The 60,948-nt window shown below is 45.0% G+C and overlaps 4 protein-coding genes across 4 annotated transcripts in view; 2 read left to right on the top strand and 2 right to left on the bottom strand.

Moving 5' to 3' along the window:
* Positions 1-367: 367 nt before the first annotated feature.
* Positions 368-15,753, bottom strand: LOC137905036 (casein kinase I-like). Its single transcript, XM_068749256.1, has 10 exons — positions 15,511-15,753; positions 15,270-15,339; positions 14,961-15,109; positions 14,645-14,879; positions 14,398-14,483; positions 14,197-14,281; positions 13,926-14,074; positions 6,890-6,970; positions 2,040-2,146; positions 368-1,252 (listed from the first exon to the last, which is right to left on the bottom strand). The coding sequence occupies exons 1-10, from the start codon at positions 15,751-15,753 to the stop codon at positions 1,198-1,200; spliced, it is 1,260 nt and encodes a 419-aa protein (XP_068605357.1). The 3' UTR covers positions 368-1,197.
* Positions 15,754-24,424: 8,671 nt separating this feature from the next.
* Positions 24,425-34,015, top strand: mrpl37 (mitochondrial ribosomal protein L37). The gene is made up of 8 exons (XM_068749017.1): positions 24,425-24,900; positions 25,553-25,736; positions 26,748-26,863; positions 30,663-30,851; positions 30,949-31,103; positions 31,633-31,764; positions 32,897-32,971; positions 33,836-34,015. Exons 1-8 carry the CDS (start codon positions 24,516-24,518, stop codon positions 33,911-33,913), a joined length of 1,314 nt encoding a protein of 437 aa, XP_068605118.1. The 5' UTR covers positions 24,425-24,515; the 3' UTR covers positions 33,914-34,015.
* Positions 34,016-38,184: 4,169 nt separating this feature from the next.
* On the bottom strand, positions 38,185-42,570 carry crsp7 (cofactor required for Sp1 transcriptional activation, subunit 7). The gene is made up of 3 exons (XM_068748747.1): positions 42,488-42,570; positions 41,502-41,576; positions 38,185-41,411 (listed from the first exon to the last, which is right to left on the bottom strand). The coding sequence occupies exons 1-3, from the start codon at positions 42,557-42,559 to the stop codon at positions 39,714-39,716; spliced, it is 1,845 nt and encodes a 614-aa protein (XP_068604848.1). The 5' UTR covers positions 42,560-42,570; the 3' UTR covers positions 38,185-39,713.
* A 5,223-nt stretch (positions 42,571-47,793) lies between these two features.
* LOC137904590 (microtubule-associated serine/threonine-protein kinase 3-like) overlaps positions 47,794-60,948 on the top strand; it is a 25,550-nt gene continuing 12,395 nt past the window's right edge. Inside the window, exons 1-6 of the mRNA XM_068748788.1 lie at positions 47,794-47,879; positions 50,288-50,376; positions 51,642-51,714; positions 52,697-52,717; positions 52,906-52,984; positions 60,238-60,392. Coding sequence (XP_068604889.1) covers positions 47,794-47,879; positions 50,288-50,376; positions 51,642-51,714; positions 52,697-52,717; positions 52,906-52,984; positions 60,238-60,392 — 503 coding nt within the window. The remainder of the gene's footprint in view (positions 47,880-50,287; positions 50,377-51,641; positions 51,715-52,696; positions 52,718-52,905; positions 52,985-60,237; positions 60,393-60,948) is intronic.

Genomic DNA, 60,948 nt, shown 5'->3' with positions numbered 1-60,948 from the left:
ACGGTCATCTCTTATTCAAGAAGATCAATTAAAATGGGCACAAACCTGCCAATCAGTGGGAAATTGCCATCTATAATTAGATATGACATGTAGCTGCTGATGCCATCCCTAGATAGGAATAGAGGACTCATGGGAGGAGCTGAGCTCTGGGTCATGACCGAAAGGACAAGATCCCGGATACAAGCGGTCGAAATTAGTTTCCTCCACAAGGTGGCTGGGCGCCCTGAGAGACAGGGGGAGGAGCTAAGTCATCAGGGAGGAGTTTGGAGTGCTCCCCCCTGATTGAAATATTTTCAACACGGCAGTTTGCCCAATAAATAAGGATCCCTTTTGATTTTGCTTTATTTTTTTAATGGAGTTACCCGCCTTTCGATCCTCCAACCCAGAGAGAGAGAGGGGAAAAAGAAACTTAAAAACACAAGGTATTAAAATTGTTTTTGAAGAACACTCAAAGCTACAAAATGCAAATGCTTTCAACTCAAAAGGCAGGACAGACATTTGAAATTGCAGACTGTCTTTTTAGTAACAAAGTAAAGAGGGGGGACATCAACATCATTTTTACCTTTTCATTCTCGTGGTTCTGACGTTTTCCGCATAGTGAATGATTCTGTGAGGTAAACCCAACCCAATCCTTTGCGGGGAATAGACCAGGCCACTACCAGCGTTTTTCTATAGAAAGCAGGTAATAAAACTATAGACTATGTGCAAGAGCTGCTTCATTGTGTTCCATTTGATGCGTTTTCTTCTTTATCGCCTCAGACACATGCTTCTCTCCCCACTGAACCAGTCAGTAAGGGAATCCCCCCCCCCCCCCAAAAAAAAATATAGAAGTAGCAATCTGCCAGTAAACCAGCTGCCTATCCGTCAGCCAACCAGATTGCTCTTTACAGTCCATCAAATGCTCACATATTTTTCACCGTCGGGTCGTCCAGATTTAAAGGTCTGGCGTGGAACAGCAAATATATATGAACTTGTTCTGCCTGCTCAGTCCAGGGCAGAAGAAAGCAGTAGATCAGTTGAACATACATTTCTTGCTGCCTGGTGGTCCAGCCAGTCCAGCAAACACAAGGTCACTTACAGGACCCCCGAAAGCAGAGATGTTTGATTGGGGATTTAAAAACCCCAAAAACAACTATATAAAGATGTCAGGAGACAGGAAGGAAGAGAGGGGACAAAAAAAATTATGAAAAGATAGTTTCATTTGTGTCTCTGGAGAGCTTTCCTCTTCCTCCTCTTGAAGAAACAGCAGCACCTGCAAAAAAAAACCACACACACACAATCAGGTAAGGACTAGCATGAAATGCTCATGAACCCTACCACAGGTCCATTTTATCAAAAAACAAACAAACATTCAAGTTGTCCTTTTTAATTACATAATTTAAAAAATGTAACATTTTATAAAATAAATATAAATGATCAAAAGGCAGCTAGTATTCACCCCAGTTTAGAAGGAATAGCAGTTATGCTTTGAAATCTGACCAAGTTTATTAGTGAAGTACTTCCTAACGGGTGACGAAATGTTTAGCCGGATGCCGTCATTTAACCGCTGGCTGTCTAGGTGGTGTCCAGAAAATGTCGTGGGCTTCATAGATAACTGAAAGACATTCTGGGGAAAACCTGGTCTTATTAGGAGAGACGGTGTCCATCCTACATTTGATGGTGCAGCTCTCATTTCTAGCAATCTGACCAAGTTTGTTAGACAACCAAAACCCTGACAATCCAGAGTCGGGACCAGGAGTCAGAGATGTAGTCCAGTCAGGACCAGGAGACGGACTCAATTTTACCTAACTTTTCCAGTCATTTTTTTATGTACTGCTGGCATCAGACTCAAGGAACAATACAATTTTCCTTTAAGATTTGAATTGTCTTTGTGCTATATTTTATTAAATATGATGTCAATGTTTCCATTTTCATTTCACGCAGACTTTCAGGAAACAGCATTGTGGAGTGACTCCTTTGCATATTTTTAAAGGAAGGCATGACTGAATATAAAGGTTGAGAGATGCTGCTCTAATGCATGGTATGATGCAAGTCCTTACTTAGTATCATCAGCCACTTCCACTTCTGCATTGGCTGTAATTGGCGCGTTGGAGTGTCCTGCAGTGGGGTCATCTGTATTTAGTTCTCCATTGGTAGAACTCATCACCTTGAGGTGAAAAATTTAAAATAAGATTAATGAGTACAGATGAATTGACTTATCGATAAGTGGATAGTTAATTCTTTAAGCTAATTTCTTTTTTACTGTAATGAAAGGAATCGGTGGGTATCTCTATATTCTTCACTAATACATTTAGAATAAACATACAAACAGAGCTCCATGGAGAAGCAAGAGCTGGGAAGTGTTGATGTAAATCAGGGGGCAACCGAAGGCACATGCGTCATGGCTGGCACACAAGGGCATTTATTTTGGCACACAGAGAATATTAAGAGGCAAGTTATTTTATTTGATCATATTTAACACCTGACAATGGAGCACACTAAATGGTCTTAATGCTAATTGTATTAACCCTCATGGGACAAGCCAAAAGTCCATTAGTAGTAGAAATAGTAGTACTGTAATAATAACCATTTAATACATAGTGTAAATCATTACATTGTGAGTACATGTACGTGATCACGCGCGTCCATGATTCAGCATGTCACCGCGAGGCTCTTGAGTTCAGTCAGCTAGCTGAGCAGCAGTGCTCTCAACATTTTGGTGTTGACAAATGGAAAAGTATCCGGTTATTGCTAAGAAAGCCCTGGAACATTTTATATCATGTGTTACAACATATCTTTGTGAGCAATCCCTTGAGGATGCTAGACAAAACTAAGAAAACGAACAGATACAAATACAGCTAGCTAAGCATGAGAGGAGAGACCTGCATGTTGAATTCTTGGATCCATCTAATGCTTTTGGGTCATTACCATATAGTCTTTTGTGCAGGGCCTTTGATTACTTCAGAATCCCAGGTGGAATTAAAAAGTTAATTTAAACATACTTCCTAAATATTCAACCCTGTTTAACCATGGCAATATACACCACGGCAATGGTAACAACTTGAGTGCATCATGGCGGGGTGTACAATGTACCCACTCGCTTTCAGTTGGCAATGGAGGTCATTATTAGGGCCTCAAAACAGGTAGAGAGTGGTGAAAGGATGCAGGGAGGGCTACATCTCACCCCATTATTGCCTTTATGGATGACATGACAGCCACGATGTCAACTTATCTATGTACTAGCAGATTTCTAGATAAGTAGCAATCAGCTACGGGCTAGAATGAAAGTTAAGCCCAGTAAATCTAGGAGCCTTTCAATTGTTAAAGAGAAGGTAAATGGCAAGACATTTTTTATAAATAATTAGCTGATGCCCATAGTGTTGAAGAATCGAAGAGAGTCTGGGAAGATGGTATCAGAATCAGAATCAGGTGTTTATTGCCAGTGAGGGTTCACAGACTAGGAATGTTTCTCGGTGAAGTTGTGCTACATGTAACAGTAATGACAAAATACAAAAAACATACAAGTACAGACACATCACAAAACAGCAGCAGCAGGAGTGGATACACATATGTATACTAGCAGCAGTAAACTAGCGTCATCACGCAGTGCAAATGGAACAGTGCAAGTTGTATTCAGGAGTCCGGGACAGAAAATTAAGTGTTCATGAGTCTTACAGCCGAGGGGAAGAAGCTGTTCTTGTGGCGGGAGGTTCTGGTCCGGATGGACCGTAGCCTCCTGCCTGAGGGGAGAGGGTCAAAGAAACGTGTCCAGGGTGAGAAGGGTCGGCTGTGATCTGACCTGCACGCCTCCGAGTCCTGGAGACATGCAGGTCCTGGAGCGATGGCAGCTTGCAGCCGATCACCTTCTCCGCAGCACGTACAATGCACTGCAGTCTGTGTCTGTCCCTGGTGGTGGCGCCAGCGTACCACACGGTGATGGAGGAGGTGATGACAGACTCCACGATGGAGGTGTAGAACTGCACCAACATCTGGGTCGGCAGCTTGAGTTTCCTCAGCTGCCGCAGGAAGTACATCCTCTGCTGAGCCTTCTTGATGAGGGAGCTGATGGTCGGCTCCCACTTGAGGTCCCGGGTGATGGTGGTGCCCAGGAAGCAGAAAGAGTCCATGATGGAGATGGGGGTAGGGGAGTCTGTGAGGGCGAGGGGGGACGGTGGGGCTGTGACTTTCCTGAAGTCGACGATCATCTCCACTGTTTTCTCGCTGTTCGGCTCCAGGTTGTTGCTGCTACACCAGGATACCAGCCGGTCCACCTCCCTCCTATAGGCCGACTCATCACCGCCCGAGATGAGCCCGATGAGGGTGGTGTCGTCCGCAAACTTAATCAGTTTGACGGACTGATGGCTGGAGGTGCAGCAGTTGGTGTACAGGGAGAAGAGCCAGGGGGAAAGTACACAGCCCTGGGGAGATCCGGTGCTGATAGTCAGAGTGTCCGAGACCATAGACCCCAGCCGCACATGCTGCCTCCGCTCCATCAGGAAGTCAGTGATCCACCTGCAGAGGGCGTCGGGCACGTCGAGCTGGAGCAGCTTTTCCTGTAGCAGTCCCGGGAGGATGGTGTTGAACGCAGAGCTGAAGTCCACAAACAGGATCCTGGCGGGAACACCAGGGCGACCGTAGGAGGCGCCATCCAGAATACATGTATTCCGGATGATGCATATGATGCAAGTCTTGGTGATAAGGCACCGCTTGAAGCATTGAGGCAGGATACCATTCCAGGTATTTTAAGTATAGAAAAGCCAGAGCTTTACAGTTACAATTAGTTCAGATAGCGCTGAGATTCGACCATGTTCCTCGTGACTGTCTCATGATTGAATAAAGACACTTCCTGCTTCGTCATCATTTCAGTCCATCCCCTGAAGCTGGGGATTCTCCCCGGCCAATCTAAGGCCATGTTTATCTGTGTTACGTGACGTCACTAATGAGACGTTCAATGGAAATCAGTCATAGCAATACAAAAATAAATGCTGCGTCTTCTTAGTGTTATGTCGGCATGTAATCACGTTGTGGAATTCCATCTAGTATGGAAATTCCCTACAATATCCATCCATCTTCTTGGAGAAGAGACATCCTCAATCATCTTGTCTATAGCCTATGCCAGCTGACTATGGGTGAGAGGCAGGGTACACACCCGACACGTCACCAGCGCATTGTAGGCCACACGAAAGGAACAACCACTCACACTTATGGACAAATTAGTTACCAATTCACCTAAACTGCATATTCTGGAGGTGTGAGGATGCTGGAGAACATAGAGAAAACCCATGCAGACACGAGGAGAACATACAAACTCCATACAGATAGAAATCAAACCCAGTACCTTCTTGTTGAGGCAACGTCGCTACCCACTATGCGACCATGCCACCCATCTGTCTGTATATCAACTGTTAGTAGTTACATAACAAAATGGAAGCAATTGCGAACAACAGCAACTCAACCAGTGGTAGGCCACGTAAAATCACAGTGTACATTGTTTTCCAACATTCTACTGAGTCAATAGCTACCTCCAAACTTCATGTCATCTTCAGTTTAGCTCAAGGAAAGTGCATAGAGAGCTTCAGAGAATGGTTACCATGATGGAGCAGTTGCATCAAAGTCTTACATCACCAAGTGCAATGCAAAGTATCGGATGCACTGGCACGTCGCCACTCAACTCTAGGACAGTGGAGAGGTGTTCTCTGGGGTGACAAATTGCGCTTCTACATCTGGCCCCTACATTGTGCTGCAGTGGGTGGTGGGAATCAAAACTAAGATACTGGTCGGTGTGGGTGGGTTTTCTGTACACTTCAATATTGAGATTCCCATCCGTTTCATGGTGTACTGCACAGCTCAAGAAAGGCAGGATGTTGTCCTTAACATCCTCCCAGTTGAACTTAATGTTACGATTCACCGTAATGGTGTCGTCTGTAAAGGCGTCTTGGGTCCTGATTTTTACCCAGGTGTCATCCACATACCTGAAGCAATGGCTGGGTGTCGTCCTTGTAAAAGGATGTCAGAGCCTTGCTTTCCAACTATTCCATATACAAATTTGTTACTAGCAGAGATTCCGGTGAACCCATGGCACAAACATGTTTCTGCCTCTAGTAGTTTTCTCTGTACTGGAAGTAGGTGGTGGTCAGACAGAAAGTGTGCAAATGTGCTCTGAGGTGAGATGCGTTCTGTTTGGCAGAATATTTTATTGCCTTAGTGGTTTCGTTCCTTTGGGGGTCTTTTCCGCTCCAACAGGAGTATAAATATTTGGACTCTACCAGTCATGTAGAACTAAAGAAGCCTCTTGGATAAGAGGTGAAAGGTCTTCAATCAAACTTGAACAAGTCCAGTTGATTCTTTGTTTTTGCTCTTCGAGATTTACCTAGACCTGGATGACTGAGAACCTACGCAGACATTTTGGTGTAGTCATCCTCAGTTTGGGTCACTGAGGACATACTGGCTGGTGTCTTATGCGACAACTGACAAAGAAAGCAGTAATTTAAAATAGCAAAAGCAAAGAGGTCAACCAGCCAGCAAGTGATTGAAGTGAGAAGGCAGGAAATAGATCTATTTACATCTTTTCACTTTCAAGACTCAAGTTCCTTTTGGGGAAAACACTAGACCCCTTCATTTAAAAAATGAACTTTTAGAGTGAACACGTAATTGTTTAAGGTTTGGGTCAGGCACGTACTGTAGTTGTTACTGTATTATGGGTTCGCAGTAGGTCTCCTGGAAAGTGATGTAAGATGATAAACAGGTGTCTGCATGTGCGTGTGACAGTGTGAAAAAACACAGGCTTAACATTTCACGCAAATGGAAGACCTGTAGTTGTTGAAGTTGGTTTTGAAAGGTTGACAGACTCTGTTCAAAATGTTTGTACTGACACTCAATACTAAACAGACAATGTGTTACAGCAGAGTACCTGATTTTTGGTCTGTGGTGCTTTCTCTTGTTTGCTCGTCTGAAGCGGCGTCTCACTGGCAACAGGACCAATAGGAGTGGGCTAAGTAAAGTGATGTCAGCATGGGAACAGAGACATGAAACCCACAAATGGACTTGTCATTATATTAATCTCATGTATAACATATTTAGGGTAATGGGGGAGGTGCTGTTAAACTAATTTCATCAAATGAATTAGCTTGAAATTGTTCAAAAAGAGCAAATAAGAAGAGTCAACTGGACTTGCTTAACTTTGGTTGAAGTGTTTTCACCGCTCATCCAAGAGGCTTCTTCAATGACTGATAGAGAGTCCTGTAATCCTTGTGCAGGGTCTCAAGCCCGGATAAATGCAGAGAGCTGCGTCAGGAATGGCATCCGGCATAAAAATTGGCCAAAATAAACATGCAAATCAATAAGAAAAGCATACCGGATAAATGGAGGCCTGGGTTACCAATGACCGCCAGCAGCGTTGTTAACCCATGGGTCGCTGCTGGAAATTGGATTACTGTGGGTCAAAGACAGAGACGAAGAAGAGGAGGATAACGGGTGCGCCAACAGTGAGAGAAGAAGGAATGGAAGAGTTTAGGACACATTAGGGACTCTGAATGTTGGGATGATGACTAGAGAGCTGGTGGACATGATGAGGAGGAGGAAGGTTGATGTGTTGTGTGTCCAGGAGACTAGGTGGAAAGGAAGCAAGGCTAGAAGCTGAGGAGCATGATTCAAGTTGTTTATAACAGAGGAGAGGAAAGAGGAATGGAGGAGGAGTTATCCTGAAGGAAGAGTTGGTGCAGAGTGTTCTAGAGGAGAATCGAGTGTCGAATAGACTGATGAGTTTGAAGCTGGAGATTGAGTGTGTCATGTTGAATATTGTTAGTGGAAATGGAAAGCTTTTATTGTCAGTGTCGTCACAGTACAAGTACAGTGCAACAATGAAACAAGAGTCGATGAGTGAGCATCGGCTACAGCAATAAATCACACTGCCAACAACTCTTCTTCGAGAAGGTGCAGAAAGCATCAGGTACACACGCAGGAGAAAGGAATGACACAATGCACTGGGAACGCTGCACTGGGAACGCTGCACTGGGAACGCGCAGGAACGTTTTCAATGAAAACCAGGAACCAGGCAAGTCCGGAGAATTAGCCTTCGGGGGGAGCAGTAGGAATAATTCCGAGAGCAGATGAGCAGTTGAGGGGTGTGTGCGTGTGTGTGAGTTCATGTGTGTGGAAAGTCAGAGAGACATGTCCTTGGATTGTTTTGGTAGACCAATAGGATCTGAAGAGCGGAAGAGGAGTTAGAAGAGAAGGAGAAGTTCTGGGGTGACTTAGATGAAGTGGTTCAGAGCATCCTAGCAGTGAGAGAGTCCTGATTGGAGCAGACCTCAATGGGCATGTTGGTGAAGGAAATAGAGGACATGAAGAAGTGATGGACACTGGTATTCAGGATAGGATCCAAGATGGAACTATTGCATGGCATGGTAATAGTTAACACTTATTTTCAGAAGAGACTAGAACATAGAGTGTGAGTGGAGGGAGGAACACACAGGTAGACTACATCTTGTGAGGACAGATCACCAACAGGATGCTGGTGACTAAGGCAGGAGAGAGTGTAGCTAGCCGACATGGGCTGGTAGTGTGTAAGATGACTCTTTTGGTGAAGAAGAGGAAGAGGACGAAGGCAGAGCAGAGGACATAGTGATGGAGGCTAAAGAATGAAGAGTGTTGTGTGGCTTTCAGGTTAGAGGTGAGACAGGAGTGCAGGGAGATGACACAAGGCAAAGGTAGATGATGATGATGAATATATTTATTAGATAGAATGTTAGGGTACAGGTACAGTCTCACAGTAGCATGTATTACAGTACAGATACAGTCTAACATCCTGTCTAAGAGGAGCATTTCAAAAAAGCCCTTGCGGTCTTGTTTCCGTTGTTTCCGTTGAACGTCCTTAGTACATAAATCATAAGGTAGAGGTGTCAAAGGTCAAACAGAGGGCATATGATTACCTGTATGCCAGGTTAGATGGTAAAGAAGGAGAGAAGGATCTGTACAGGTTGTAAGGACAGAGAGACAGAGACGGGAAGGATGTCCAGCATGTTACAGTGATGAAGGGTAGAAATGGCAACGTGTTGACAGAGGCCAGTAGTCTGTAGGAAGAACTATTTTGAGGAATTAATGAATAAGGAAAATGAGAGAGAACAAAGGGTAGTAGAGGCACCTGTTGTGGACCAGGAAGTGACAAAGATTAGCATTAGTGAAGTTAGAAAGGCAACGAAGAGGTTGAAGAATGGGAAGGTAGTTGGACCGGACGAGATACCTGTGGAAGTGTCTAGAAGAGGTAGCTGTATTCGTTTTTAACGGGGTTATTTAATACGATCCTAGAGGGGAAGAAGATGCCAGAGGAATGGAGGAGAAGTGTTCTGGTGTCCATTTTCAAGAAGAAGGGAGACTAAGGGTGCTTTCACACTGCCGCTGTTTGCTCCCTTTTAAACTGACCAGAGTTCCTTTCCTCGGATAATCCGCTCCGTTTGGGCCAGTGTGAACGTGCATCCGGACTCTGGAGAGGGTCAAAAAAGTCCGCCTGAAAAGGAGGGTCTCTGTTCCTTTCGGCAGAGCAAAGGCAGGATCAGCTGTACGTAGTGACGCTACGCGGTGCATCTCAAAAGTGGCGAAATACGTACAGCTGTGTGAAGATTTCATTAACTAAATATGCGTTATAATACTTTAATCTTTTGTTCAGAACCAGCTACTTATCACTGGTAACTGACACGACTTCTCCCCGCAGCTCCACGCTGCTTTAACACAGTCAAGCGCGGAGCGGAGAATCAGCTGTTCAGCAGCGCGATGGTTTTTCATTCCGTTGTTCTGAACTCAACCGGAGACTTTACGGATCCCCAGCGACTTTGTCTGTTAAAAACGACTAGCGTTGTGTAACATTTATGATTTAGGCCAGAACTAAATGAGATTCCCTCCTTGAATGAGCAGCGGCTGCAGCAGCAGACAAAAATATTACTTGACGTTACTGAACCGAGGACTGTAATTAAAAGTTGATCCGGATCTGGATCCAGATACTAGAATTTTTTAAAGGATTCTTTAACATTGCGAGATAGGGCACTTGGAGGAGAGGGTCTGCAATCTGATTGATCAGTTTGTTTTGACATTTTAAAGAAAGTTCTCTTCAAAATACTAGGGGTGAACCGATTGCATTTTTTTGGCCGATCACCAATTTTTAATTCTTATTTTATTGAAAACAAACAAAACTTTGGAGTGAGAAAAGGAAAGAGACGCGACAATCACAAGGACGGCAGATGGAGTGGCCGTTGGAGAACCGGAGCGACGGGGATTGAACCTCTGAGCTACAGAGCCCCGATGGACAGAAGTATGGGACTGACAGAACCAACCTTCCAGGAGTGAGAAAAGATTCTGTGGAATCGGTGTGGGAGACCGCGGCAAGTGGCCGCCCCACGGACGTTGTGGTTTGGACTGGGCGGATTAACCGTGAACCGTGTGGCATTTCAGTTTGTTTAAGTTTTGGTGTTGATACCGCCGAGATGAACTATGTGGGTGGCCCTTAAGAAACTATAAAGAAAGTTTTGTCTCCTGCCCCGTTCATATTGTGTGACTTTATCCGTAACAAAGGTTTGAGGTCGTCAAAAGGACTACAAACTAAAACTACAGGACAAACTAACAAAACAACCGATCCCCCAATAAGGCGTCCTCAGTTTTAGCTTTTCTTTCTTGTAGTGCAAAAAGACAAAATTCCCAAATGCAGCAGCTTTGTGATGATTTCAATGTAAAAATGTCAGTGTAAAAATAACTTAAAAATAAAATAAATAGCTCCTAAAAGTCAAACATTCTAATAGTGCAGCATGTGTAACATTTACGCAAGTATTAACATGGCACAAGTCATTTCTGCTTTTCCACCAGACAGGTGACATCTTTTATCATCTGCTCGTCCAGCCAAGCTAAACAGACTCTTCCATTGCAACATGGGGCAGAGCCATAGGCTCGGGCAAGAAGGCGGGCCTGTCAGTGAGTCTAAAAGTTGACAGAGGGGTCGGGTAAGGAACAGCTGGATGGAGTGTTTGTGTAAACGCATATAAATGACATGTAAAAGCCATTACATGAAAGGATTTGCCCTTTTCCAGGAAGCATTACAAGGTAAAAAAAAGGTCAAATGAATGAGGTTTACAATAAAATTTTATTTAATTATATTATTTGGACAAGTTTGGCGGGCCATATTATAAAGCCTAACGGGCCGTATATGGCCCCCGGGCCTTAGTTTGCCCATGTCTGGTCTAGATGTAGAAATCGGCCGATTGCTGATCGCGCAAAAATTAAGGAAATCGGCGCTGATCTTTCAGTGCATCCCAACAAAATCCACGACAAATTTGATAGATAATTGGATAAAAGTTGGTTGCCCCATCGGGCAGCCTGCATAAAGTTAGTGACTGCCCGAAAGAGAAGGTCCCAGGCGGAACAGTGAAGGTACAAGGAATAGACATAAACAAGGTAGAGGACTTCAGGTACCTCGGATCGAACGGTACATAGTAATGGAGAGAATGTGGAAAGGAAGTGAAGAATCGTGTGCAGACGGGCTGGAATAGTGGATGAAAGTATCAGGTGTGCTCTTTGATAGGAGAGTGTCAGCGAGGATGAAGGGAAAGGTCTACAAGACAGTGGCGAGGACAGCGGCTGTGGCTCAGTTGGTAGAGTGGGTCGTCCAGTGATCAGAGAATCAAATCCCAGCTCCAACTGTCCGCATGTCAAAGTGTCCTTGTGTCCTTGGGCAAGACTTGGGCAGCACCTTGCTTGGCAGCAGTCACCCACTGGAGTGTGAATGGGTGAATGTGAGGCCTCATGCAAAGCGCTTTGAGTACCGTGAAGGTGGAAAAAGCACTATATAAGTGCAGTCCATTTAGTCCATTTGCCATGATGGACGGCTTAGAGACAGCGTCTCTGAGGAAAAGACAGGAGGCGGAGCTAGAAGTGGAGGAGATGAAGATGCTGAGGTTCTCCTTGGGAGTGTCCAGGTTGGACAGGATTAGAAATGAGACAATAAGAGGGACAGTGAAGGTTAGATGTTTTGGAGATAAGGTCAGAGAGACCAGACTTTGATGGTTTGGACATGTCCAGAGGAGAGATAGGGACTATATCGGTAGAAGGATGTGGAGGATGGAACTGCCAGGGAACAGGGCTAGAGGACCACCCAGGAGAAGAGACATGGACGTAGCGAGGGAGGACATGAGAGTGGCTGGTGTTGGGGAGGACAATGCAAAGGACAGCGTGAACTGGAGAACATTAATTTGCTGTGGCGACCCCTAACGAGACAAGTCGAAAATTGAGTAGTAGAGAGTCCAGATACTTACAATACTCCTTTTGGAGCAGAACATAAACAAAAGGCCATAACCACCAAGACAATAGGACTCGTCAGGAGTCGTTAACATTCATAAGAGGGTCATTATGTTGAGGTGCACCAATCTGTGAATGGTTGTTGTGGTTTCTGGTGATGGAGGTTAATACTGCGTTGTAGGTGGCTGATAGATAGTGTCTCAATCCTTCTCCTCGATTCAGAGGGTTTCTCCAGTTTGACAAAAATGGGTCATTTAACCCCTCTCTCAAAGTATCTGTCTTCCCTGGATAAAACTTGGACATTACTGTCCCCAAAGGAGTTGCATGTTTCTTTCAGGTGCTTGTGGATGGAATGTTGAGTCTTGTTCCAAGGAGTTGGCGCTTCAGAGTTGAGGCATACGCTTGTGGAGTGATTGTTTGTAGTCTCTCAAATGTACAAGTCACTGCATTCTGCGTTATGTCTTTCAAGACAAAACACCTCGACACATGATGTGTGTGTACTGTGTAATGTGCAGGGGTTACCAAACACCGGACACACTGATCTTCTCCAAAGTAACATTCGCCTGTGAATCTTCACGTTAAGTCGCTCGTCTTGGTCACGTGATACGTTACTCAACAAAAAATAAGCCCGTAAACTAGCAAAGATTAGTGAAAAACATACCCAGAAGAGCAGCCACCAACCTCCAAGAAAAGAAAGATTCTTAACAGACAAACCAGGAGACAGAATTAAAATACGTGGTTATCTACAGAAGACTCATGGACCAAGCAAGTCCGCTCTGCATAATACAAGGAAAAACCGGGCAATGAAGCCTAACCCTGATTTAAAAGACAAAGAATTTTCTTTAACAAAAAAAACAAAACATGAAGATGAAGGACAGAAGCAATTATTGAGGGCCACAACTTCAAAAAATGTGCGTGAGTAGATATTAGTGCTATAATTGTTTAATAGTTATTACAAGTGCATAATATAAGGTTTAATTGTTACATTTACATTCCTCCTATTTTAATTTCATTGCCACACAGTCTGTGGAAAAATTGGGTGGGGACCCCTGATGTAGTGTATGCTGTCCAGCGCAGTGAAAAATGAAGTGACTTGTGCACCGGAGAGAACAAACAACTTCTCCAGAAGCGTACGGCTCTAAACAGGAGAGTCAACTCCTCAGGACAAGACTCAGGTGTCCACCTGCACCTGAAAGAGACAGGCCACTCCTTTAAGGACAGGTTGTAGCCACGGAAGAGCGATGGTTTGACCGAGGAGTTAAAAGACACTTTTGTCCGACGAGAGAAACGTCTCTGAACAGAAGAGGAGGTTTAAGACACCATCTATCCCCTCTCTATGAGGGGGGGTATGAATGTTAATGACTCCGATTGTCTTGGTGGTTTTGCTCCTTTTGTGTTCTGCGCCAACAGGAGTAGAAGTATCTGTACTGTCGACCAGTCATTTAGAACGGAAGAAACCTCTTGGATGAGTAGTGAAATGTCTTCAACCAAACTTAAACAAGTTCGGTTGATTCTCCTTTTTTTGCTCTTGATTTACCTTGACTGATGCAGCATGATAACAGATGAGTCCCTGCTCTCTCACCATTGCCCCATCAGAATTCCAGCTGTTAGTTTTAGCTCAGACATCAGAATGTGAGAATGTGAGAATTAAAAAAACATTCCAAACTAACCAGTGGCTTTCCAGTCCAGTCATACTGGTAGTCAAAGATGTACCCATTCCTGTCAAAGAGGTCCGTAAAGAGTTTTCTCAAATAGTCGTAGTCTGGCTTCTCAAAAAAGTCAAGCCGGCGCACGTACCGCAGATAAGTAGCCATCTCTTCTGTTAAATACACACACGTACACAGATCCATACGAAGAGACACAATATGATCAGCAATCATTACCTTGAGCACATAGACAACAGCTATAAGGTTTCAATGTTCTGTGTGTGTGTAGACAAACCTGGGACGCTTTCACAGAGAACCTCAATTGGTGTGTCTCTCTTTGTGTCTCCTATCTTCTGATAACGTTCTTTCAGAGTGTCAGCCTGATGACACAAGTGACAGCGATGAATTTATTCAGCGCCATACTTGAATAGTTGGAGAAAAATTCAAATGATGCGACTGATGAACACACAGGACAGCTGGTTGGCTGTATGCTCACCTTGAGTCCCTGCCAAGGTAAACTCCCTCGCAGAAAGTACATGAACATATGGCCAAGAGCTTCCAGGTCATCTCGCCTGCTTTGCTCTAGTATAACAGAGCAACAATACAATCACATAAAACTAAAGTTAAACACCCAGTCTGGATATTCATATCATATTACTGATGCTATACTTTCTGTGTGCTCAAATCACATAGGTCTTAAAAAGTCGAATATGACCGACAGGTGCACCGACGGAACAGCTCACCCTTCCCCAGGTGTGTGTTGATGCTCATATATCGTGCAGTTCCAGTAAGACTCTTGTGTTCCCTGTATGGGATGTGTTTCTTTGTCTCTGGGTCTATGTATTCTTTCGCCAGGCCAAAGTCTATGATGTGGATGGTGTGTTGTCGTTTGGAACCAGGTCTGCCCACCAGGAAGTTCTCTGGCTTTACATCTCTGTAGATCAGGCTTTTTGTGTGGACAAACTCCATGCGGGTTATCTGAGGAGCACACATTAAAGAGAGAGTAAGAAATCCAAAAATAAACCGCAAGGCTTTTGAAGATACGTGTATTTGTCTTACCAGTTGAATAGCCATCATGAGAACAGTTTTTAGAGAGAATGTCCGGTCACACAGGTCAAACAGATCTTCTAAACTGGGTCCGAGCAGCTCCAGAACCATAGCGTTGTATTTACCACATGGTCCAAAGTAAAACACCTGGGGCACACCCTCTGAATAAAACAAATGAACAGGAGACCTATTTATGATATACAGTACACCAAAAAACAAATAATTACCTGACATTAAGTTACTTGTTAAAATAAAACAAAATCTTGTATATATTATACCAGCTCAGTAGGAAGACATGTGATTTGAGACGATGGGTCTTACCTGAACTCCCCAGCTGTTTATAGAAACGATATTCTAGGTGGAGCTGTGGCGCCCGTGATTTGATAGGCTCCTAAACATGAGGTTATTGTTCGAGTTACAATTGTTTGACATAATATACAGAACACAATAGATTTGTTGGACAAAACTCTTATTCAGAACTGTCAAACTTGAATTTGAATGTGATGTAATGTTCTAGGAGTATGATGTGAAACTGTTGCTTACACAGAGATATTGTTTTTACCAGTTTGATAGCCACATATTCATTGGTGTACAGATTCTTTCCAAGACGTAGCTCTCCAAAGTTCCCACAGCCAATCTTCTTTCCGACCCGGAAGTTAGGTCCGACCATGAGAACTCCAGAGTTGGAACTTGCACCTCGTCCACCGTGCGCTGATCGAATCCCCGTTTTCCCTGACATCCGCTTCCCCTCCTCGGTCTCCCCCTTCCCTCCACCCCCTCCTATGCCTCGCTTGTCAAAGTCCATCAGTTTGTGGTAGCCTGGTCTCTCCACGGTTAAGCCGATTCCATACAACAAGAGAAACTACCAAAAAAACTGCCTGCCGGCTTGCCTGTCAGTCGTCGTTAGGGTTTTGCCAAAGTATGGATTACACTGGGGTTGGAGTTTGACTTTACAGACTGATCTGTGGCAATCTATTACAGCTGAGGTAGATTCGAGATTAAGTGGATATCATGCAAGAGTACTTAATAGAGTACTTTCCAAAAGGAAGAAGGTAGAGCAGAAGCAAAAACCGATGCTTGTTGGGTGGAAGAATAGACAAGGAATGAAAAGATGGTAAGGTTTGGGGGCACCACTACCAATTAGCATGTACCCCCTTGTAGGGGCCAGAGATGGTGATGGAGTGGAGAATAATATCCTGATCTGTCAACAGATGAAGCTAGCCAAATGCTAGCCTGCTAAATGAAACGTGGAAGCTATGCTGGCTTCAGGCTCAAACATACCAGTCCACCAATACCACAGTCTGCCGTCAGATCAAAGCCCATAAACCCAACCCCAGAGTAGGCTGTGACAGCAAGGATGTGTCAAGTTTTTCCAAACGTAAAGGAATTAAGAGGTTTTCCTTTTACATCTGATAACCAGGTATGAATGCACACTGTTGCTGATTTATTTATTATGCCTTGGTTAGCTGGTTTTAGGAGTTCTTATACAGGCTGGACCGCTATATTAGTACACCGTCACCAAGACAAGTGGTCCAGTATGACACCAGGTGAAGGTTTTGCCCTTGGGTGTGAGGACTGCTGTGTGCCGAACTCTCATTGTAAAACCTGAAAGAATTACAAAGAGAAAACCCATTAGATGGTTATTTGAGGGAAATGACATTTTCAATTTTAAATAACAGAGACAGCACAATTTGATGTCCAAATAAGCACAGAGAGACGTGTTCAGTTGTAACCAAAATAATCACAAAGTCACAAACATGCGAGACTGCAACGAGAAAAAACTTAACCTTTATTACAATAACTGTGCAGCTATCAGATTATAAGTACCGGTAAATCATTTTATAAATCTAACGGAATTGATTTTAGCTGTACTTCTGGATGTTTAAGTGTTCAACTAAAACTCTAGATCAGCGAGGCTCCAATCCACTACATCCAGTCTGTCCCACCTAAAACCAGGCTGATGTTCCTCAGGGAAGGACATGTTCTCTGGAGTTTCTGATTTCCCCAGCTCAGAAAAAAGCTCCAGCTTACTATTCAAATCCCTTCCTTTGCTGCTCTTTTCCACCCAGTCCATTTCCATCTCTCCTATTCTGTCTTCTCTCCTTTTCATCAGGCTACTCTTGCTAGAACATGCAAATAGCAACGCATGTGCTTTAGTTTTATGTAAATATGTTGATAGAAGATATAGCTGTCAAACACAACTTCATTAAATCACAGTTTGTTGGTTGCCTAGAGGCACTCTCCCACTGAGCCATGGTTGAGTTTTTAAAAGCAGAGAAAAATGCATCTCACTTAAAAACAATGAAGAATCCAATTTGTTGTGACCTGTTTAAAGTAAGAAGAAACCATGGTAACAGGTTATACCACATCAAAATGGAAAGTTTTGTTATTTTTCTGTTCAATCCGAGGATACAGCGATGCAAGACAAATTTTAGGCACTTTCTGACAGATTTTAAAGGGACGATGTGATTTTGGTGACGTCTTGTGAGTGTTCCAGTGACTCGGATTGCTTTAATTGAACTGAAAGCACCAATTACGTAATATACGGCTCCGACCGGCAGCGTTAGAGTCCAACCTCTAGTGTTGGATTCGATCCACCGTTTACCAGAACCTGACCTATAAACAGGTCACACATCTACACAAGCCTGAATTACCTGATGTGCAGAGGTTGATTGAGCTCTTTCCTTCAATAAGGATTTGCACAAATACAATATTACAGCTTGAACAAATCCCCACTCATTTATACCAACTTATTTACTACCAACTACTACTAGCGTGATTAAAACTAGCGACTCAACTCTTACCTCATCCTCCACCTGCGCCACAAACTTTCAACAACAATAGTAAATTGTACAATTATTAAGTTGTATTTTAGTATTAATGTTTAACTGTACTGTGCTTTTCTATAATTAACGTTATCTTTAATTCCTTTCTGTATTTTCCACCCCACATAAGTGTTTCTGGAGCTGGAGAAAAAATGTACTGGATTTACATTACTGTATTTTCACGACCATATGGTGCACCTGACTATAATACTATGTTGAAGGACAGCACCGGTACGCATCACTCCGCGAGGCTCCTGACTAAAATACTATGTTGAAGGACAGCACCGGTACGCATCACTCCGCGAGGCTCCTGACTAAAATACTATGTTGAAGGACAGCACCGGTACGCATCACTCCGCGAGGCTCCTGACTATAATACTATGTTGAAGGACAGCACCGGTACGCATCACTCCGTGAGGCTCCTGACTATAATACTATGGTGAAGGACAGCACTCCGTGAGGCTCCTGACTATAATACTATGTTGAAGGACAGCACCGGTACGCATCACTCCGCAAGGCTCCTGACGATAATACTATGTTGAAGGACAGCACCGGTACGTATCACTCCGCGAGGCTCCTGACTATAATACCATGTTGAAGGACAGCACCGGTACGTATCACTCCGCGAGGCTCCTGACTATAATACTATGTTGAAGGACAGCACCGGTACGCATCACTCCGCGAGGCTCCTGACTATAATACCATGTTGAAGGACAGCACCGGTACGTATCACTCCGTGAGGCTCCTGACTATAATACTATGTTGAAGGACAGCACCGGTACGCATCACTCCGCGAGGCTCCTGACTATAATACTATGTTGAAGGACAGCACCGGTACGCATCACTCCGCGAGGCTCCTGACTATAATACTATGGTGAAGGACAGCACTCCGCGAGGCTCCTGACTATAACACTATGGTGAAGGACAGCACTCCGCGAGGCTCCTGACTATAATACTATGGTGAAGGACAGCACTCCGTGAGGCTCCTGACTATAATACTATGGTGAAGGACAGCACTCCGCGAGGCTCCTGACTATAATACTATGGTGAAGGACAGCACTCCGCGAGGCTCCTGACTGGCAGCCGTAACGCTCCGATAATCCGCTTCCCCTTTGACGTTCTCAGTGTCCTCTCTCTCTTACAACACACACAGGGCGCGCGGCACGTTTTGAAGAAAATTCAAGACTTTTAGGTGCACCTTATGCTCGTGAAAATACAGTAACTTAAAAAGGAGAGACATTTCGGTTGATGAACGTTTTGGGTTGCAATCAGAGTCAAAGAATGGATTAAATTCGTGAAGCGAGGTTCCACTCTATATGTTAAAAACAATATACAGAACTTCCCTTGGGATTAAGAAAGTATGCATCTATCCCAGTTTGACACCAGTATTTCATTTCTAATCCCTTTTCAGTCAGTACCAGTGACGTATCCTCAAGCACATCTCTCCAGACATCACTGGACTCACCGATAGTGTCTGATCGTAACATGTCAGTCAACCTCAAATTTCAGGATATCTGCAAAAATCTGAAAACAATTTAAGTACAGTGCAAAGTTTTCAGGGTAAGGCATTAGAGTACTTTAGACATTGAAAATAGCATTTGTGTTAAAATCAACACAAACTGCCTTCACTGCTTTTGTTTCAAAGTAACCCTAATCCTTGTTTAAATACTGCTGATTACTACAGCAATATGAACCAACGTGCATTCCAACATCCAATAGTGTTCATTACTAAAAGCATAATTATTAAGCAACTATAACACACTTCTGTATATGCCAATACATACATTAATTAAAAAACCCAAGAGACACGCAACTAAAATATCAAGTTGTGCTTTTCAAGACAACAAAAAGTGGTTTAACGCAAAATAAATTAACAGGCAATGAAATTCAACATTTAAATAATAATTGTTACGAGTGAAAATGATTTAGCAGCTGGTGCTACTTATACTGCAAGTTATAATTAGAATTACCATGAATTTAACAATTCATAAAATCAACTCATAAAATGCAGAAATAGTCTCCATCTGGGACATTAAATGAAATTAAAATGAATTATTACTTTTACTCACTAAAGCAAAGATCTCTATAGTTTTAAGTCAGAATCAGAAGTAGTTTATTGCCAGTGAGGGTTCACCGACGAGGAATGTTTCTCTGAAGTCGTGCTACATCTAACAGTAATGACTAAATACAAAAAGCATACAAGTACACACACATGACAAAACATGTAGTAATAGCATCTCATGCCCTATTTTATGTATACTCAGCTGGTCGGTGATGCAGTTGTTGTCTAGATTGTCGTGTTGTGATATTTTGAGGATTTACTTGCCAGCCTCACAGAGTATGTTGGGAATGCAGTTTTATCTTAGTAATCAATCTGTTAATTTCAAGATCCTCTAGTTTCTGATCAGATTTTTGGAGGAAAAGCAGTGTTTAGCTACACAGACATGGCCTTGCCCCCCCCCCCCGAATGGGGGTATGTTGAGCTAATTAAGCTCGAGTTTGCGGATGGAGCTAACGGTAAACTACCGCCGTCGAGCTCAACCTTCGGGGCGCAGAACACAACACCAAGCCTCGGTGCAACTTATTGACCCGTTTAGAGTATCGAACAATGCAATTTGAACGTCAGACTCAGGAAGTGCGCGTCTGCGCGAGGTCGCGCAGGAAGTTGTGAACAGGCCACAGGAGTTCGTGCGCGAGAGGACGGTCTCGGTGTGGCTTCATTGAGACCAACTCTAAATAGCCGAGTGGAGAAAATGCATATAACTACAGTAAAATACATTTAGAGAATACAACAATAATCAAGTACGGCAGTGTGCGGATAGCCGGGAAGCCCAATAAAGAACTGCATGCAGCATAAAGCTACCAGCCGCTGGTCTGAGAAGCTAATGCTGGCTAACACGCTAGCCAGTTACTAGCCAATGCTGGCTAGCATGTTAGCCAGCTTCTAGCCAATGCTGGCTAACATGCTAGCGCTGCGCTCCTCCCCATATAGCCGGTCGATCACAAACACAACTCGGTAACGTAACGACTGGAAGCCGGGTTACCTCCCAAAACGGATTTCTACTGTTTCTGGCGTGGAATAAATGATCTTCGTTCTCCCGCTCAGCCCTTCCTCTCTGTGGATGTTTGGCTAAACCAGCTGAAATCACCGTTACACGATTTGCGTAAAAGAAGAGGAGCGCGTAAATGCCTTGAAGAATATCCCCGTAAAACCTATGTGCGCGGTTACATGCGTCCGTGGTAGTGCGCGGAATACCGGTACTCACTGACTCCGAGCAATTCGTTGTTACCTCCGCAGGTAACCAGGCTGTCTGTCTGTCTGTCTGCCTGTCTGTCTGTCTGTCTGCCTGTCTGCCTGTCTGCCTGTCTGTCTGTCTAGCTGACTGTCTGGCTGTCTGTCTGTCTGTCTAGCTGTCTGTCTGCCTGGCTGTCTGTCTGCCTGTCTGTCTAGCTGTCTGTCTGCCTGTCTGCCTGTCTGTCTGTCTGTCTGTCTGTCTAGCTGTCTGTCTGCCTGGCTGTCTGTCTGCCTGTCTATCTAGCTGTCTGTCTGCCTGTCTGTCTGTCTGGTTGTCTGTCTGTCTGTCTGCCTGGCTGGCTGGCTGGCTGTCTGTCTGTCAGAAATGTTTACAAAATGTTTGCAAAATGTTTACGGACGGATCTTGATGAAAGTTTCAGGAAATGTTATCTGGAACAGATGATCCAGAATAGATCCTGAATTATGGATCTCTTTGACATTTTTGTTAACATAACAGTCAATGGAGCTTCAAAATGTGTTCCTCAATATGTCGTTTGATTATTGACTGATGTTTATGGACAGCCATGGGGGGGGGGGGGGGGGGGGTCGGATCGGATCGGATCCGGATCCGGATCCTGTCCTGATTTTACAAGACACGTTGCGTGTAGCAGGATTACAGACAGCCTGGAGGGAGTGTGGCAGTAACAAGGGGGCGAGCTGTGGCAGAGCTCTGCGTGCTTTTCTACTTTTTGTTTTCTGCGCCATATATTTTGAGTGTTTATTTGTCAAATTTGTTTGATTTATATATAAGTATATTCAAATTGGACCGAGGTACATTGTAGAGGTCAACATTACAGCACTTTTAAACTTACTTAAAACTAAAATGCACAATTTGGAGAGTCCATAGTCTGTTCAAAGATGACATTGTACAACATGGTACAAAAACATCAATTAACATGCATCTATAATTAAGTACCAAAGTCACAATATAGTACTTAAGTTTGTAGCGCACATATTCTGCAAATATAATACTGTTAAAACAATGTGCTGTTTGTCACACAGCATTCAACCATTTAGCATTCCAGCAGGTGTTCTTCCCAGTTCTGTTTACTCACGCTCAAATCAATTATTGAATGAAGGATTTTGTTAAAGTACTATATTTTAATTCCTAATAAATGTCCATCTTTTTTTATTTAAATTTATTTAATTATATTTTGTTTCATTAAGGTCAGTCAAAAGAACATTATATTTTCTTTTCAATCATATTGGTTTATATTTAGGTGGCACGGCGGCGTAGTGGTTAGCGCTGCCACCTCACAGCGAGGTACTGGGTTCGAATCCTATCTGTGCAGAGTTTTTTTCTCCCTGTGTCTGCGTGCGTTTTCTCCAGGTTCTCCGGTTTCCCGCCTCCAAAAACATGCTATTTAGGTGAATTGATTACTCCAAACTGTACGTAGTGCGTGCGTGAGCGGTTGTCTGTCCCTGTCTGGCCCCGTGATGCACTGACGACACATCTGAGATGAACCCCGCCTCTCTCCCGTAGTCAGCTGGGAAAGGATCCAGTAGACCTGTGACCTGTGATCTTTGACCCACACAGCGGAAAAACGGATGTAAATTACAATCACAATCATCTAAGAATAGAAAAGCACTCAGAGCGCAGACCTCCGCCAAGCAGCTCGTCCCCCTTATAATTGGATTTACACCATTCACATGCTAATCCGGATCATCATCAAAAGGTTTTGAATTGTTCTCGGTATCTTTATAACCATGAAAAGTAAAAGTGAATCTGAGTTGATGTGTATGTTTGACTTATTTTGGAATCCACAAATGGGGTTTTCAATTTTAACATGTAATATTTTTTCCTGACCTCATTCTGAATCAGATCCAGAAGACATATTGATAGTGCGTATCACATATGATTGTGATTTTTGGTGAGTGAATAGAATGCATATTTTACAAGATAATATTTTTTGAAAACGCCTCCATTATAGGTAAATGTGAAAATCTACGGTATTGTTTTTGTATCCAAACAGGTATCTGGATCACTCAGCAGTTTTGCATAATAGAGATCCCCACCCTACACGAACTTGTCAAATTCCATAAACTTCAACTTTATCATCAACTGAGAAATAGAGGAAAACATTTTGAAGCTCCACTGACTGCGATGATAACGACAATTTTAAAGTGATCCAGGATCTCATCTGGAAAATTAAATCTGTTCCTGACATTCTCAACAGTTTGATGATGATGATGCATATATTTATTAGATAGAATGTTAGAGTACAAGTACAGTCAAACAGTAGTATGTATTACAGTACAAGTACAGCCAAACAGTAGCATGTATTACAGTACAAGTACAGTCACACAGTATGTAACGGAGATAAAGGGATAAATTCCACTTGTCATTCATGTCGTTGCACAGGTAAATGGATCCCGTGTCTTGGTTGTACGTCAAGAAACACACAACGCAGAGTCAACCACGTTACAAGTAGCATGTATTACAGTACAAGTACAGTCAAACAGTAGCATGTATTACAGTACAAGTACAGTCAAACAGTAGCATGTATTACAGTACAAGTACAGTCACACAGTAGCATGTATTACAGTACAAGTACAGTCACACAGTAGCATGTATTACAGTACAAGTACAGTCAAACATCCTGTCTAAGAGGAGCATTTCTAAAAAGCCCTTGCGGTCTTGTTTCCGTTGAAAGTCCTTCGTACATAAATCATCCACAATTAACAATACAAATAAAACTAATATTAAATTACTCAATTGATGCAAAATAACAATAAAGAGTAATAATAATTTTACACAACAGATGCAAAATAACAATAAAGAGTAATAATAATTTTACACAACAGATGCAAAATGACAATAAATTACAATAAATTACAAAGACACTTAATATGTACAACGTAGGTGGACAAAAAGGGGGGGGGGGGGGGTTGATCCGGAGAGAGTCGTGATGACTATCTCCGTTTCTGTCCCCCTAAAAGGTGTATTTTTAGGGCCGTTTTGAAGGAGGCCAAAGAGGTGCATGTTTTGAGGGCAGGAGTCAAACAGTTCCACCCTTAGGGGGCAGTATTGTAAAAAGATGATTTACCCATGTTAGTCCTGTAGGAGGGTGTAACCAGGTTGTTGTTTGAGTAAATGTCTTCTGTGAATATCATCAAGATCCGTCCGAAATCTTTTGAGTTGTGTTGCTAACAGACAGACAGGCGGACCAATGCCGGCAAAAACATAACCTCCTCGGCGGAGGTAAAAATGGATGGTTGGAGAAATGACTGAAAACCGACGCACTCAGCGCATACTTGCAGTTCTTCTCATAACCTGTCGGGGGCAATCTTCTAATTTTTCCTTCCTCTACGGTCAAAAATCACAGAAGAAGTTAGCGGACCCAACATGGCGGCGCCCTGTGAACGTGTCCGCTGACGGGCGATTACTGCCGTCAGAGGAGCAGCTTTAACAGCGAGAACTCCTTGAGGAGGACGCCGGGAGAAAACATGCGTCCAGCGACGGTTCCGTGCGTAAAAGCGGCGGCCCGTTTGTGTTTTCAAACCGGTTTCTCGAAGGAATGGAGATGGTTGGCCTCGCCTGGGAGAGCTAGCTTCCGACAGGCGCAGAGACACTTCAACGTTAGCCGGTGTGTGACAGCCAAGCGGCCCCCTCCGCGAAGTCCCAAGGAGACGGTGGAGATCCCCGGACTGGGTGTGATCACCTACGGGGAGAGGATGCACTACGTGCCGGGCTTGGCGAAGCCCGTTTATCCGCTCTGGGAAAGGGCTTACAAAGACCCGAGATTCTATCAGGCGCTCCCGGCGCACGAGATGCGACTGTACAAGGAGAAGCCGTGCTACGTGTTCCACCAGAGGACGAGCCCGCTGGAAGGTGAGCCGCGCTGCGTGCAAACCAAGCGCGTAATAACGGCTCGCCATTATGACGCCCACGTACTCTCGTCTACGTACATTTAAAGCACATTGGTTATTGGTTTTCTGTCATCTAACTGGATACAGGCTTTTTTATTTTCGGATAACTTTGAGCAATGTTAACATTTCATCCTTGATACATGTCTTGTGTTGGGTTCTTTTATAAATAACGACAGCTCGTAAAGTTTACACGGAGCCTCTTTGACTCTGGCTGCAACGCCATTGCCTTGTGATGATGATGATGATGATGATGATGATTTTTATTTGGGTTGTCAGATTAAGACAAAAAAATAATAAATTCAACTTAAACAAAACTAAATATACATTACAACCAAAAAAGGAATAGGCAGAAGCAATGCTTATTGAAGCCTATCCTACAATAGTACTTGTGCAACAACAGGCCTCCCCTGCCCTCTAGTGGTAACACATATATATACCATTAATTATGCATTTCTTAGAATGAACACAATTTGTTCATGTTCACTTTTATTATCAGGTTTTGCACTAAATGCTCTAGGTCACATGACCTGATGGTTACAGTGTGGATTGAACATTCTGCACAGTTGAGTCAAATTCAAAGCCTTGTGGTTACTTCACCTTTCACTCTGTCCCAGGTCTGCGTCAGGCTTTGTGGCTGACAAAAACCAAGATGATCTCCAGTTTGCCTCCTCAACTGCTCTCGTTGGCAGAGAGTGCTGCCAATCAGATACCAGATCTGGATGAGCGCGTGCAGAAGGCCATTAAACATGCCCGCTTCTGGGACACAACAGAGGAGCGGCCAGGCAAAGCGAAATACTGGTACTGTGTTGTTATGATGAGCGCTAAACCGTTTTCGTCTGGTCTAAGAAATAATAATAGTAGTCAACAGTACATTTTGTTGTATTGACAATGAATTAACCTACTTTTGTTCTTTAATTTCTACATTGTACAGTAGTCCCTCATTTTCCGCGGGGGTTACGTTCTAAAAATAACCCGCAATAAGTGAAATCCGCAATGTAGTAATCTTTATTTATTTACAATTATTATACATGTACATAAACGTTTTAAGGCTGTAAAACCCCTCACCACACACTTTATACACGTTTAACAGTCAGGCATTAATCTAAATAGATTGTTTCAGTATTATAGAATGAAACCAAAGATAAAAACCTTTTCAGAACGAAACATTTGTTTGAGAAATACAAATATATAGTACGTACAGTAAACGTTTTCCTGTTAATAATGTTAAGGCGTGCAGGCCGAGGAAAGAGCCGCTTGGAGTGCAGAAGAACAAATATTCTACTCGTGCTGTCTTTAGCCTCTCATGCTGCTTTATTGGATAGCTTAGCACAGCGGAACGGCAGCGGCTACATGTATCAACAGGAAGAAACAAAACCCAAAAGGGACGTGACGTTTATGCTCCTACAAAATAAAAGCCTCTTTTTACACAGAGAATAAGAGCGCTATTAAACAAACGCTTAACAAATAAACATGATAGCTTTTAGAAATAACGAATTTAATTTTAATGATCAACCTACGAGGTTGAATACATGAGAAGTTATTAATAGCAACTCGCGCGTATTTCACAGTTCCTCCGCTTCAAGGCGCGTTCAAGTGCAAAAAATAAAATCTGAAAAATTGCATTAAAACTCAGCGAAGTCGCGGAAGATGAACCGCATTATATCGAGGGACGACTGTATTGCAAAAAATCCTGTAAATATTCCAGCGATAAATGATCATGAAGCAGTGTTTGCTGGTTTTAGAATGGGAATGCAACATCATCTGCAAAGAGGGTCTTCTCACTCATGATTGTATGATTTCTCTCTCCAGCAACGCATTGCTCCTCAACTTGCTTCATCTGTGTGCAACTCTTCAGACCACTCACTCGGCTATTGGTAGGAGGATGCTTGCTGAGAGATACTCACTTTCAGCGTCATGGAAGAGAGGTAATTTGCCATCTTGTAGTACCTGTAGTGCATTTGAGCGATTCATTATAATCTGTAATTAATTGACCTAATTAATCTCTTTTTTAATCTCACTAAAAATTGCTGCAATTTGAGGTATTTTCATTGAAATTCATTACATTATTGAGGAAGATCAAAATATTGATTAATAACAACAAGTAGGTTTATAAAGTCATTTATTGTTTTAAACAGAATTGAACAGATGCAGTCCAGCCATTTATGTCCTGCTGGATTTGCGACTCATCCTAAATGCTGCCTGCAACATTTTGTTTCGACCACCAGGGGGAGTGTTGCTGTGTTCTGTTGTCAATCTCCAAATAATTAGAAAATAAAACATCAGGTCCATATAAAGTGCTGTAAGTTTACACATCAAAAAACAGTAAGAACACTTTTCTGAGAAATACAAGTACCGTATTTTCACCATTAGGCGCACCTAAAAGCCTTTAATTTTCTCAAAACGTGAACGTAACCCTAACCCTAACCGCACCGCTAGAAGGATGGTCCTTCAACATAGTATTATAGTCAGGAGCGTCACGGAGTGATACGTACCGGTGCTGTCCTTCAACATAGTATTATAGTCAGGAGCCTCGCGGAGTGATACGTACCGGTGCTGTCCTTCAACATAGTATTATAGTCAGGAGCGTCACGGAGTGATACGTACCGGTGCTGTCCTTCAACATAGTATTATAGTCAGGAGCGTCACGGAGTGATACGTACCGGTGCTGTCCTTCAACATAGTATTATAGTCAGGAGCGTCGCGGAGTGATACGTACCGGTGCTGTCCTTCAACATAGTATTATAGACAGGAGCCTCGCGGAGTGATGCGTACCGGTGCTGTCCTTCAACATAGTATTATAGACAGGAGCCTCGCGGAGTGATACGTACCGGTGCTGTCCTTCAACATAGTATTATAGACAGGAGCCTCGCGGAGTGATACATACCGGTGCTGTCCTTCAACATAGTATTATAGTCAGGAGCGTCACGGAGTGATACGTACCGGTGCTGTCCTTCAACATAGTATTATAGACAGGAGCCTCGCGGAGTGATGCGTACCGGTGCTGTCCTTCATCATAGTATTATAGTCAGGAGCCTCGCGGAGTGATACGTACCGGTGCTGTCCTTCATCATAGTATTATAGTCAGGAGCCTCGCGGAGTGATACGTACCGGTGCTGTCCTTCAACATAGTATTATAGACAGGAGCCTCGCGGAGTGATACGTACCGGTGCTGTCCTTCAACATAGTATTATAGTCAGGAGCGTCACGGAGTGATACGTACCGGTGCTGTCCTTCAACATAGTATTATAGACAGGAGCCTCGCGGAGTGATATGTACCGGTGCTGTCCTTCAACATAGTATTATAGACAGGAGCCTCGCGGAGTGATACGTACCGGTGCTGTCCTTCAACATAGTATTATAGTCAGGAGCGTCACGGAGTGATACGTACCGGTGCTGTCCTTCAACATAGTATTATAGACAGGAGCCTCGCGGAGTGATGCGTACCGGTGCTGTCCTTCATCATAGTATTATAGTCAGGAGCCTCGCGGAGTGATACGTACCGGTGTTGTCCTTCAACATAGTATTATAGTCAGGAGCCTCGCGGAGTGATAGCCCAACGTCCAAAAATGGATTTTATAAAGATAAAAAAAATAGATTAACGCAATTAAAAAATATAATGCGCTGAATGTGACTAATTAATCACAATTATCATGATAATTTGACACCCCTAATTACCTGCTCCTGATATTTCAAGGTGCCCTTTGGTGCGGTTTATCAAGCGTAGTTTTCACCCTTCTGGTTTTTTGTGTACTGGTATATGATGTGGAAGTGTGGGACTGACTGAAAGACAGGCAATCGTCCCCTGCATTATATACATTATATCAAGATTCAAGATACTTTATTGTCATTATGCGAACATAATAAAATCGTGAGAAGGCCCACGGCTTAAGGCACACATCATAACAAACTGAATTCTCTCTCTTAAGAAACAATGTATATATATACACACAGAGAGAGTGTGAATCACAGGCAATGGTGCAAAATAGCAGCAGCAGCAACAGGGCCGGCATAAAGCGTCCCAGATCACTACAAGGGAACGACTGCTTTCAGAGCCCGGGGGAAGAAGCTGTTCCTGAGCCTCGCTGTGCTGCTTCTTATTGTCCTGAACCGCCTCCCTGATGGGGGCGGGACAAACAGTCTGTGGCCCGGGTGGGTGGGGTCTGTGGAGATGCGTCTGGCCCTCCTCTGGACTCTGGAGGTGTAAACAGAGTCCAAATCAGGCAGACGGTGACCCACAATGCCCTGAGCTGTCCTCACCACCCGGGATAGGTCCTTCCTGTCCTGCGCCGTGCAGCTGCCGTCCCACACGGTCGCACTGAGACACAGGATGCTCTCTATCGTGGCCCGGTAGAAGTCTTCAAGCAGTCCAGAGTCCAGCCCGCTTCAGCTTCCTGAGGAAGAAGAGCCGTTGCTGGGCCTTCTTCACCAGGTGTCTGGTGTTGAGTGTCCAGGAGAGGTCAGAGGAGATGTGGATGCCCAGGAATTTAATGTTCTCCACACGGTCCACTGCTTCCCCTCGTATGCACAGGGGGGCGTGTTCAGTCCTCCTGGACCTCCTGTAGTCCACTATGACCTCCTTGGTCTTGCTGGTGGTCAGAACAAGGCTGTTACTCGAGCACCACAGCATCAGGTTCTGGACCTCCTCTCTGTAGTGGGTCTCATCGTTGTTGGAGATGTGACCCACCACGGTGGTGTCGTCAGCAAACTTCACAACCATGTTTGTGGAGTGGATGCAGAGCAGGGCTGAGAACGCAACCCTGGGGGGTCCCAGTGTTCAGGATCAGAGGGGAGGATGTGGTGTCTCCTATCCTCACCACCTGGGGCCGGTTGCTGAGGAAGTCCCTGACCCAGGAGCAGAGCGGTGGAGACAGTCCCAGGCTGTGGAGCTTCAGAGCCAGCATGTCCGGTGGGACGGTGTTAAAAGCTGAACTGAAGTCCACAAACAGCATCCTGACGTAGGTGTTAGGCTGCTCCAGGTGAGTCAGGGCCGAGTGCAGTGTCAGCGAGACGGCGTCCTCCGTGGAGCGGTTCCCCCTGTAGGCGAACTGCAGGCTGTCCAAGCCAGCAGGGACGGCGTCCTCGATGTGTTTAAGGAGGATCCTCTCGAAGCACTTCATCTCCACCGGAGTCAGAGCAACAGGGCGGTAATCGTTGAGGCAGGAGATGGATGATTTCTTGGGTACCGGCACAATGATGGAGGACTTAAGACAGGCAGGGACGGTGGACAGCTGCAGGGACAGGTTGAAGATGTCCAGGAAAACCCCGGCCAGTTGGTCAGCACACGTCTTCAGTGTCCGGCCTGACACGCCATCCGGTCCCGCAGCCTTGTTGGTGTTGATCCTCCTCAGGCTGAGGAGACCTGGTGCAGCTGCAGGACGAGCGGCTGATGCTGCACCTCAGGCTGGGGCAGATCCACAGACCTTCTGCTGCTCGGAGAGTCGAAGCGTGAGAAGAATCTGTTCAGGGTGTCAGGCAGGGTGGAGTCGTGGCTGGCGTGCTGGTCCCTGCGTTTGTAGTCCGTCACAGCCCTGATGCCTTTCCACATGTCACGTGGGTTATTGTTCTCAAAGTGCTCCTCAATGCGCTGCTTGTATCTGTGCTTTGCCTGCTCGATGCCTCTTTTTAGCTCACTTCCTGCCCTGCTATAGGCCAGCATCGAACTGGATGCTGTCTGAAATAATAAATCTGAAAATACTGATTACTTTGAATGTTTTTCTATATCAGGGGATGACCTGTTCCAGATTCGGGGTCAGAATGGTTTCCTGCAAAACTGCATGGATCCTCTCCCAGAGATTTCTGGGAAACAGGAAGTGAAGGACACGGCAGATCATGTCCTGGAAAATCTCTACCCGGTGTGCCCCACCATCAGTCTCCAGAAAGTCCACTTGTACAAAGAAGAGGTGAACTGCTCTGGTGAGGATAATCAGCCGTCTCACGTTACTGGAATCCTCCTCGGCGAGTAGCCGGCGGTGAAGCTGCGGCTCACGCCTCATCAAAGGACTCTGTTCAGGTTTCACAGGCGACTGCCCTTACCCTCATGCCCACACTCTTTACTTCCTGGAGGGAGCCGATCCTCACTGGACACTCCGGCCAGAACAGTTCAGGACCAAGATGGTCATGTTTGCGTTTGGAAACGCTCTCGCTCGTGCTCACACACTGTATGGGGTAAGGATGCGCACGTCACAGGTGAAACTGGTCTGTGATCTGCTCCTCTGAACGTATGAGCCTACGGCACACAACCTGTAAAAAGGAGGACTGTTGCATCTTTTGTGTGAGATTCTGATGGTGAAATGTTGCGTTGGGCCACAGATAATGTGGGCTGTGGGCCTGACACAAAGTCTTGCCCCCAACCCCTCTGGATAGGGGCAAAAAGCTGGCCAGCCGAAAATGCTGCCATAAAAAGGCAAGGAGGCGTGTTGCTTTCAGTGACCTTTAACCCTATTGTTGTCTGTCTTTCTCTACCTCTTCTGTTCTGTTCTGTTCTGTTCTGTTCTGTTCTGTTCTGTTCTGTTCTGTTCTTGTGCTTGTGTTCTGTTCTGTTCTGTTCTTGTGTTCTGTTCTTGTGCTTGTGTGTTCTGTTCTCTTCTGTTCTGTTCTGTTCTGTTCTGTTCTGTTCTGTTCTGTTCTTGTGCTTGTGTTCTGTTCTGTTCTGTTCTGTTCTGTTCTGTTCTGTTCTTGTGCATGCTCGTGCCAGAACCAGCCCCAGTGTGTATTGGACCGACCCATTACTGTACAGGCAGTGGGCACCAATGGTAGACTCTTTCAGTTTATGGTGTTCCAGCTCAACACTACAGATCTCTCAGGAGATGATGGCATCAAGAACCAGGTAATTCATGTTTTTTTTAAAAATAAGATGTTATGCTAATTTGAATGACATTTAAATGAATCCCTGTCAGAGGAGTTTTTGCCTTTCGCCCTTTGGACAAAAATGTCAATTTGTTTCCACAAGGTGTCCAATAAAATGTCACAGGGGTGCTTTTAAATGTGAAAATCCCAACTTTCAGCATGAAAATCCATCATTTAACCCTTAACCTTCTTTACCTTACCATTCGGCACCCAGATGTGTTCAACATGGCCTGGAAGGGGTTCAAATCCTGTTTGTGTGTGTGTGTGTGCGTGTGTGTGTGGGTGTGTGAGGGCCTGGGCGACACACAATAATAAAAGTTTAATATCAGTGCTGTGCTTGCTGTTGCTATGAGCACTTATCTGCCCTCCCTTTGTTGCCATCCCCGTTACTTAAAAATACAATAAAATAAAAATAGATATATAAATACAGAAATTTATAATAAATAAACGCATGCACAGGACCAGGTTGAGCAACAGGTGGGTGATTCTCTAAGGTTATTCCCTAAATAAATAAGCCTACCCCCAAACCCTACTCTACAGTGATGGTTTGTTTTATTCTGTTTCTCTTTTTCTATTTTATATCTGAAAGTGCTCAAATAAAGAATGATGATGATGATGATGAAAACAAGTTTTTAGCATTGATTTGACGGATTTTTTTTTAGAGGACTGGAAAGGATTAATTTCTTTCTGTTATTTTATACGAGAAAATTTTTATTGAGATACGAGCAAATTGAGTTACGAGCTCGGTCCAGGAAGGAATTACTTGTACTCGTATTTCAAGGTATTAATGTCCTTCAATGTGCCAAAGATGATTAAAGGGACAACCCTAACCTCATTAAGGGCACCCCCGGAAATGTTGCAGACTCTTACTCTGTGTCTTCAGTCCTGAAGATTGTCTTTAAAGCTTGGAGTCCGTGAGCGAGCAAGAAGCGTTTACACACCGATTAAACTGCAACTGCAGTAACTGCAAGATGGCTTCTGTTTTCTGATGAGAGCAAGCAGCTCCGAACTGTTCCGTCACAACATCACGAGGATAATGGCTTATTAGAATTAAAGTGCTTTAAATCCGAATGAAACGGTAGCTTTCTGAAATGTGGTCTGTCGCTCCGCAGGTCTGGCTGGAAAGCGACGTTGAGCTTTATGACTTTGCTAAAGTCCGACCGTTCATCAAGAAGAAGCAAGTGAAGGTGGGATGATGATGAACCTTCTTTAATTGAAAATAACCGTGATGCTTTTATACCGCTATTTCCATATGACCACACCCACAATAGCAAAAGAAATATTAGGACGAAAATGACATCTTTTAATATCCCACGGCTGGGCAACAAGACCATCAGCGTGACATCACAATCGTGCAACAGTGATGAGCCCTGTTTAAATATGCAGTATGACATCATCGAAAGGTTGTACCAGTCCATGAGCAGGAGGATTACTGCTGGAGCCAGTGCTGACTATTAGTGTTTCAGTCGTTTAACCTGAAATGTCTTTGTTTTTCTTTGTCTGTTTTTAGGTTTTAGGTTTAAGATAAATGAACGATAGGGAAATAAAAGCATTCACTCTGGTGGTATAAACAGTGGCCTGGAACACACGCAGATATATAATGCTGACCATGCACATGTGGAGCGAGATGGCAGGTCCTGGGGGGCAGTTTGGTTCCAGGGCAGCTCTGCAATGCCCCGGGGGTAAACTGGCATCTCTACAGCTGCCGCTCCACACGCCACACTCGGGTCCATGCTGGTTCTGACTTGGTCGCCCTCCGGTACCAAGGATAAGTTCCTGCCGACTGAGCTACTGCTACCATACTATAATACTGTATTCACAAACCGCTAATTCAGAATGAAGCACTGCTTCGTAAAATCAATTAGGAATAAACACAAGGATGTGTTTTTAATTTCATGGCGTGTACTATAACATATGGCGAGTGCCTTTATGACGCCAGGAAATGGAATGGTAATAACTGAGTTGTCGGCCCGGTCCGTTCCCTCTTCTGATGTCTGTGATCAGAAAACGGAAACGGTGACTCTGATTGGCTGCTGTGTGTCTCCCTGCAGGTACCAGCCGGTCTGGCGGGATACAAACCGGAAACGTTCAGCAGGTTCATGGGCCTGTACCTCCACGGAGCGGCGTAGGACTTTAGACGTGGATCGTTTGAACAGTGATCCCTGTGCCGACCCCATCGCGCTGTTTCCTCATGCTACTTACTGTAAGAGTGAAATCAGTAAAGGAATTATAGTGCGTTTCACGCTGTTTTTTTGCTGCTGCTGCACAGAACATAAACAACTCGCCATCTTCATTTAATATTTTTTCCTGACTTCATTCTGGATCAGATCCAGATGAGATTTGGAGGTAAGATAGGAGGACCCCACCCTACACCTAAACATCAGCCGATAATCACCGAGATGTTGAGGAGCACATTTTGAAGCTCCTTTGACTGCAATATTAAGGAAAATGTCAAAGTGATCCAGAATCCAGGATCTCTTCTGGATCATCTTTTCCTGGTAACATTCCCAACATTTCCAGATCCGTCTATAAGTTTTTGAGTTAACTTGCTGACAGACAGACAGACAGACCGACGGCGGCGAAAACGAGCACCTCGGTGGAGGTAAATACAATCCGGTGTTCCCCAAACCCGAACACGCTCCCGAAAAATGGACCACACCAGCGCCCCCAGCGGTGAGAGCCTGCAGCGCACTGCGGTACGACGGTCCAAAGCGGCAGAGGAGGCCGACCGGAACCCGAACCCGAACCCCTTTAGGAACTGCGGCGCTTTCCGTTTTTAGTTCTTATACTAGTTTGTCATTTATTGCCTAAACTCATAACGCGATTATTTGACAGAATTGTTTTTCAAATTATTAAGATGAATTATTCAGATAACCTGAACACATTTCACAATATTGCAGAGATTAAGGATGTTCAAAATTCTCATGTGCTCATTGTTAACGTCAAAAATAATTTATGCAAAAGAGTCAGTTAAATGTGGAGACGTATGTCGACGACTTCCAAATGTTTTTGAGGCAAGATGGTTAAACCTCGAGCCTCTTTCATCCTTGGGAGATCTTCTCTGTTCAACTTTGAAGATGACTTCCAGAGTGTCAGCTGATCTGGGGCCAGAGGAAGATGATGAAGAGGAAGAAGAAGAGACTGAACCCGACAGAAGTGAAAATGAGTCAGATAGTGATGCCTTGTCACAGCAACCATCGACAGGAGCTGAGCGTGGGGCGGCTGCTAACATGGATGGACTCCACTGCCTGTCTCTCTGGTGTGTGTGTGTGTGTGTGTGTGTGTGTGTGTGTGTGTGTGAGAGAGAGAGAGCGTGAGAGAGAGTGGAGCTTTATCACACAGATAGACACACTTTGACTTTAATGTTAAATCCTTTTGTTGAATGAATAAAAAAAAATCATAGTAAAATTCAGTTAAAAATTCCATTGTGATACAGAAATACTTACGTTTTAGTTTAATAACGGCTGACCATAAAAGATTATGACAAATCTGTTTTCCCCCTTGCATGTAAATGCAAAACTTGTGTGACTACTATTAAATGATCAAATCAACAATGTACACATCATGAAATGCTAATAAAACATGTAACTCCTAGAAAAGCACTTGGAGAGCGCAGACCTCCGCCAAGCAGCTCATTCCCCACGTAATCTGATTCACAGCATGATCTGGATCATCATCAAAGGGTTCTAAATGGTTCTTTATACACCAACCATGAAAAGTAAAATTGAATCGGAGTTGATGTGTGTTTCTAACTGATTTTGGAATCCGCAAATGTGTTTTTCAATGTTGGAACGTAAGATTTTTTGCTGAACTCATTCTGGATCCGAACCAGAGGAAATCCAGTGGTGAGATAAAGGTCCGCTCCCTTTGATCTGTTCCCGGTAACATTCCCAACAACTCATGAAAATTACATCAAGATCCGTCTGTACCTTTATGAGTTGTCTTGTTAACAGACGGACAGACAGACAAACCAAACCTCCTCAGCGCAGGTAAAAAAGTCCGTTTGTTTAAAATGCCGTGGACGTCGAGCACACGAACCGAAGACACGTGGACGAAGGCGGCGTCTACGAGTAGCTTCCGTTTGATTCGATCGGCCGTAGGAGAAAGGCTGCTGTTTGCCGCGGGGATGGACAGACTAACAGGTGAGCTGAGACAGGAAGTCACATTAAGTCACACAAAAATATGTGAAAATATTCAGAATGAACTTTAGTCGCTCGTCAGGTCTCTGGAATGTTTGTGTTTTTTGGACCAGACCTTCTTGGAGGGCGGGGGGTGAAATGTGCAGTCTTGATTTCTGTTCGGCTGCGCTAAAGGATGATTTGTTTTTGTTATGCCACTGTATAATGAGAGAGAGAGAGAGAGAGAGAGAGAGAGAGAGAGAGAGATGCCGTTCATGCTTTCACAGAAACCAAACAACGCTTTATATTTTACACATTCTCTATTCGCTGAGGGTTTTTTGGCTCATGACTCGTGGATTTGTGGGTACATGGTCATATGGAAGCGATGCCCCGTGAACACACAAGTTCTTATGTATCAAAGAGAAACAACATCCATCATCAAAAAGGAGCTGCCGGGACTTGGGCCCAGACAATAATACAGAATGTATCTAGAAAGGCTTCAACAGGGGTTAGGCCCGGGTTAGGGACCTTTGATCCGTGCATAGAGATCTGAAGAACCGGGGAAATGAGTCGGGCTTCTTCTCCAGACGTCTCATCACAAGCTCCGCGACCATTCCATAAATGGACGTCCTCTTTTGTACTGTCCTTTCATTGCCCATCTGTTCGTGCAACACCTTCTGGACAGCTTTGGCAATCTTTTGGACGCGGCGAGCGTTCAGCTTCAAAGTGACGTTTGACCCTTGGATTTCTGTGACAAGCGTATCAGTCGGTCATTGAAATCCTGAGGCGCTGCAGGTCGCTCATCACCGGCGTCCGGATCCGCTCCAGTGGTAAGATCTTCCTCTTTTTCAGGTGGAGACTTCGGCTACCCTTCCATGGTGGTGGGGGCCTCTGGTAGAGCTGGGGGGGGGCAGCCACTCCTCTCTTTTGTCGAGATTACCTCACTGAGATCAGAATCAGAATCAGAATCAGTTTATTGTCAGTGAGGGTTCACAGACCAGGAATGTTTCTCTGTGAAGTCGTGCAAAAAGTAACAGTAACGACAAAACACAAAAAACACACAAGTACAGACACAGATACGGCGGGGGAGGGGGTGTACGTGTTAAAAAAAGTAGGGACTGATATTCTATATCTATTGAGATTATTTCTGCCATAAAAACTAACATTTGCAGAATAGAACAGGAAGCCTTTGAGATGAGATTAGGGGCGCCGCTCCGTCATTGGCTTCCAGATCGTTTTGATTTAAAATAGACGGCAACATATTCGTTGTGGGTTTGGTGAAGGTAAAGCGTGATTAATTATTTCCCACTCTATTAAAATGATACTCTACCATCACGGATGGAGACAAAAGGAAGCAAGTGGACATGCACCCCCACGTGGATGAGTTGGGTAACTACAACAACAGCGTTCAAAACAAGTACGGTGGAACCTCGGCTCTCGAACATAATTTGTTCTGCAATATTGTTCGAAAACCGAAACTATATTTCCCAAAAGAAATAATGGAAACTAGATCAATCCATTCCTACGTACCAGATAAATGACTGCAGTTATATTAATATGTAACAACAGATTACACCTAAAAGTGTAAATAGTATTTTCATATTTCCTTCTATTCAACAGTTGTTCTCGCTACTTTCCTCTTTTCTTTTCCAGTTGTATTACTGCTGCCTTTCTTTGGATCCATGGCTCAGAGCTCAAGAGAACAAGGCAAAAAGACGCACACAGAGAATTAGCAGCCTTCCTCCGGCAGATCCACTTTGACTGAAACTACTCGGGTCTCCGTTCGCGTGTTCAAAGTCAGAAAATCTGATCAACTTCCGAGGCATTTTAAACTACTTTTTTTTTTCCAGTTGATCGAGAACCGCGATCGAGAACCGTAATCAGTATATTTACCCATCGACCCCACCGATCAATCATTGAATCGATGTCAAGCCTTAAAAAAAAGAAATGCAACGAATGTCATTCGATTTATGAGCCTAGAGTAATAAATGTTTTTAATATATAGAGATCATCAACCTACTCATGAATAATTAATTTTCTTAGCTGCTTATCCTGGTTTGAGTCACAGGGAGCCGAGCCTATCCCAGCCGAGTGTGCAGGAGGCGGGGCCCGCCCTGGGCAAGCTGCTCGTTTACTGCGTGGCCACACTAATTACAAATGTACAGTGATTAAAACATTCTATTCAAAGGGATAGAAAGACTCAGGTTCATCACTAAGCGTGACTAAAGTATTCAAGCGCAGCTGCAGCGTAGAAGAGTCATTCTGACAAGCTGAAGGTTTGGATCATTTTAATTTTCCAACAATTGAAAAGATGCTGAACACTTAAATCCAGACGCCCCAGGCAGACCAGACCCGCCCACCCCCTCTTTATTGCCAGCTATTCCGCAGCTCCTCACCGACGCAGTTTCACTCGACCATCAGTGCGTACAAGAAGTAACACAAACTGTGCATATAACAGCGTCGCACAAAAACCTGGCTTCATGGACAGGCGAGCTTTATGCAGAAGCAAATCCTGATTCACAACTCACCAAGGCACATCGGCAGGAATGAGACAGAACGGCTGCAGCAGCCAATCCTCGTGTGTGATGGAAGGACAGCGGCTGATGAGCAGAAAGGAAACCGAAAGGAATGAACAGAAGATGCCATAAATGATCGATAGGCAACGCTCCCTCTTAAGGCTGCGGCATCTAGAAGTGGAAGCAAGAAGCGTAGCCTCCAATCGCACCCTGAACGGCAGCTACTCAATCGCACCCTGAACGCTCACCCTGAACGGCAGCCGCTCAATCGCATCCTGAACGCTCACTCTGAACGGCAGCCGCTCAATCGCATCCTGAACGCTCACTCTGAACGGCAGCCGCTCAAAGGGCGGCGCCTGAAACCCTGAAGACACGAACGGCACTCCTGAGGGAGCATCGACCTCCATTCGCACCTGAACAGTCAGGAGTGACCGACGAGTTGTCAGTTGCACCAGACCAAAGTCCGAGTAGCCACTAAAACTCTTTAGAGATGAAGGAATCGCAGAAGGAAACATTTTATTAAGCAAAAACAACGTTTCGCTCTTTGTCTCAATCCAGCGACGGATCAGGACTCACCGTTCTTAAATATTTTAGGCTTCAGCGTGCGTCACTGCAGATAAATTACTTTAAAATTAACACATTTCAAATGAATGTCTTGAACACCATTGACGTCTCGATGTGACGGTACGGACATGAGATCTGCGATGAAGGCGGGCGATGGGCGGGGCATGGAATGTGAACAAAATGCATCGACCAACCTGAAAGACCTCGCAAAGGGAACCGCATCAAGATTAGGACGGCAGAAACCGTCACGCATAGAGGAAACGTTTCTGCGCTCGAACGTCCCAAGAATGAACTGGTCAAAATAAATAGATGTGTACATAAGAAATCTATAATTTATTCTTTATATCTCACATAAAGCGCTGCCTGCGTGGGCAGGCGACACAGGACAGCTAAACTCCGGCCTTCCCTCAAACTTAGCCCTCCATTTTAAATCCTTATTCAAAATTTGAAGGTAAAAATGTAGAAAGCATCGTGATGCCAGGAGCCTGAAAGAGACGATTGATGGTCAATAAACCGCTGCAGCCAGAGCCTCATCCTTAGTGGCGATCTGAGAAACAAAACAGCAGCCCGTGATATCAGAACCCAACTTCCTTTAATACCAAACTGGAGGAGGTGCGGGGCGGAGTTTAGCGGGCCTGCCTTTTGCCGGTCTCACAGTGGACAAACAAAAATCACAAAGCGTCTCGTCTGCACGTAGCAACGAATAAAGGACGAGAACGTCCCCGAGCCCCTCAGTCGAGGCAAACGTACGGGAGGATGTTCAGCTTGCTTTCATCCCCATGAGGGTCCAACGATATGCACTCCGTCCAATCATACCAGGTGCCCTCGGTGTCATGACAACCGTTCACCCCGGGCCAGTGCAGCGTGTGCATCCTGTCCACGTCCTCGTCCCTCACGTCCCGGCTCACGCCCGGTAAAGCCGCTCCCGAGTGGTCCGCCTGCAGGACGTGTCTCTTCCTCGAGTCCTTGATCTCCTGTTCTTCCCTTTTCAGATACTCGGACATGAAAAAGTGTGCGCTGGGGGCCCGGACCCCCGAGGAGGTGAGCACGTTGCTCTGGAGGTTCAAGTAGGACTGGATGATTTCATTTCTGGACAGCTCCTTCCAGTTGGTTTGATGGAAAGGATTGGCGCTGGGACCTGGTGCCGGCGCCGGGGCCCGGGCCGGGGCGGGGGCCGGGGCCGGGGCGGGGGCCGGGGTCAGAGCAGCTGGTTGCTGCACAGCGCTCTCAGTTCTCTGCCTAGCTTCAGCAGTGTTTAAGGTGGGGATCTCCTCGGTTTGGGAGGATTCTTTGTGAACCAGAGGTTTGATCTGACCTGTGGCCGGGTCAAAGGTCAACCTGCGTTCTTTTAACCGTACAGGCTTTGTCGTGTCCTCCGTTTTCTGGCCTTCTAAGTTAACAGAGTAGTCTCTTGATCTGTACTTTCTCCTTTTATGTTCCAAGTTTTGGACAAGAGCCCCATCCGCGTCGTCAGGCACAGACGGGGCTCCCTCGGATGGGGGTCTGTGCAGCTCCATGTTCTGTTGGGCGTGCGAGGACGAGGGAGACACAGACGGAGATTCCAGTGTTACAGACGTGTCTTGTGTTGGACAGGGAGGGGGGACTTCTGAGAAGCTAGCCCAGTGCAATGGAAACCTGTGAGCAGAATGAGACGCTTGGGCCAGGGAGCAGAGAGGCTGGGGCAAAGGCGGGGGAGGGTCCCTGGAAGAAGGGCTTGAAACGGGCGTTCCTATTGGTGCATGCGCCGAAGAGCGTTTGTCCACGACGTCCTGCTTCACGCTCCGCGGACTGGTGGCGAGGCCACGGGGACTTCTGGCCGGATGATACGACCCTCCTTCATCCAACCGGGCCTGTTGCTGCATCACGGCCGCCTTGATCATCGAGGACGTGCTCGGGGGCTTCGCCGCTCCGGGGGAGCTGGGGCGGGGCTTCACAGCGTTGACTGGAATTCTGTTCATTTTGTCATTATCGACATGCTCTAGTCGAGACCTGTCGGGCGACGGGACGACTTGCTGCTCAGGTGGAGCATCGGGGCTGCCTGCCATCCCATTGGTGGGTGGGGGAGAAAACGAGTCGTCGTACGAAGACATTTTGGAGATCTTCTCCGGTAAGTGCACGCCAGCGTCCCTGCACTCCGGTCGGCGTTTGCGGCTGCTGGACTTCTCCGCTTTTGGTGAGCATGCGTAGAGAACATCATTCCTGATTTTGACTTCAGGGACACGCTTCCCCGGGAGGGAAATGTCAGAAGGCGAGGCGTCTGTCCTGCAGGGGTGAGAACTGCCATTGGTCGACCCAGGGGCGCTCGAAGCCGCCGGACCCGGTTCAATCAGCTTCTGCCAGTTCCTCAACAGTCTCTTGGCACGCTTCGCAAGGTCTTCATCCTTGGTCTTTTTCCTTACGTCATTGATTAACTTTCCAAGTCGAGTTTCCTGCATGAAACATGCGTTTGAAATTTAAAATAAGTAAAGCAACATACTTTCTTTTTGGAGGAGTAGTTTTAGTGTAATCGATTGCCTTACCTCAAGTGCTTCTTTGGTGATAGGATACTTTTCAAGACAGGTGATTACTTCCAATACAGCCACCATGTTGCATATCTGTGCAGAGATAGAAATCCTTTCATATACTTTCTTTTAGAACTAACACTAACACAATGATGACTGCAAAACGGAGACTATTTAATATTAATTCAACAGTAATAATTTCGGGTTCAGGCCAGGAATATTAGAAATAACTGAATGAACTATGTCAAATTCTTTAATTCAGCTGCCATCGTATGAGGCTTCGTCCATGTTAAAGTCACATTAGCCGCTTTAGAATCGTGTCTATGATAGCATAGCATAAGTTAGCTTGACTGCTGACAGGGTCGCTAAAAAGTGATGATGACAAAGCGCAAGCTCGTAGCAACGTCTTCATCGTGTTGTAAAAAAGTGCAGCATTGAGAAACAAATTAAAACCGAAAGTTGTTATCCTGCGGAAAACGTCGAGGAGCTCGTACTGACTCACTTGCGTTAGCTAATTTGGCTACTGCTAACAGACTCGCTTCAGCTAGCTAGCTCTTCGCTCGAAAAGCTGCGTTTTAGGAAATAGGAACAAGGAATTATCCGCATTAAAGCGCCTACACGGACACACGAAGCGATCACGCAGATCGTGTTACAGTCATGCGCGCATTCATTTCCAAGGGGATGGTACGCATCACAGTTTATAAACCCGCTTTGGTAGCTATGCTAGCAGCTACTATGCTACACACGCTAGCTGACATGGAATTCGTGTCGCGTTTTTGCTAAGCTATCTTGCGAGCTGTCAAGCCGACATGGAAGCGAGCCCTCCTGCTCCAGTCACCAGACAAGCCTGCGCCTACCAAACCCCCAAATCATACCATCTAAAAGCCAGTGAAAGACTTAATCGATAACTCTTGGGTGAACCGTCTGCTCGAGTTTGCCGGAGTAGCAAGTAAACAAGCTAACGCTAGCTAACGCTAAGCACCCAGGGCGGCCGCTTCGCTCACATTGCTCTGACTGTCGATGGCCCGCAGCAGCTGCTCCCTCATCTGCTGCGGGGTTGCTGAGACCGCTGTCATCGCCTGGTCGGTGCGATCCGGAGGCTGGAGGGAGGAATCCTCCGAAACGAAAACGGTGCGACAATGGCGACTCAGAGCCCGCGTCCGGGCAGCATGTCCTTCTGTCGCCGGTACCGCAGACGGCTCCGCTCCTGTCGCATGGAGCAGGTGAAGCGCGCGCCCGCGCCGTGGAGAGAGACCACTGCCTGCCGCCTGCTCGCCTCGGCGCACGAGCAGCTCACGAGCAGCTGCTGGATCTCTCGACGGCCTCCCGCTGCATGCTGGGATACCATGTACGCGCTTTGACGTCTGCACGTCGCGACGTGAACGTCCCTGCCGTCCACCCACACTCGCGGGCATGAGAAGGTGAATCCCGATACACACAATCAACCAATCAACCAATCAATCAATCAATCAACCAATCAATCAATCAATCAATCAATCAGTCCGTCAGTCTGTCTGTCTGTCTGTCGCTGCTTGCTTTTAACATGTTTAAATTGATCGGAAACATGTCTGCAACAGCCTCCCAGGGATCGATGCAGTTTTTCCAAACGATTTGTTTTTCATTCCAGCAATGTCAGACTGTGAAATAAAGACGATTATTTTCACTTGCACCATTCCGCCAGCAGATGGAGTCCGCGTCTCCTAAAAGCGGAGGCCGGATCATCAATGTTTATTCCAGGTGATATTCCTTCGTCTACCGGTAGGTGTGGAACCTCCTGCGAGCTCATCGGCACATCAGCAGTCATTACAGACCCCTCAAGCGCTCCTGTTATTTGTTTGGGTGTAGTATCAGTTCTGTCGTGGTTCGGCTCAACACCGTCACGTGACTCGGGTCTCAGACTCCTCCTCCAGCTCTTCCGGGGGGGGGGGATCCCGACTTCCCGAGGCGTTCCCAGGCCAGCCGAGAGACATAGTCTCTCCAACGCTCTCTCCCTGTTTGAGACAGGAATGAGGGACGCTGTCCTGCAGTATCTGTTTGAGACAGAAATGAGGGACGCTGTCCTGCAGCATCTGTTTGAGACAGACATGAGGGACGCTGTCCTGCAGCATCTGTTTGAGACAGAAATGAGGGACGCTGTCCTGCAGCATCTGTTTGAGACAGAAATGAGGGACGCTGTCCTGCAGCATCTGTTTGAGACAGAAATGAGGGACGCTGTCCTGCAGCATCTGTTTGCTATTTTGACCAAAGATATTTTATTAAATGTATTAACTGCATTAACTTGTGGACAAAAGGTATAATATGTGACCTTTAAATGACCTCTTGTCGTTCAAACATGCAGTATTACCAGATAATTAAATTTACGATGCAAAGGGGGATACCTGACCTCTGTCAGACAAATGTAAGAACTGTGGAAACATGTTATGAATGTGAAATTTTAGTCAATACAGGAAAATAAATATCACTTTTTTTTCTTAGGTAAATGTGTATTTATTTGATAAGAATGGTCTCCTGATATGAAACAGTTTATGTTTTGAATATATATAATATAATTAACTCCCCAGTATCTCTGCAGTCCCTAAGGGGGGCGGAGCTTTCAGTTATCAAGCTCCTTTATTGTTCCTTGCCTCCGTCTCCAAAGTTCTTGCTCTTGTGGGTCAGGTTGGGTTCTGTCTCTCCCTGCTGATCCTATAAAGTGTCTTTCAATGACTTCCTGTTGTGATCTGGCGCTACAGAAATAAAACTGAATTGAAATTGAATTGAATCTCAGTTGATTATTGACCGTTGTTTATGGAATTTATTAATGTAAATGGGGATGTCTATCTTACCACCGAATTTCGTCTGGATATTGAATTTTAACATTGAAAACTTCATTTACAGATTCAAAAATCACTTTTACTTTTCATGTTGGTGTATAAAGATACCAAGAACAATCTAACAATCTAGAGCCTTTGGTGCTGATCCAGATCCAGATCACCATGTGGACGGTGGAGATCCGGCTAGGAGGGGAACGAGCTGCTTGGGGGAGGTCTGCTCTCTGAGGAGGTTCTGTTTTCACCTGCTTTGGTTTGTTTGTCTGATAACTCAAAACGTTCTGGACAAATCTTGAGGACATTTTCAGAAAATGTTTGGGATCTTACCAGAAACAGCTGATTGCATTTTGGTGATGATCCAAAAAAGATCCTCGATTCTGGATCACTTTGAATTTTTCGGTAACATTGCAGTTAATGGAGCTTCAACATTTGTTCCTCAATATCTCGGTTGATAATTGACCGATGGAATTTGACACAATCATAGGGTTGGGACATCTACCTTCCATCATGACTCAACAAGGTAACGACTTTACAGAGGAACAATTTACCAGTAGTAATAGACGTGGAACATTTTCTATTATACACTTTAACAGCAGAAGTCTCAGTGCAAATAACTCAAAGATCCAAGAATGCTTGAAACAGTACAATAAAAGACATTGTCAATCATAGCAGTGTCAAAGACCTGGCTAAATGAAGAGCAAACCTCAATGGTCCAGATCTAATAGCTTAAAACAAAAGAGGTGGTGCTGCTGCACTTTATATTGAGTCAAGCTATCAGAGCAAATTGATCAAAAACATGTCATTTACAATAGAAAATATTATGGAATGTGTTTCAGTGGAAATTAACGCTGAGAAATAAAAACATAATTTTAAATAAATCTCCACAGACAGAAATGAAATATTATTTGTCTGTGGATATTTAAACCTACATCTCTTGAATCCACATGGACAAATACAAACCTCAAATTTCTTAAACTCAATCTTCTGTATGGGATTGTACCCCTCAATCACACTCCCGAGTAGGATTACTGCAACTTCTGCTATGCTTATCGATAATATATTCACAAATATAATTGAGGGGAAAATAACTGGAGGTGTAATCATAAATTATATCACAGACCATCTGCCTACATTTATATCCGTCACCATAGAATCCAAAATCCAACTATGTGTCATCCTGTCTTCCCTAGTTCTATCTTTAATACTGTATCAGCTGTATCTGCCCCGGGGCAGCTGTATCTGCCCCGGGGCAGCTGTATCTAATAGCTTACCACCACCAAGTATGGACGGAGGGCCAAATAAAAAATGTAGCTACAAGCCGAGGGCCGGATGGATGGTTGTATTGCATGGTCTGGTAGACTGCTTAAACTGAATTGCCCCTTGGGATAAATAAAGTTGTCTGAACTGGACTGATCAAATGCTCATTGATAAATGTTAAAATGGCCGCATATAGTCAAGCTGCTCCTTTAGATTGATGGACGACTGGTCTATTCGCTCTGAACGGTGTTTCTGCTCAGGCTCACGCTTAAAGAGTTGTTATGCTAACGACTGCTGCGCTAATAAATATTGAAATGAAGAGGCCTACTGTTCGGTGCATCACAGTTGCATTGTGGGAAATGTAGTATTGGTGCGTGTAAAAGATCTGCGGCCCGGTTCTAATAATAAATCAGTATCATCCCAGGGGCCGTAGAAAAACTTCTTGCGGGCCTGATGTGGCCCCCGGGCCTTGACTTTGACATATGTGGTGTAAATCTTTGGGTGCCCAGAAAACCGCTATAAAAAATCCACACATCTGAATTACTGCTCCAGGTTTAAATTAAATATCTGAATCACCTTTCATCTATTTTTCAGCAGAGAATTATCTGCTTCTTGGTGATTTTGTGTTAAAACCTGAGCAAACGAGTTGAGCCAGTCCCAACAGGAAACCACTCAGTGGTGTTTGTTTGATCTCTGACCCTCCTCCCGTCCAGAATGGTTCCGATGATTAATTGACATTTCAACAGTAGCAACAGTCTGTATCAGGTTGTATCAGGTTGTATCAGGTTGTATCAATAGTGACGCATGAGAACAGAATAAAGAATCCGATCGAGCATTTCTACTTAGTTAGTTCTGCTGTCCATGAGTCAGAGGAAATATCAGAACAATAATAGCATGCATACAGGATTTAAAGATTTGAAAGCACTTAAAGAGTTAGTGCAGTTCATATTTGGCTATTTTCTGGTATTAAAGTTGTGTGGGATAAATTAATAGATTTTTATTTTACAATTGAAACAAGGGCAGTATGCCTGTGGACGAGTTCAAAGGATCGCATCCCATACGCCCAGGTGATTTAAGTACACAGTTCATGTGAAACAGCTAGCTTCATTATGCTTAGTGTTCTTTAGTGTTCTTACTAACATGTTAATGTGATTTCCAAAACTATTAAGAAATGCTCCTGAGGTCATTTGTTGGAAAGGTCCGGGGACTAATCTGTTGGATTTTAATGGTATCCCATAATGGGACGGTGATGTCCCGGTAAAACAATAGCACACATACAAATATGATCGAGACACAAGTAGCTTTGAATCTTGTCATTCTGATGATCCAGAGTGATTTAATTTAAAGGGCTCATGAAAAATCACCTCCTTTGAGATAGTGAATAATAATGATACAGACTCGCAGCTAAGATCAAATAGTAGCACAAATTTTGTGAATAACTATCTAACTAATTTAAATGTGATTCCAAATTCTTGCGGCATTTTTTTTTTGGGGGGGGGGGGGTCAAGGAGTCACATAAGGACATCACCTGCAGCATGCTCTGGGCTCGTTCTTTGTTTTATTGAGGACATTGATTAGCAGCTGTTTGTGTTGATCGTGACTGGGAACAGTCGAATGGCGCAGAGTTGTTTGATTTTGTTCGAAAGGTTTTCAGTATTTCCGATGGTCTTGAAGGCATCATTATTAGCTCCGCCCTCCGCGCATGCGCATTGGAGCGTTTAACGAGCCCAAGTTCGAAGATATTGTTCTTTCTGCGCCGCAGAAAAGGGTCGTTTTGGACGTTTTGCTCGGAGCGGACACGGAGCAGAATGGACGATGACCAGCGGGCCGCCGAGCCGCGGCTCCGGGGTCCGTTTGTACCGAAACAGAGCGGAGTTCCGTCTGTGGGACGCGGAGGCCTGGCCTAACCGAGCAGCAGCAGCTCCGCTCCAGCGGAATGCCCCCCCCTTAAGCGGAGGGCACGAGCGGACTGCCCCCCCTCTAACCAGAGGGCACGAGCGGACTGCCCCCCCTCTAACCAGAGGGCACGAGCGGACTGCCCCCCCTCTAACCGGAGGGCACGAGCGGACTGCCCCCCCTCTAACCGGAGGGCACGAGCGGACTGCCCCCCCTCTAACCGGAGGGCACGAGCGGACTGCCCCCCCTCTAACCGGAGGGCACGAGCGGACTGCCCCCCCTTAACCGGAGGGCACGAGCGGACTGCCCCCCCTTAACCGGAGGGTTCGCCGGTCTCCACCGTCAGCATGTCTGACCAGAATTACTACTGGACCGTGCTGCCGAGCTACAAAACGAGCTTCGTGACGGGGGCCATGGTGAAGAGATCCAAAGGGTAATGGCAGCTTGTTGCTTCACGATTGCCTCTCAGCATACGCGGTAGGGTCTGGTTGACCTTTCACCTGTGTTCACCCCGCGCCCGGGCTTGTGTGGCGATGAGCCGCAGCACTGAACGCATCAGCGTGTGTTTCTGTGAAGGGCGGCGGGAACAGACCCAGACGCGTGGAGGTCTCTGCTGATCGACTCGCTGATGTGATTATTGGGGCTGCAGCATTATGGATCTGTGGAACAGACCCAGACGCGTGGAGGTCTCTGCTGATCGACTCGCTGATGTGATTATTGGGGCTGCAGCATTATGGATCTGTGAAGCCATCGATGTGTTGAATCAGTGAAATGGCAGAGAGCGCATGTGATCACCCTCAGTCCTATTAATAGCTAATGACAGTTTATGGACGTACTGTATTATAATTATAACGATAATAAAATGTATATGTCTGATGTTGTGGCTCAGTTGGTAGAGCGGGTCGTCCATTGATCAGAAGGTCAGTGGTTTGAATCCCAGCTCTGACTGTCTGCATGTCAAAGTGTCCTTGGGCAAGACACTGAACCCCGAATGTCTCCCGGTGGGTCTGGCCCAGCTTTGCATGGCAGCAGTCGCCCGCTGGCGTGTGAATGAGCGTGTGAATGAGCGTGTGAATGTGTGTGAATGAGCGTGTGAATGAGCGTGTGAATGAGTGTGTGAATGTGTGTGTGAATGTGTGTGAATGAGCGTGTGAATGAGCGTGTGAATGTGTGTGAATGAGCGTGTGAATGTGTGTGTGAATGTGTGTGAATGAGCGTGTGAATGAGCGTGTGAATGAGCGTGTGAATGAGCGTGTGAATGTGCGTGTGAATGAGCGTGTGAATGAGCGTGTGAATGTGTGTGAATGAGCGTGTGAATGTGTGTGTGAATGTGTGTGAATGAGCGTGTGAATGAGCGTGTGAATGAGCGTGTGAATGTGCGTGTGAATGAGCGTGTGAATGAGCGTGTGAATGTGTGTGTGAATGAGCGTGTGAATGAGCGTGTGAATGGGTGAATGTGAGGCCAACATTTTAAAGCACTTTGGGCACTGCAGAATGTGGAAAAGCGCTATTTAAGTGCAGCCCATTTACCTTTCACTGAAGGAACCTCATATTGCCTGAAGAGAAAGCTCAAAAAAGAAAGCTCTAAAACAGATTTTCACCAAGAAGAGCTAAAGATAGAAATGACAAAAGGCTCACGTAAATAACGGCTAATCATACGAATTAAAATAAGCTAAAGATCATACGTCAGATCAGAACAGAAAGTTGTCTTGAGGCTCTTTATAGATGCAGCAGGAAAAAATAGAACCCAACGTGACCCACAAGAGCAAGCACTTTGGCAATGGGTGCAAGAAAAAACTTCCCTTTAACAGGCAGAAACCTTGAACAGAACCTAAGAGTCATAGTGGACGGCAATCTGTCTGGATCGGTTTGGTTGAGAGAGGTAGCAATAAAGAGAGACAATTGCTCGAGTGCACGTCGGCAGTGCTCTGAGGGTAGGCTGGCCTCCCTCCAGCCACCAGCACCCACTTCTCATTCCGTCTGGGCTGGGACTTGAACCTGAACCACTGCCACCCATTCAGTGTGACTCTGCCTTGGCACCGATGCAGAAATGTCAAACTCTGTTGTCTCAGCCCTTCGGTTGTTCGATCACAGCCAGATAGAAGCGCTCGATTATTTCTGCATTGTTGTGTGACAGCCAAGCAGAACTGTTTTGTAGGACTCGGGCTGCACGGAACGGCCTAAGACCAATACCTCAATATTCTTACACGATATATATCCTGATATTCTGGAGTCTTCTCTGAATCACTATATAAATGTTAAATTTAACACTTGGATTCATAAAATGATGAGTATATTGATTGAAGCAGACCCTTCTGTTGGATTGGAAATATGCTTGCAAAAAAGAGGGAGAAAATCACAATCAGGTTCAGTGTCCTCGCTTTTATCTCAAACCGGGCTGCTGCACTCACGAGTTTAAAAAAATAATAATAATGGCATTATGTCCTCTCCCGAAATCAGGAGTGCTGAGTCATCAGCAAACAGGAACAATTTGCAGTTACAGGCAGCACTCATGTCGTTAATGTATAGGAGGAACAGTAACGGTCCTAGAATGCTGCCTTGAGGAACCCCACAGCTCACTGGGAGGGACGAGGACAAGGTTCCGTTTATGTCCACCATTTGTTCTCGTCCCTCAAGGTACGATTTCATCCAGTTTACTGATGTGCTATCAAAACCAATCGCCCCTAGTTTATTCAATAGGATTGAATGGTTAACGGGGTCAAAGGCCTTCTGGAGGTCCAGCATGACCACGCCGCAGTATCTGCCCGAGTCTACTCGGAATCAAGAGCAGGCCTTTTTCGTATTTATCTGTCACAATGTTTTGTCTTTGTTTTCTTGAAGAGCCCGAAACAACAAAAGGAGGAGTTTGGCGGTTGGGACCCCGTCGCCCACACTTTCACGACCGCTCTCACCTCTCCCACTAACAGGTAGTGCTGTTCGTTTTTGCCAGTCATTATTTTTATTTGCGCTTACACTGGACGCTCATGAGACTTGCATCATGTAGACGTAAACACATGCGAAACAGGCGTGAGTGCGGATTGCAGGAAGAGCTGAAGCCCTTCGGCGGGGCGAGGGCCAGTCCGGTAGCTGTCTCTGCTTTCCCCGGCTGCCTTCGTAGTGGTCTCATTGCTGTGGGATTGTGATCGCCATCAGACATGCAGCAGTTTTGCTTGTCATGATGAAATATTTCCGACAGCTTCCTCTCTGCTCCTCGTTCCTTGATCTAATTGCCTGATTTCCCGTCTGGAGGTTCACTCGTTCTCTCGACCCAGTTTAAGTGTTTCAGGGTGTGGCTGCTTGCTAAGGCCGCCATAAAGAGACCTAAACCGAATCTCCACCCATGGACCCCTCTCTGTCTGCTCATTGATAAATGGGGCTACCTTAATAAATGTGGCTGATTGGCTGTAGTGATTTCTCTCAGACAATACTAACAGTTCCTGAGTGGTTAACGCTAGGCTAGGCTAGGCTAATATTAGCTTTCACACTGATTTGCTTCTCAGACCCGCCCCTTTCTGACTGAACGATAGTTGGTCCACATCTTCCCAGTGTGTTTCACCGACGTTTCTTTAATTGTGTAACGTGTGTGAACTTAGAGAAGATGCTCGGTCTAGGTTCTCTTTATGTATGTGATGAGAGCCAATTTTAAAGCTCGTATAATGTGAGCCTCCCAAAAACACAGGATGAGATTTCTGAGCCCAATAGCAGGACTGTGTGCTGAAACAGATTCTTTGATCCGATGGGGAAGACCTAACGTCTGTGAGTGTAACCGTAAATAAAAACATGATTGATTCAGGCTGAACTGAGAAGAAAAGCTAGTTCTGATCCAACTAGAGGGCAGCCATTGGAACGGTTCAACATCTACATACTCATCGACATACAGTGGACATAGTTGGCATGTTTTTGCAGAAAACAAATTGTTTGCACACACAACTGCATTCCATATCAGAGCTGTGTCTGCTTAGTTACCTTACTTACCGGTACATGTTTCCGGCGTTGGTTTGTTTGTCTCTCTGCTAGCAGGATGACTCAAAAGGTTCTGGCCGGATCTTGATGAAATTTGATACAGTCGAGGGTGGGGTTCTTTATCTCACCACCGAAATTAAAGGCCATAAAACATGGTTGGCTCTGGTTCTGATAAAGGTTGCTTAAGCATGTCCACATTTTAAAAGTGGCTAACCTGTAGTCGTCTCCTCAGCTGGCAGCAGCCCCTCAGAAAGTCCCAGAAATGTATCCGCCAGCGCATCTGCCAACTGCCAGCTCGCCCGAAGGTAAGGAAGAATTCAGATGCTATTTGATATTGATTTATTCCATATTTAATACAAAACCGTTCGCTGTCGTCTCTGAAGTGGAAATGAGGCGACGTGTCCAAACTGCTGAACTTTCTGGACGTTGGTCTCACCGTTAGAGGAGTTTCGTTTAGTCAAGCAGCAACAAGAGCTAAACCGTAGATACTAAAAGGTCTTCTGCTTCCCGCTCCATGCTTTTAATATGAAGTAGTAGTGCAGTGTGATTATATTATACCATAAGCCCAAGGTCTGTTTCCTCTGCCCTGCTTAACGTCTGAATTTATTTATTGTGCCGGTCACTTTTGACAGCTCCACTGGGTTTATTTGGAATTGCACATGCCGTGCGTCTCTGATATTTGTATGATTGTTTTGTCATGTAAGCAGTACCAGGAGTACTTTAATACAAATATAAAGATAACATGATGATGAAGGATGACTTATAATCATTTAGCTGCAGTTCCTCTAAATATTTTTTACTCGCAATGCATTGCTTTAATTTCTTTAAAACCCAACATGTGAGCAGTAGATAAGCACATGTCAGATATCATCTGATGAACGAGACTAATCCACAGATCTAAGACCTCGGAGCCAAACTATTCAGCTTCATGTCCCGAGAGCGGCTTTTTGTGCTAGAAAACATCTGGTCATACTTGTATCAGTGAAGGAAACTGGGTCACAGTAGTGGGAATGTGGAGGTAGACACTGGTGAAAATGGAAATCTGTCCCACGAAAGGTTAAGTATCTCGGGCAGTGGAAGTGATCCGAGTGGGTGTTTTCGCGGGGTGTGTCGGTCACCACTGTTTATTGCATTGTGCTGCTGTGACTGAGTTACGAGCTACGACTTGGTGAGTCAGACTGTCACTATCATTAAACTCTTTGCTGTTTTCTCCTGGTGTCTCTCCTCCCTCCCTTCCTGCTCCATCGCTCCTCTTCCGTTTGCCTTCCTCCTCGTGAACGTGCACAGTCAACTGGCCCGTTCGGAAAAGTAAGGAGCAACCTCGCATTTTCACGCATCAAATGTAAATGGCTTTCCGATTGCACGAGATCGTCTTTCATAAGGAGATGTTTGCGGGTGTGCGGAGGTGAAGCTGCGAAAGCGGCGTGGGTCGACGGGACGTGTGGTTTTCATCGGAGCGATCGCTGAGGCATCTCTTTTCACTTTGTTTCCTGCAGGGCGGACGGGCGAAGGTGGTCTGTCGCGTCAGTCCCCTCCTCTGGTTACTGCACCAGCGCACCCAGTTCATCAGTATCTGTAAGCATTCTGTAATGGTCTGTGCTTCTCTGCAATCATCACTGAACTCCAGACGCAGCAGCGTTCGATCTGTGTGTTGCTTGTAATCCTTGAATTCAGTCCGTTTATGGGCTGCTGTGTTTTGTGAATCCCATCAGATTCCACTGTCGGCAGTAAATCCATCTATAAATGGCTGCTCATTTACAGTCTGTTCAGCTGACTAGAAATGCTGTCAGAGGTTCATGTTCCTTTCAGCTTTATTGGCGCATTTTGCTCCACAGAGATGTGTCCTTATTGGACTCGGTTGTCTGATTCTGTTCTGGGCCAGGAAGCAAACATTATCCAGCTTTACAGGAGGTGACATCTGGAGGGCGTTCAAACGCAACATGCCAAAGCATTGAAAGAAGCCCTTTTATGCTGCAGGTCTTCCCTCTCACAAGGTCGCATTGCAATTGTTGTCTGGTCAAACACATTTTCTGCATCGGCTGAACAGCTGACTGGAGTTAAACGTTGCATATTTTAATGACCCAGTCATAACAGGATATCTTTGATGACACATCTCTCCGTCATTAGCCGGTTTGGCTGGATTTCCGCTGTAGACCGTAAATAGGGAGTACTTCTCAAACTTTTCCTAGAGCTTTCCTGGAGGGATTTATACAGGATGGATATAATTTTATAGAAAATGCAGCCTCATGGGGAGCACAGGTGGTGCGGTTAGCAGGGGGTAACGTAGCATTGCCAGTTTCTCCCTTGAGCCGGTCCCAAGCCCGGATAAATGCAGCGGATTGCGTAAGGAATGGCATCAGGTGTAAAAATGTGCCCAAAAATTTAACATGCAAATCACCACAAATAAGAAAGTCATACCAGATGGCCTGAGGTCCGCGTTAACCAACGGGACGCTGCTGGAAATGAGATTACTGTGGTCGAAGACAGAGATGAAGAAGAGGAAGAAGAGGAGGAAGACGGTGCATCAGCAGCGAGAGAAGAGGAAATGGAAGAGTTCAGGACTGAGAGGAGGGACTCTGAATGTTGGGACGATGACGGGGAAAGCTAGAGAGCTGGTGGACATGATGAGGAGGAGGAGGAAGGTGGATGTGTGTCCAGGAGACCAGAAGGAAAGGAAGCAAGGCTAGAAGCTGAGGAGCAGGATTCAAGTTGTTTATAACGGAGGAGAGGAAAGAGGGATGGAGGAGGAAGAGGAAGGAAGAGTTGGTGCAGAGAAGGAGAAGTTCTTACGCTCCTCGGGTAGGAGGTGAGTTAGAGGAGGAGGAGAAGTTCTTACGCTCCACAGGTAGGAGGTGAGTTAGAGGAGAAGGAGAAGTTCTTACGCTCCACAGGTAGGAGGTGAGTTAGAGGAGAAGGAGAAGTTCTTACGCTCCACAGGTAGGAGGTGAGTTAGAGGAGAAGGAGAAGTTCTTACGCTCCACAGGTAGGAGGTGAGTTAGAGGAGAAGGAGAAGTTCTTACGCTCCACAGGTAGGAGGTGAGTTAGAGGAGAAGGAGAAGTTCTTATGCTCCACAGGTAGGAGGTGAGTTAGAGGAGAAGGAGAAGTTCTTACGCTCCACAGGTAGGAGGTGAGTTAGAGGAGAAGGAGAAGTTCTTACGCTCCACAGGTAGGAGGTGAGTTAGAGGAGAAGGAGAAGTTCTTACGCTCCACAGGTAGGAGGTGAGTTAGAGGAGAAGGAGAAGTTCTTACGCTCCACAGGTAGGAGGTGAGTTAGAGGAGAAGGAGAAGTTCTGGACTGACTCAGATGAAGTGGTTCAGAGCATCCTAGCAGAGAGAGAGAAGAAGTTAACTCTTATTTCCAGAAGAGACTAGAACATAGAGTGACCTACAAGAGTGGAGGGAGGAGCACCAGGTGGACGTCTTGTGTAGAGGGAGCAGTTTAGAGGAGGTTGGTGACTGTAAGGTAGGAGAGAGTAGTCAGCCAGCATAGGCTGGTGGTGAGGAAGATGAAGAGGATGAAGGCAGAGCAGAGGACAAAGTGGTGGAGGCTGAAGAATGAAGAGTGTTGTGTGGCTTTCAGGGAAGAGGTATCGGTCGGTCCCTAATTCTTATTACCTGAATGTCTTCATTCACATTTTGTAAAGATTTTGAGTCCCTTTGAATTCAGGGTAATAAAGGACATAAATCCAGGATCTTGTCCTGGATGACATCAGACGAGCGAGGACAATAAAACGTCTCATGTTTCCTCAGTCGGTTTTTCCTCTGGGAAAAAGCTGAACGTGGTGAGTTCAGTGTCCAGCTCGTTGTTTTCTCTTGAGTCGTTACCGAGTCTACAGCTGGCTGTAAAAAAAGGGAAACCTGCCTCCTATGTCACTGCTATATTTTTGTGAGGCCAACCACGTGGCTTGGAGACGATGAGGTCAGCCCTCCCAGACAATGCCCCTTTCACCCTCGCCGTTAGTGGGGCTTTAGATTCCTGCCTACCCCCGACACATCTCAAGTTTCCTTCGCAGGATATCTTTCTGCCGCTGTCCCGTGAGATGGATGCTGCGCCACAAGGCACAAATAGGCCTATATAAAAACAGGCGTAGCAACAACACAACCCAACGACCATATTATCGTTTTACTAATACCAGATTGGCGAATGCATCAGTAAAGGGAAACCGAAGTAACAGTATGCAGGAGCAGGACAAAAACGTAATGCAATGTGTGTGTGCGGGCCTGATGTGCAGCGGATACACACACACACGGAGCAGAGCAAGTCCATTCTGGGTTTAATTTAATTTAATTTTGGAGATCGTGATCTGTATTTATTCTTTATGCAAGTCAGTGCAGAGAAGGTTGTTTTTGCATGCGTGAGAACCAAACGGCATCAGTGCATCCGTAGCGGCCTTGGGCAGCTGTGGGTATCCCTCTCAACCGAAATCCAGAGCTCGGCCAGCGTCTTGGAATCAAATGGCATCTTTACGGTTCGAATAGTTGAAAGTTCAATCAGCGCGTCATACAGGTCAGACGTCGGATGACTCGCTGTGGTTACAGTGAGTGGCGATCTTACCCAGTCACACTGTTGCAGAGAGGGAGCAGTGGGAAGACTGGGCGGGAAATCGGGGTGGAGGGGTAATATTCTATGTAAGGGAATACTTAAAGTGCAAACAGATAACATGGGTTTGTGTACATAACCTTGAATGTATCGGTCTAAAAATAGCTCTCTCGCCGCAAATGTCGGTGATGCTGATTGGGATGTGTAGACCTCCATCAGCCTCTAGTGCTTTCTATGTGGGGCTTAAGTCTCTACTTAAAGAATGTGATATGAGAAATGGAGTTATCTTGTTTGGAGATTTAAATATTAACTGGCTTGACAAATCGAATCGGAAACAGTTAAAATCACTATTAACTACTTTTAACTTTACTCAATTAATCAAAGGTCCTACTAGACTAACTACTTCCTCTGAAACATGCATAGATCTTGTCTCCTCCAATAAGTGTGAGAGAATCCAAAAGACGTTCAACATGATCACAGGTCTGTCAGACCATAACTTCATTCTGTTCTCAAGAAAACTATCTGAAAATAGATTTTCTTGTACTAATAAAGTAATATCAGAGCAGATGAGAGTACCGAGGAGGGAGATTCCTGATTTGACACAGGCACTAGACAATATTAATTGGGATAATTATCTCACTCATAATTATGTAATGTATTCATGACTGTTATCCAAGACAGTGTCTGCATTTACTAGAAAAATTAAAGTGAAACCATCTAAAAAGAATCAGCTCCCATGGTTGACTGAAGCTATACGAACATTACAGAAACATCATGCTCTTAAAATATCACTTAAAACACAAAAACGAGAATTATAGACGGTCATTTACTTCTCTTAGAAATAAAGTGGTAAAGGAAATTCGATTGGCAAAAGCAATTTTTGTTATTAATATAATTAGTACTGCAAGAGGAGATGCTAAAGAGCTCTGGACAAATATTAAAAAACTGACGGGAAACAGTATAGTGCACAGAGACATTAAGGAGCTACAGCTAGAGGAGAAAGTCATCCATGATCCGAAGGACATTGCAGCAACTTTGAACAATTACTTCATAGACTCAGTCAATGAACTAACTCAGAGCAACTGCCCCCAGATAGAATACCAACCACCAATGCCACTGAACGTCGCCAACCCCTCTCTTAATTTATGCGTAGTGTCACAGTCACAGATTGATAGAGCTGTGTGTTGCCTCAAAAGCTCTAAAGCCAAAGATTAATTTTGTATGGATGTAACATATATCACAAGCAATCTTTCATAGCACCCTTAACTACTATTATAAGTAAATCAATAAATGAAAGTTCTTTCCCCGAACCCTGGAAGTGCTCTGTTATTACACCGGTTTTTAAGTCCGGTAATCCTGCAATAACCAGCGAATACACACCAATAAGCATCCTTCCTGCAGTCTCCGAAGTCATGGAAAAAATAGTAGCGGAGCAAATTGTAAATCATCTGAACAACAGTCCATGTACCTTCAACAGTGGCGCAGTGGTTGAGAGGGTCGTCCTACGACCGAGAGGTTGGCAGTTTGATCCCCGGCTCAGGCACACTGTACACTGTCGTTGTGTCCTTAGGCAAGACACTTCACCCGCATTGCCCGTGCTCGCGCGCGCTGCGACCAGCAGCAGTTCAAACTGCTGTAAACCACATGTCCCTCTGAGGGACAGATTAATAAAGTATTGTAGTGCAATTTGGCTTTAGAAAACATCATTCTACTGAGACGGCGGTGTGCTTCTTTCTGGAAAATTGAAAATCAAAGCTGGATGCAGGCGGGGTCATTTGTGCTGTTTTCATTGATCTCAGAAAATAATTTGACACCATAAATCACCAGATACTGTTGACCAAATTGTCTACTTTTAATTTCTCCATAAGTACTCTGAGTTGGATTGAATCAAACATATCTGCAAGATTACAGTGTGTTAGGATACAGAACACAAATTCAACGTCACGTAACAACGATCGTGGGGTACCGCAGGGGTCAGTGCTCTGTCCACTGCTTTTCTGTTTGTTTATAAATGACCTGCCAAGTTGTTGTTCTTCGAATGTCACCTGCCAAATGTATGCCGATGATGCTGTTCTACATACCCGTGTAAAGGATAAAAAACACAGGCACAAGAACTGACAGGTGCTATGACAAATGTGTATAACTGGCTTGAGAAATCCCAACTACACTTGAACATATCCAAGACTGTGTGTATGTACTTTTCAAAAAGAGCAAATACTGACAGCGATCCCAACGTTTTTGTGCAAGGTAAAAAAATTGAGGTGGTACAGGAATTTAAATACTTAGGAATCACCCTTGACTCACAACTTCATTTTAAACGACAAATAAAAAACACTGTGAATAGAATTAAGTTTAACTTGTCTAACTTTCGGTTTATCAGAAACAATCTAACCCTTGACTCAGCAAAATTGTATTTTGATACTATGATCATGTCACACATGTCTTACTGTGTAACAAGTTGGGCGTCGGCCTGTAAGACGACACTACAACCGATTATAAACAATCTCTAAAAGTATTGGATAAAAAGCCAAGTATGTATCATCACTGTCAGATATTAAAGAAACATGGGCGATTAAGCTGGAACAACACTGTTAAACACATCGATGCAATCTTCCATGGCAGATCAACAAGAACAGGCTCTGGAGGTGACTGTAGTTCCATTCAGAAAAGGTGCCTTTGGTCAAGCCGCTTTTTCTGTTCCTGCTTCTCACACTTGGAATTCTGTACCAACCACAATACGTGAACTCTGACCTCTTTTACCAAACAATTTAAAGCATGGCTATTGGAAGAGCAACATTGTTGCCACAACCATGCCTAAACTGATATATTTGTTTACCGTTGGCTAATTGTTGGGGTACCATCCGCAATTTTTACTGATCTATTATCATTATCCTCATTATTATTTTGTACTATTTAGTAGAACTGTTCTACTTGTTATGACTGTTGTTTTATGTTGTTTATCAAACTGTCGAAGGGACTAAAGATAGAAATTAGCCGTTGGCTATAATCTTACCTATTTACGTGTAAACGTTCATCAATATGTATTGTCCCAGTTTTAAATGAACTCAAACTAAAACTCAAATACCGGTACTTGTGAAAGTGTTCCAGAAGTGCTTGAAGGTGAGTAAAGGTGCACTTTCCTCCGTGAACTCCTCCGGCTCAGAAAACGTATCAATCCGCCGAACGCGCCAGTTTCCTCCTGAATGCCTGTTTTTAATGACACATTATGTCCATTCAGTTTTTCAAATAAACAAGACAAATATGCCAGCATTGTTGGCCAGAAGGGATGTCAAGATTAACCGGTTTTACGATTGCCACGATTATAAAAGGTCACCGTATGTTATTTGTAATAATTATACAACCAATGGTTTACCGCTGAAATCTTAGTGTGAGGTGCAACGCAACTTCCCTAACCCCCGACCGTCCCTCATGTCGTAATCACATCAGGGGTGACTTTCTACATGCCTGTGCAATAGTTACTGTTTTTAAATACTGCACCTGTAATCTTCTATGAAAACCCACGACCCCCCACTTTGGGAACGCCGGAGATGAGCAACTGTTCCCTTGGCTCGTCCTCCCATGAAACAAAAGTCTCAAACCTTGAGATCTTTTATATTTCATTTACGTTCTGGAAAAAATAAAGGCATGGAGGACTGGCAGAGCAGAAACTGCTGCCTGCCTTAAGGACTGGCCTGGCGCATTACTAAAGGTAGACGTACAGAGCAGAACAGTAGAGCTCACTGAGGCTCTCTGTAGCCTTTCTCAGGTTGTCTTTGTTGTTCATTTAATTCTGGTCTACAGTGGAACATGAAATCCTTTAAGAGCCTGAGAATTCATGAGACAAAGGGTGAATTTGAGGATCATCTCTGAACTGGAGAAACGTGTTATCTCAAATCTGATATGGACACAAAATAAATGGAAGGATTGTTTTAGTACAGTCTTGTTTAGGCAGTCGTTGACTTACCATCACAATTGATTCTGCGGGATTGTTGGTCGGAAGTCGGCCCATGTTAAATTACTGTAAGTATATTATGCTGCGTCATGGTACTGTAACTGAGTAGAGAAAGAACATATCCTCTTGTTGGACATTGTGGGTGAGACTCGCCATCCAGTATGTCATAAAAACACGCCGACAACAAACCAGTGCGGTCGTGAAATCGACCTGTCGTAAGCCGCATAGTTCGTAAATCGACGGTACCTCGACATATTTCAATGATTTATTTTTACAAACTGACGTTTGCTCGCTGTTTTCACTTTATTCTCTCCTTCTGTGCCTTTCTATCCCAGTCCTCATCTTCCCATGAGTTATTGCACCAGTTGCCCTTCCAACCCACACAAGATGATCTTCACTTCCTCTTCAAACACTTCCGGAGCACGGAGAGTGTTGCCGATGACGATGCGCACCCAACTCCTCCGACCAGGCTCCGATCGCGCAGTCTCAGGTATGTTGGTGTATACAGCTCACATTTCTGTAGCACTGAAGCCCCGTGAGGGGACGACACAGCAAATCAATGTTCTCCACTTCACCCTGTCCTTTGCATCGTCCTCCCCAACACCAGCCACTCTCATGTCCTCCCTCACTACGTCCATGTCTCTTCTCCTGGGTCGTCCTCTAGCCCTGTCCTTTGCATCGTCCTCCCCAACACCAGCCACTCTCATGTCCTCCCTCACTACGTCCATGTCTCTTCTCCTGGGTCGTCCTCTAGTCCTGTCCTTTGCATCGTCCTCCCCAACACCAGCCACTCTCATGTCCTCCCTCACTACGTCCATGTCTCTTCTCCTGGGTTGTCCTCTAGCCCTGTCCTTTGCATCGTCCTCCCCAACACCAGCCACTCTCATGTCCTCCCTCACTACGTCCATGTCTCTTCTCCTGGGTTGTCCTCTAGCCCCGTCCTTTGCATCGTCCTCCCCACCACCAGCCACTCTCATGTCCTCCCTCACTACGTCCATGTCTCTTCTCCTGGGTCGTCCTCTAGCCCTGTCCTTTGCATCGTCCTC

This window comes from Brachionichthys hirsutus, chromosome 15 (genome assembly GCF_040956055.1).
Source record: "Brachionichthys hirsutus isolate HB-005 chromosome 15, CSIRO-AGI_Bhir_v1, whole genome shotgun sequence".
Taxonomy (NCBI): Eukaryota; Metazoa; Chordata; class Actinopteri; order Lophiiformes; family Brachionichthyidae; genus Brachionichthys; species Brachionichthys hirsutus.
The sequence above is the reverse complement of the archived record's forward strand: the minus strand, read 5'-3'. Positions and strand labels throughout refer to the sequence as shown.

Coding starts and splice junctions, on each gene's coding strand:
- mrpl37 (XM_068749017.1), top strand. CDS start 24,516: ATGCGTCCAGCGACGGTTCCGTGCGTAAAAGCGGCGGCCCGTTTGTGT. Junction 25,737..26,747: donor CCAGGCAAAGCGAAATACTG/GTACTGTGTTGT, acceptor TTCTCTCTCCAG/CAACGCATTGCTCCTCAACT. Junction 26,864..30,662: donor TTCAGCGTCATGGAAGAGAG/GTAATTTGCCAT, acceptor TTTCTATATCAG/GGGATGACCTGTTCCAGATT.
- LOC137905036 (XM_068749256.1), bottom strand. CDS start 15,753: ATGGACTTTGACAAGCGAGGCATAGGAGGGGGTGGAGGGAAGGGGGAG. Junction 14,484..14,644: donor CAACACACACCTGGGGAAGG/GTGAGCTGTTCC, acceptor CTGTTATACTAG/AGCAAAGCAGGCGAGATGAC. Junction 1,253..2,039: donor GAAGTGGCTGATGATACTAA/GTAAGGACTTGC, acceptor TTTTTTTTGCAG/GTGCTGCTGTTTCTTCAAGA.
- crsp7 (XM_068748747.1), bottom strand. CDS start 42,559: ATGACAGCGGTCTCAGCAACCCCGCAGCAGATGAGGGAGCAGCTGCTG. Junction 41,577..42,487: donor CCATCGACAGTCAGAGCAAT/GTGAGCGAAGCG, acceptor ATCTCTGCACAG/ATATGCAACATGGTGGCTGT. Junction 41,412..41,501: donor TCACCAAAGAAGCACTTGAG/GTAAGGCAATCG, acceptor TGTTTCATGCAG/GAAACTCGACTTGGAAAGTT.